Source organism: Nymphaea colorata, chromosome 3, assembly GCF_008831285.2.
Source record: "Nymphaea colorata isolate Beijing-Zhang1983 chromosome 3, ASM883128v2, whole genome shotgun sequence".
Classification (NCBI taxonomy): domain Eukaryota; kingdom Viridiplantae; phylum Streptophyta; class Magnoliopsida; order Nymphaeales; family Nymphaeaceae; genus Nymphaea; species Nymphaea colorata.
The window spans coordinates 5,569,580-5,638,836 of record NC_045140.1 but is presented as its reverse complement, the minus strand read 5'-3'; the positions used below and the strand labels follow the sequence as shown (position 1 = coordinate 5,638,836).

The window sequence follows — 69,257 nt, the reverse complement described above, 5'->3', positions numbered from 1 at the left end:
GGGTTCCGCACCGGGCTGACTGGTGACAGAGCCTAAAAAAAAAAAAACTGGATTGCGTAGGGATGTCAAAAGATTAGATTTGAATCAGATGTATCTTTTGCTAGATTGATTTAACGGATGTTTACATGTTCAAATTCAGATTTGAATACAAATGAAGAAAAGTGATACCATATACGAAATCTAATTTTTGAATTTACTATTCAAACCTAGCTTTGTTTTCATATCTGGATCTGAATTCAACGTTTACTCTTCAAACCTAGCTTTGTTTTCACATCTGGATCTGAATCCGACTTTTAAGTGAACATTTGAATCCAAACCACGTTTCAAAATGTAATTGTGCTCGAATTCAAACCTGATCAAATGCTATTTACTAAATCTGAATCATATCTGCTATCTTGATCTGATGTTAAGTTTTTTTTTTCATATCCAACTCTTTTTAAGTTTTTCACTTAGATATCTGACCCATTGACATTAAGAGTGTGCACCGGGCCAGGCCGCCGTTCATACCCAGTACTCGACCCGGTACAGGCCCAGGTCTAGTCTCGAAAAACCTGGCCCGGGCCCGATGGGCTTGCCTGGATTGGCCCGATAATTTTTAAAAGAATTTTTTTATTAATAATATATATTTTATTATTAGAAATATATTTTATATTAAAAAAAAATTTATATTTTAAAAAAATATTTTTTTATTATAACCGGGTTTGCCAGACCTGGGCCCGAGTTTCGGACATCGGGTCGGGCCGGGCTGGGCCCACCCTTAATTGGCATCCCCAGGATGCACTAAGAGGGGGATCATATTTTTTATAAGTTCTAGAGAGGATCTTATCATATTTTCTACAAATTTGGAGTTGTAGTATCTCATCATATTAGTGATAGATTAAGGGGCGTTTGATGGTTTGGAATTTTGATTTAAGAACGTAAATTCTAGAATCATAATTCCTCTTCAAGCTGGAATGGAATCAAAACTCCAGGTATTCTAAAAAGAAAATATCTTGTTGTTCAATGATTCTTATTCTTAAAAAATGAGCATTTTGATTCTAAAATTCCATGATTATGATAATATCAAACGCCCCTGAATTTGCATTTAGTGCATCTCAGATAGGATCAAGTAAGTAGTTGATCTAGTAAATTTTTCCTTAGAGGCACTAGTACATAGAAACTTAATTTTGATAACTAAAATTGATCCCTCAAATACTTAGAAAATTATCGACGAGCACTAATATATGATACATCAAATATATCTCTGTCACAACTGGGAATCTCTACCATCCATATTCCACATTGTAAATGCGCTCATCTTGGTGATGTTTGTCCATATCTATACCAATATTTTGATTGACATAACTCTCATTCCACACCCACAGCAGTGAGTTAGACTTAACTGGTTCAACAGGGGATAAGCTTCAGATCTTTTCAGATTAGACACCTAAATAGACAGCTCCTGTGAATGTCCATGCCTCTGCATGTATGTGTCTTTATCTAAGGGTACTTTTGCTTAAAACCCTAGAGTTGAAAAGAAGATCAAGAGTCCAGTGCCTGGGGTCTACATATCCCTTACCCTAATCTAGAAATAGTTTACCTAACCTCAGTTCCAAAGTAGTCACAATAATGGGGGAGAGAGAGAAAGAGAGAGAGAGGTTAAGAACCGGCCACATTAGCCTCAAGAACGCAACCCTTGACCCGAATCAATACTCCACAATACCATCAGAAAAGCACCATCCAAGAATCGAATCAAGTGGCGTTCGTATAGCATGTTACAACGGATGAATTTCATTTTCATTGATGATACTGAAGGTCACTGATTCAGGTTAGAGCAATCCTATCCTATTCGATCGGTTGCACTAATGAGAGAGAGGGAGGGAGAGGGTCATTTGTTTGATCTTCAACTAACTAAATTTGGCCTCACCATGCAACTATTACTAAGTGGCCATGCATAATCTTCAAGTGTAGATCTTATGACTTTGTTTAAAAGAAAGATAGCCAACATAGAGATTTGTGCAAGTGGTAAAAGGGAAACATGAGGAAGGTTAGGTTAAAGATCTTGGACCAATATTTCTACTATGCCTCCATCCTTCGGTATCGTCTCTGTAAGACATGATGCCAAGGCTCACCGGTTAAAGAAACTTCACATAACTTTAGAGATATCATAATACCTAATAAAATGACTATAGAAGAAGGCTAAGAAGATGTATGGTAAGCAATCATAGCTGTTTGAGAAAAGTAACAGTATATTACTGCACTTGTTCCAAAAGAAGATCTGATTCTTTAAAGTGTCCAATAAATCTAACTATTTTGGGTCGGAGGCAGGAGAGAATAACATAACATAATATCACTATTGTCAAACAACGGCCCCGTAGACACTATCAACCATTTCACATTGTTCCTGGAAGGATATACATGTTCTGCAAATTGCTTCAATGTTCACATGGTGGGGCCTCACCAGCAACATATTATACTTCATTGGGTCCTCGTGATTGTAATGCGCTCGACGATCAAATTCAAACTATTCAAGAGTTCCATGTGGAATTGTCGTCCCAAACTCAAGTTGATTGTGCTTCGGTTTCCCCGGAAAACAAACAATTTCGGAGTAGCTTTTCCAAAGCCATGTCCTCGTATCCTTATTCACGGAGATATGAACAGAATTAGCCTTCTTCTTCTAACAACACCATCCGATTACCATTTGTTTTACTTTGAAGGTATACTTGTTTGTAAGAGCCTTCCATCGGAGGCATCAGTATACTTTCATCAATATATATATATATATATTATATGCGACAAAACATTGGTATGAGTGACCCATATTGTTGGTCATATTTTTTTGCTTTCTCATCTCATTTTACTATTTTGTAGCTTCATGGATACTACTTTTTTAGACTACAAACAATGGTATGCGTGACAAAGGATGTATGATAAGACCACTTATGTGTTGAAGCAGTTCTAGACCCAAAAAATATGAGAAAGAAAGAAGGAAGAAGGAGAAAGGGCTGATGTATGGACATTTTGGCAACTAGAATACAAACTAAATATCATATAAATTTATTTCAAATATTCTTAAAACACTACATAATAATATTTTATGATTATGCTACAAATATTAGGATAAGTCTATAAAATGCTTTTGGGAGTGTTGCAATAGCCAAACATTCCTAAAAAACTCTTTCAAACCCCAAAACCAATTGAAATTCACCACCTAAACTGTTCTCTTTTCTTTTGAGAATTCTTGACCCATGTCAATCCTGCCAAGGGGTCTTTTGAGATTACTTTTCTTCTGACCAACTTCAACTTGAAGGATCTTAGAGTTTAACCAGTAGCACTTTCGTTGGGACATGAGATGTGTCATTTTGTGCCTCACATAATTTTTTTTCTCTAACTTGAAGTTGATTATGTTTCATTTTCCCTTGAAAAAGGACACAATAATTGATTTTCAAAGATTTCTCCTTTTTTTTGGCTGGGACAAATTTGAATGCTACCAAAACCAATGATGCCAAAGAACATAGACATTGTCTGCTCAATCAACCAAAACAATACCAAATAGAAAGATTTTGGAGAGGAGGAGGAGGAATTTCTGTCGACGTTGCCGGAAGGAAGAGAATATGGTACCAACCCCATCAGATGGGGATACTTTGTGGGTCCCACAGGCAATCGGCCGGCCGGCCGGCCGACCGGAAAACCGGAGGTAGCGGGTAGTGCCGGGCGGCCGTTCACCTTTCCCACTCTACCCGCAGTTGACACGTATCGCTCTCTCTTTAAAATGTGACCGAGAAACTGCCGATAGCCGGTAGCCCCCAGGCGTGAGGCCCGTGCTTCCCACATAAAATGCGTCTCCTGACTCTCCTCTCCTATTGATACCCACCTCCCTCTCTCTCCCTACGTCTGTTTCGTTTTTGCACTCCGATAACTTTCCGGCCGAAGTCCAGAGAGATGGACGGCGTGAAGACGGAAAGCGACCACCGAGAGAACGGAAAGTCCTGCAAGAGCGTTACCCTCGAAGAACTGAGGGAGAAGATGGCCGAGTTTGCCAAAGAAAGGGATTGGGATCGGTTCCACAGTCCCAGGAACTTGCTCCTCGCCCTGGTATGCCCATTCGCTTCCTACCCTTTTCGCCCTTCTCTCTCTAGAAGCCCCATGCCTTGGTTTTTCAGATGGTTTCTCCTTATTTTTCTGTTGCTTGGGAGAAAACATTGGTTTTCTTCTACATCCCTTCACAATTACATCAGGAGATTGCGTTTGGTTCTTGGGGTTTTCCTTTTTTCCGCAATAGAAAATACAAATTTCTCTTGTTCTTGTTGTTGAGATACAAACGAAACCCTAGTTTTGCTTTGGTTTCATTGATAAGTTTTCTTTTTTAACACTGAAATCACCTTCCCTTTGTAGATAGCTAGATGTCTATTTTCCCCATGACAGCCTATCATATGGTAATATGCATCTCTCCTTTTCTAGGCTAACATACTAGCTTGAATATAGCATTTAACATCCATTAAAGGACCCCACGCTTTACATTCTTTAAGAAAAGAAGGAAGGCCAAAACCTAAGAGCCTATGAATCCTCTACCTTTTTTTTTGTGTTTGTGAATAAAAATTTCTTGGTGGTGAGTGGTAAACCACATTCGTCAGCCGTTTGCAATACCATCTGTTAGATTTACATTTTAAAGTATACAACACAGACTACTGCCGAAGAATCTGTGGGCGAATGTGTTAATGCATAGAGTAGTTGTGCATTTGGCTGTTGTTTGGTCCTTTTTGGTGACTTCCGATTTGTGGGGGCGTGCTGTGCGTATAGGTGGGAGAGGTGGGAGAACTGTCTGAGATATTCCAGTGGAAGGGAGAGGTGCCGAAGGGGCTGCCGGACTGGAAGGCGGAGGAGAAGGAGCACCTGGGCGAGGAGCTGTCGGACGTGCTGCTCTACCTGGTGAGGCTCGCCGACATCTGCGGCGTGGATCTCGGCAGCGCGGCCCTGCGCAAGCTGCAGCTCAACGCTATCAAATACCCCGTCAAACTCTGCAAGGGCTCCTCCGCCAAGCACACCTCTTACAACAGCGGCTCCACTGGCAACCAATGAAGCCAGTCTCTCTCTCTCTCTCTCTCACATGGATCATGTTTCATGACTTTTTGATGTTGATGCACAGTTTGTTGATTTAATCTGGGTTTTCTAGTTCATCTCTCTTTCTCTCTTTTGTTTCTCTCTCTACTTTTGGGGAGGAGTTGGAGGAGTTTTCCTGATGTGGGTGTTTTGTTGTTTCTTTGGTGGTGGGGCTGCATGAACACCATCTGGGGTGGCGTGTTCAGATGGGAATCGGGGAACACCCTTGAACTCATCTTTCGAGTTGCAGATGTGACGAATCCTCCAGCAAGAAGAAAGAGAATCAAAGGCGCCAAGAGAGAGAGTCAAGGGCACCAGCAGCCTGGTCTCTCTCTCTATATATCTATCTCTATCTCTACAGTGGGCCTCATTTTTCTCTCTTGGGGGTGAAAGATAGCGTGAAACCAAGGAAGAAAAAGTTTCGCAGGGACTTTTACCCAAATGGGTAACGTGGCGTTTGGAATGTAAGTGGTGCCCAAAAAAGGGTAGGTTGTCGGGAGGTGTCTGGAAAGCAAAGGAGAAAAGGTGTACGTTTCTCTTCACAGTGGCCATTAATTTTAGGAGAGATTCCAGAGAATGGGACATCATTTGCTTGCTTGTCTTCCAAAAGCTTTTTAGACTTTCAACGCGAAAGAAGGAGAGATATATAAGCAATCAAGAGAGATAGATGGAAAGAGAGAAGAGCTACCTTCCCTTAACTCTCTAGTAAGGACGGTTCCGGTAAGCTTTCACTCTGTTGCATACTGAAAACTTCAGCAATAACAGCTTCATCTCTCTCGCTCGGTTGAAAAGGTCTTTGTCTTTGTTAGTCACCTGAACTTTGTCAATTCATGAGTGGTGTGGCCAAAAGGTGCGAGTTGATATTTTTTTAGTGGGAATGATTACCGACACTAAAAACAATAAAGAAGAGGGTTTGGACTTCGTTTTCATTGTACAAATGATGGAGATATTGAAAAGCAGGCGGTGCTAGCCCATTTCTTAATTGCTCGTGATCTTTTTAAATGATTCTTGGAACACCAACTTAAAGTAGCTTTAACAATTCTCCTCGGTTGCTTGTGCGCGTGTGTTTCTGCGTGCCCACTTATCAAGTATAATGAAACGGCTAACTTTTTCTCATAAATCCAAGTTATAATTTGGGGTGTTAACAAGAGCAATTTGAGGGGCTTTGCCGATGCTTTTTAGAGGGGTTAGGTTTGGAATCATTTCTTTTTCTTCACAACTTCGTTTTTTCCAAAAAGTGAATATACTTTCTCCCTTTCCTTTTGTTGTTCAGATGAGAGTGATGAATGCTGTAATTGCAGTAGTGGTGGGGTACGTTTTAAGTGGCACTCCAAGGTGTAGGATTTTTTTTTTTAATTTGACTCGATAAAATCCATCTGGGTTGAGATATTTAATTGATCGATGACGTTGCAAAAGTTTTGTTTTTAATTTCTTTTTAATGTTTACTTAGGAAAAACTATCTCCTTAAAACCTTTAAGGCTATATCTGTTTAGGGACTTGGGTGTGCAGTTTAGATGAATAACACACTTTTATGTCTTTAAGGTCATGATTTGTTTCGGAACTTTGGTGTGTAGTTCAGATGAATAACACACTGGACGTCACACAGTAACCATGACATTCAAACTTTAGATCCCTTGTGTGTGAAGGCAGGGGCAAGGGGGGCTCGCATAGAATGTGGTCCCACCTCAACTAATTGAAAAAAAAAATACATTAAAAAAATTGAAATTTTTTGGTTGAATAATGTATTGTATTCAAGTTTAGTTTGGCCCTACTCGGATAAGTTCGTTGAACCGTTTGGCTCGTCCTTGAAAAAAATCCTATGCTATGTTCCTTGAGACAGTTAACTTGTTGACACCTATAAAAGAAATTAGACCAATTGCTGACCTCTTATCGGTTGTTGGCATAACTAGCTTTGCAAGGGGCTGAGTTATAAGTAATTTTATTTGCAAGTCAGTGCATGTGTAACTGCAAAACTATTGTCACTCCTGGTCGAAGTTGTAGGAAAGGTTCATGAAAGGAGATTATATGACTAAATATGATGTCTACGTGTGCACATATGGGGAATTGTTTAATCAATTAGTAGATACTTTTTAAAATGCAAGTTTAAAAAGTTTACATTTGATTTTGAAAAGTCTATCAATCAAGATTGATCAAACCATTCATCAATCAGTTCATACAGTTTTTATATTTGTTTATTCAGTTGACATATTATAAAATGTGAAATGTGACATCTCTACGATATAATTAAAGGTACTTAAGCTGTACAACACTTACATAAGACATGAGATTAAGAAACAAAGGAAGGTGCCTGCAGATGACAAGAATCATTGCGCCACCAAATTGGTCTGTAAAAACAGATGCAAGCAAAGCGTCTTCTTTCGTCTCTCCCACTTATCAACCACAAAGAACACTGAAAAGTATTACTGACATAAATCTGAAGCACCACGTTGGTTTTTATGCTTACTGTTCACTCAATGATGATGTCTTCCAAAGTGACACTATGTTCACAGTTATCCCACTTATCAAACTTAAATGAACAGTTTACAGCTAAAAGCCATTATTGAAGCTTAATTCACCGATTAATTAATCTTGAGTTGTTGGTGGACAAGGATACTAAAGCTGCAGGTGATTGTTTAAATTCAGAAAATGGTGGCAGCGTTGAAGTTTTCTCAGGTTAATTTCATGTTATCTCATGCACATGATGAAACAGAAGCAAGAGGCGCTTTTAAGTGTCCCTTTCGTTAGATGGGGCTCGAGGAGAACAAGAACATCTAGTCCCCCATATACATTTCCTCCACCCTTTTTTTCAATTTCTTGTGACATTGATATGAATATCTTTTTTTCCTGAATTTTACTTGGGCTGAGAGACTTTCACATGCTCGGAACCTAAAACCCTTCAAGGCTGTTCTCCTGTTCTTATGATCCTAGATTATTAAAATGCCTCATCATCTTTTTGTTTTTGTTTTTCTCTCCACCGCTAAAGATCAAAGGCAGAGATTGTTCCTGATCCATTTATCATTTAAGTGTCTAGCACATACCAATTTTTCCAAAAAAAAAAAAATGTACAGTTTCTAGGTAAAAGAGAAAACTACTAAAAAAACTAAGACTAGGAAGAAAATTTAGAACATGTAAAAATTGACAGGAAACTTGAATTCGATTTGCTACTGAACAGTTGATTAGAATCAGATGATCGAGTCCGATTCATTGGCTGCCGATGCATGACAAAGATGGGGAAAAGAGAAGTTCTTCATGATATCTTGAATGTGTGTAGAATTGAAAAGAACACAAGTGGAAGACCTTAAGAACAGATGAATGCTCTGAAGATTTGCATGAAAGAAATCAAGGGTGAGATGAAGGGTTTGAAGAACAATGAAAGCCGTAAATGGGCACAACTCTAAGCTCCCCAGAAGAGAGCGGGGACCTCAAGGACTTCATGGCCCTGAGATGAATGCTGAATGGAAGCTCTGACCAAAGAGTCCTGGCCCGGGGGACCATCCTCTTCAACCAACTCGCCAGAAGATGAAGCTACAAGCATATCCACAACCCTGACCAGAAATTGTTAAGAGGTCAGCCATTGCCGGGCGGCTGCCACCGGCGGGATCCGCCACTCAAAAGGCCTCTATGGTCCCTATTGAGATTCTGATAATGACTTACCCTTTCTATATAAATTTTGTCATTGAGAAGGTTGGACTGTTCAATTCCAAGTTCTTAATTTTCCCCTTAAAATTGTCGGCACATTGCAGAATAGGAAATCTTCAATAGGCCAGTGGTTAAGATGATAAGATCCTCAACTTGAGATATATTTCGATTGCCTTGGAATTTTGGAACTGGAAACTTCATTCAAGAATTGGTGGAATGGGAACACTTTGCTCCCCATTCCATTTTTCTATGATGTGTGATGGAATGAGATTTTCATTCCAGGTAATACTTTCTCCTGTGTTTGATGGAATGGAAAGAAATTGATGGGAACAACTGTTGCTGGAGCTCCCTCTTGATTGCCTAACGATGGGCAGGATATTTCGTGTAGCAAATTTAAATTTTTAAAAAAATTTCTTGCCCATCAAACTTGAGATGAAAAAAATAAACGTTGAGTTGGTTTTCAGATTTTTTTTTTTTTTGAAAATTTCTTTCCATCTCAAGGGTGGAAAAAAAATTTCAGGATGAAAAAAGTTACCTTGGATTTTCAAGCAATGCTGAATCCAACTAATTTGTTTTTTCTTCTTTCATTCTTATCAAACTGAGAAAATTGAGAAAATTGTTTCTGGAACATAAACCCAAGTACAACAAACACAAAGAGGTTTTGGAAATATGGATTTTGTTTTTTCAATTTACCAATTTCAAAAATTTATTTCTGAAAACTTCTTTTCGTTTTTATATTTTCAAGGCATCGAAAGGCCCTCAAAGAATTGGCTGATTCGACGATTCAGCCGAATTTGTTCGGGATCTGCAAAAAAAATATTATACGTGCATTATTAAGAAAAAAAGTAAAAGAAAATTATTTAAAACTAATGATAAAAGGAAAATTATAAAATATTTTATAGATTATAAAAAATCCCTAGTCTGTGACATAAGTGGACACCCTTGTATCCGACCATGAAGAAAATTGGCAGGCCGCATCTTGGGAAAGCTCACGTACTGATTCATTTCACAGAATATGAATTAGATTGAATAAGATGAATTTGTGTTCATCTTTGGACTGCTCTAGCTTCGATTTCTCCAACATGTTCTTCGTGTTCTTCGGCTTTCAGAGGAAGTGGAGGTAAAGAACAAAAGAGGAGTCCTGTGTGTGACAGCAGATAAGAACAAAGTGAGATGGAGTCATCATCCAGCCAATATTAGCAGTCGCTGTCCACATTGACCATCGCCATGAGAGCATCTTTGGCGGAATTATGAAGCCTACGTGGGTGCAGAAAAAAAGATTCTAACGTTCCTTTCCCACACATGCATGCGTGAATACGTGCACACACACATACACATCCCACGCATGCCTGCACACTCACACACACATAAGACTGTAGTCAATTAATACACGATCTGCGCAAGAAGCATCTTATTATTATTCTGTCTTGATATGATTTCCAATGACATCATCAAATAAGGAGATTGATTGAGAGGAGTCTGACGGAATAATTTAAATGAAACAGAGTTTTCACTGAGAATCAACTACGGAAGGTAAACTAAAATTTTTTGGAGGAAAAAATTGCATTTTTATAAGCTAAAGTATTTATGAAAAGTTTAGGATCAAATACCCAAAATCTATATATATATATTACTACCTGTATGCCATATGATTTATGTTATTTTTATTTTGTATCACTGAAAACAATTACAAAAGGTGTGAATTGTCATTAAGAACTATGACCAAACAAGGGCAGGTTGTCAAGGTACTTGTTACGATGGTTTTCATGACACGATAAAAAAATTGACCATCCTGTCATACATCGTTGGTATATATATATATATATATATATATATATATATATATAATGCCATCAAAACCTACACGACAAACATGACCAAGATTCGAAAACAAAAAGTTATGATGGTCGATCTGATTGAAACGATTCGAACGGCCCGTGTTTATCGTGTGGGAGATGATGCCATGGTGGGGTCGCCTGCCCTGCGACATTTTTTTTTTTTTGAAATTTAAACAAACAGTTTTAAAAGATAACAGTTTTAAGCACAGTTTTGAATATGTTTTGTTAGTAATTGTGCATCTTAAGGCCTTTTATTTTAAAAGGAAACAACTATTATGCACTTTGCATTATGAATTTCCTAAAAGCTTGCTCACAAGTTAGCATCACATGTTCTTGATTGGTCGTAGTCTGATGCAGAAGTCACACCCATAGGGTTTCATTTGCCAAAGCTACGAAAGGAAAACAAAAAAACTAAAAATATTTCTCATTATTAATTCATTAACATGACGTCCAAATTTCAGGGTTCACAAAACAAAAATCCATTTCCACTAAAAAAGATGCACGGGAGAAGAAAGAAATGCTTGTAACAACTAAGAACCAAGAACATGCATGGAGCTTCAACAAGCTAAAGTAAACCACTGGTGGCTGCTTGATTGGTAGATTTCTTTTAGAACCACCGTACATTTCCCTTGCATTATTTCCACTACCAACGCTTTATTTTTTGATCTCTGTGATATGATGCTGGTAAATGGAAAAGGAAAGAAAAAAAAAAGTCCAAAGAAAAATAACTATCACTTGTCCGTTTGACAGCAAATATAGGCAAAACTGTATTCGAGTACGCATGGAATTTGCTGCTTTCTACTTTTTCACCTTCTTTGACAGACACATCTGTAACGGTATGCGCTGTTGATGGGATCGTTGGCATCCACAGGAACTTGCTCAGCTCTGCATCTGGTTTTGCAGCCTCTGCATTCGTTGTATGTGCAGATTGGTGCAGTGGAACCGATCAGTATTCTCCTTCCCTTTCTGTTACCACCATCAGTTTCCTGAAGAATTTGCCACCATTATATAAACAATAACATAAAAGATTAGACAGAGCATTATCACTGAAAACCCCCAAAAAAATAAAAAATCTATACAAGGAGAATGAACATTTCTATTGGTTCGGCTGAGATAATAACCTGTGTGTGGCCTTGAGAGCCTTGGTCGACAGGGTGATTTTGTGGGAGTTGGGTGGTCACATCAGCAGTGTCTGCGTTCATTTTGTGTTGTAGTACTACACAGAAGGGAAGACAATGTAGTTCTTAAATGAAGAATGCATCGTCTTTTGCTGATTGGAGATAAGAATTTGAGAAATGGAAAAAGGAAAAGCATGTGGATGAGTACTTTGTTGGCACATCATGGCGCCCAAATCAGGGATCTTTCTATTTAAGCATGTTTCAAAAAATCTTGTGAATAAGAGAACGTAAAGAAATCAAACGAACAAGAATGTCAGCTTCGTTTGTCTCTGTGTGTATGCTTGTGTGTGTGCTTGTATGTATGTAAAAAAGACAGAGCGAGAGAGAGAGAGAGAGAGAGAGAGAGAGAGAGAGAGAGAGAGAGAGAGACGTCTGCTGTACCTGATAGAGAGAAGGCAAAAGTCAAGAAAGAAACAGCAAAGAGAAGGAAGCAGACGTTGAGAAGTGAAGTGGTGGTAGTGAGTTTTGGAGCCATCTCAAAACGCAGGAAGGAAGAGCAGAGGTTATGGCCGTGCTAAGAAAGAGATAGAATGAGGAGGAAGAAGAAGATAATGCTGCCGGGTGAAGGTATCGACTCCCAAGGTCCTTCTCCTTTCTTGGGGATGGCTATCTAGGTAAGTATGACACTACGACGGTTGGCGTTTTTACAGGAGATACTGAAAGGACTGGCAAGAAAGCAACTTTTGACGGACAGAAAGAGGTTGCTAGAACAGTGCTTTTGTCCTTGCCAACTCAACAGGGGGGAGGACGTACAGGTATTCGACAATCTCTGCTCTTACCCCTTCACTCAGCACGGCGTCCATGTGTACCAACCATTCTTTCTCTGCAGCGTTGAACCTTTTTGGACCATATGGAGATCTTTATTCTTTTCTGCGGATCTGAAAAGCAAAAACAATTCACCAACAATAAGAAATGGCTACGCTGCTGTTTTGTGGGGAGCCATTACTGCGATCCATCTTTCAGATGGACGGTAAAGTTAAGGCCAAGCCAGCAACAGCTTCAGTGGTCCTCCATCCTTGTCTCCCTGTCAACATTCGATAGCCATTACCACCCGCAGTTTACTTTACATATGCAAAATAATGAAGATAGGAAGATGCCTAGCAGAGATCTTGCTTGGCAATAGTCAAGGCATAGTTATGAACTGAGGATTGCAAGTAAAACGAATATGTTGTGAGAGTTTTCATAGAAATAACATTCTGACGAGGAAAGGATACAGTAATGGGACCAAGTGAACGACTGCTCTCTAGCCTTCAACAAGACAGCACATTGCCGGTTAGCCCTCTCCTGTATCATCATTTTGTTCCACGGACGGTAAGGTTCTTCCAAGACAGAAAAGGAGCTTCAAATTTTCGGGGTGAAACCCATTAACCTTGGGACATGCAGTTTTGTTTAGGAGGTTGAGCAGCCACGTGAACAAGATCAGGTACACGGCTCTCTTAAGTTTATTGCCCACAAGTGAACAGGGGGGACCTAATCCGAAACTCACACAGGGAACAACTTGATCTCAATTCCATCCAGGTGGATAGGACATTAGGTTACTAAAGGTCTAAATTCAGGGAAGGAGATTGCACCTTCTAACTGTAGACGTTGATATCCGAGCTCAACTCTCTATGCACTAGATGATCCCAAACTGGTCTTCCTTGCTCTGCTAAATGCAGCAGGAGAGAGAGAGAGAGAGAGAGAGAGGCAAGCATTATGCACTTGGTGATTACTTTTACAATTATAAATGGGTGACATTTCATGCATCACATTGATATAGGCCGTCCTCACATTACATAGATCTTTAGTTCTCCAGTAGTAATGACCACCGTCTACAAGCGTACCCCAATTTCAGGCGCCTCTTCATCTTATCAACGTAAAAGTCCTTGACATCAACTCAGGATGAAACAATATCCCTTTACAGGCTTCCCCAATTTTCAGTCATTTTCCGATTGCTAGAAAACAATAACTCGAACCAACTGAAGATGGCCCTCTTAGTATCAGTCTTCAACAACGAAATGCAAGTACAAATGAATCATCATATTACAGTAAAAATTTGGCTAGGCGCTTCTTTGGAGCTGACTACTGAACCCGTCCAGAGACTCGTTGCACAGCCTTCTTTATGCCTTCAAGATCCAGCGAAGTTTTCAACTGTATCTCCTGAACCTGTACAGCATGACATTATCGGTCATCAATTGAAAACAAAGGTTAAGAAGTAGACCTCTAAAGAAGGCTTATACGACTATCACAAAGAGAACATTTGTTCAGTGTGTTTTATGACCATTATAACATGTCCACCGTTAGATGTAAGTAATTGAATAGTCTACCAAATTCAATGTGAACAGACAGTGCTCTGTCTAGCGAGGCTGAAACCAACCCACGTTAACAAGAAAGTTGTCAACAATATTCCACGCACACAGAAAAGTTAGGAAATCACCTGCCTACCAGCTCGAGCAAGCAGAGTAAATTGTCCATCTGATGCTGGTTTCTGATGTGAAAAAGAAACCAGTCATAAACATTCCATAAAGAGCTTAGCTACAACCAAACATAGAAGCAAAAATATCTCACGTTTGAAAGCCAAAGCTCCAAATCTTGTGAAACAACACGCTTCTCAAATCCTTGTCTGCCTATTTGTACATCACTTATACTGCAAAAAGAAACATGAAACACCAAGATAAGAAGAATATGTGCTCATATAACTAATGAAACAGGACTTTTACGAGCAACCACAGCAAAGCTTCTAGAAACAAAGGATAAATTAGTAAGAGAATTTTCCAAAAGCAAGCTTCCTGTGCTTCTGCATACAGTTTTAAAAATCTTAGCCATAACAAGACTAGAATAAAAAAAGTCTACATTAATGAGCTCTACACTAATTATTAGTCAACATTAAGAAGCATTAGGAAAAAGAAAAGAAGGGAAGGAAGGTCCATCATACCCATCCTCTTGGAGTAGTTCCTGGCATATGTTTTTCAGCTCTAGAAATGGCTCTGCGTTCACTTCTTCAGTTGACCGTGAAGTTTCTGGGCTAGATGTATCCTCCTACAGATACAAAATTGATCACTGAGTTAGAAGTTGTCTTTATGGCTTATGTTTCTGAAATCTGAAACCTGGCTAAGTTTAAAATTCTCATCTGCAGTATATATCTTAAAACAAGTTGACAGCCACAGCTAACCTTGGCTATCACTTTATCCAGAGTCACTAGAAACGGGTCATCCTCTAGCTGCTTCATTGACAAATTGATTCTTGCTTTTTCTCTGCATACACAAGCCCAAGTGAGAATTCTAAAAAACTGCAAGCAAAACAGTGCATGCTTACATGACAATAACCTATAAAATACACTTTTTTTTTCTATGATTTGAGAGATCTATAGCATATCATTCAGGCAATTACACAAAATAGGAGCTAAAAACATAGTCCAACAAATATACAACTATGTAAAGAGGTTTCCTGTAAGCAATCGTATGCAACCAGGTCGAGTTTCAAGAGCTGAAAGGAAATAGCTAAGCAAATAGGATAGTGGTCAGGGACTCAAAATACAATTACAGAAATCTGAGTCCTTACTTGTCTATGTGTATTACTTTCACCCGTACTTCATCACCTTCACTGACTACATCCCTTACATCTTGAACCAAATCCCAAGAAACCTCTGAGATGTGTAAAAGTCCAGTCAAATGATACAACCCTGAAATTTTTTGCAGAAAAATCAGTCATGATCTCCCATATGACACAAACCATTTACAATCTTAATCAAAAGCATTTTGAAGCAATGAAAGGTCACGAAAATGTCTAACTACAATTGACAACTTCTGGTGTCCAAAAGCCAGAAGCTTATGATAAAAAAATGGAATCCCCTTCTAAAGTGACCAAAAAGTTGTACCATCAGGAAACCGTAGGTCCACAAAAGCACCATAGTCTTCAACAGAACCCACCCTAGCTTCAAAAATATCGCCAACCTTGACACTGTTAGAATAGTTAGACCACATTGCCTCTTTCTCCGAGAAAATCAGCTTCCTTTTTTCTTCATTTGCATGGATAACCTAGAGAACAAGAAAATTCAAACTTTGAGTATTGTTAGATGCACATGCATGTGACAACTATAAGCAATGGTTCTTCAGAGAGCTAGTATACATCCATGAACACAATTTGATAGTGACATTCAGTATGAAATAGATCAGATGCTCTAATAAAGCTTACAAACACATGCACCACTCCACTTCAAATTTCTTAGATAAAACTGTTTATTCTTTATTTTGTATTATCTCCATTTGTCATGCCAATTGGTGTTCGTGCACATTGCACATGTGCATAGGTTTTTGTCATTAGGAATGCCACAAATCATGTTGCAAGAAGCCATAAGGGGTGTGAAAATTTTCCCTCATATTCATCATGATGGACATAGAAAATCTCAAGATTGATCTTGACAAATTTAAGCACACACTCTTGTTTCATCCATGTGAAAACTGCTAACCTCACATGTTTCTTTGAAGCAGGATAAAAGGTCCATGAGATTGAGAACTATGGGTCAGTGACTGTAGGTCATGCTGAACATTTATACCATGATGAAACATTATGTTCAAGAAAGACTAACTGCACTCACAATCAAGTCATTTGGTGAAATTCTGCCTCAAGGCAAAATAACTTCTATTTATTCAATAACTCTAGCTAGGCCATCCCAAATGCAATTAACAGAATAAAGTGTTTCTTAAATGCAGAAACACTATAAGAATTTATGGATCTCTATGTGATATAAAAAGGCATATCTCTAAGAAACTTTAGAAAATGAATCCAAATTAGTTATGTATGGATGAGGGAAAAGGGAAATAGAAAACACAAACTCTATGTTGTTGAGATAGCCTGAACAAACCTGATATGCTATGGATGTTCACCATACTGCCTAATTTCTGTAGTGAATGCATATAAGCATCACACAGTATAAAATAATACTTCAAAAGGAGTAGCCAAGGTAATCATTATAGACTTCAATGAGCAGCAACAAGGAATAGCATCATAAAGAGATTCAATTATCTCTTAGCAAAACCCCAGATATGGGAGATGCACATATGAACTTCACGTCTACAAATTAAATAAAGTAAAACTGACAGCAGGATGGAATATAAATTAATTTAAGCAAGCAAAACGTTCTATTTAATTAATAACAAATGAATGAATACCTTGACAGAAATGATTGATCCAACCATAGTTTTTGCTATTTCCTGAATGGCCTTGCCTGGCTCTGCATAAGAGAAAAAGGTTTTCAGTGCTAGTGAAAGTTCTGAAGGATTAAACACTACCTTCAAAAATCAACACAATTGAAAACATTCAAGACACAAGTACACATGCATGCATCTAATTGGTCAGAAGACCAGTGACTATCAAGCACCAGATTGACATTGTGAATTATAAGGTCCATAGTTCACATCCCTGTCTCCTAGGGGATGTGAAGTGTTACCAAAAAATTGCTATAACAAAGCATGCCACCAATGCCAATGGGAGTATCTTAAACAACTATATCTTGGATACAATTTCATCAGGAACAACAGACCTTGCCTCTCGTCACAAATAGTACTGAGAAGCATCACAATGACTGCTTTAACAATATGTCATTGATCAGAAAATAATTGACCACGAAAATGCCCTAGCCTATCATATTTATCCAACTGAAGTATTCTGTTTTTTTTTCTTTTTCTTGTTTTTGTCATCACTAGCTGTCACTTGATACCACTCAAACCCCTCAATTCTCATTTAGTGTATCCTCTTGCTTCAAATCCTTAATTTATTTGTCATTCTTGTCCCAGGTAGTTTAATTTTCTATTGTCCATTAACTGTCGGCTCAGTCTTTTGTGCTCCCTCACCCATTCCAGTGGAAAATAAAAAGTTTATTTTTTGGCACAGAGACTGATATTGTACCCAGCGTTCTTTCAGCAAATTCAGGATAAGGTTTCAAGTGAAAGAAAGAAGGTTACCTTTGGCACATAGAGACAGTTAACGTTTTCCAGCATTTCTTGGCAGGTTTTACTTAGAAACATTCTTCTTTTAGATATGGTCTTTCTTGCAAAAATCTTAAATGTACTAAAGTTGAATAACAAAGTGAATAAGAGAAAAAAAATGTGAACTTTATGAAATTATTCTAGAAATGATATTTCAAGTTTTTGCAATATAAAAAAAGCAGCAAAAGATACAAGGATGCTTTATGAGCAGATAGTAAGGGGTTCAATTGTCCTCAGAACTAACGTGTGCACAGACATTGGTTTGAGCTTGCACATTGGTTTGAGCTCAACAAGATACTGACTACAGAGGAATCTAAAGGTTTATGTCCATAGACAGAGTTTTTCTGCACTCATCATCACTGCTACAAGCATTTCTATGAAGTTAAAATTGCTGTATCAGCTAAGAATGTTCACTATTGAAAATTAAATTGTTTTTCAATCAAAATCCAGCTAAGATGTTTACTATATTTTAACCTCCACACATAACTAGGCAAACTACTGACTAGGATATGTCAAAAGGTCTACCCAGCCAATACCTTTACAAGAATGTGATGGGCTCAACTGAGGATAAGGAAGAAATCCAACCAGAGAATAAAATCGAACAAGCAGACCACCACTGTTGAAGCCTCCAATCCTCCCCTCATAGATTACACCACTATCTTTATATGCTTTTGCAGCTTTCCAGTCAGCAGATCTCTACTTCTTCAAGAAACAAAGTATTAGACGCACTATTCAAGTATTGCCCTATGAAGACACAAAAATCAGTTCAATTTAGACTAAATTTTGATGTGAATATTGGAATACGGCAACAGAATGATCTACAAAAAGGCATCATAGTCGACAAGGTTGTGCTGATATTATTCCCGTTACCAAGATAATGAGAAACTCCAAATATGCTCTTAGAGTGTGATTTAATCAACGAGAGTAACCTGCAGAAGAAAGAAACACTTGGGAACTGACTTTAAGGAATCATCTTGTGTTAAAAAGCAAAAGATTGATGAAGCAAAACCAGATATGATTAGCATGCGGTTCTTAAATATGGAAACCAGCTGTTAAACATGATGCATTACCGGTCCACACCTTGAACAGAGTGCTTTAATGTAGTATGATGTTATTCATTGTGAAAACAAAAGATAGTCGTCGAAGGACGTTGCAAGTCGCCGCATCTTGAACAGACGAGAATTGAACTGGTAGTGCAAATGAGGTACAAGGACGTTGCAAGTCGCAATTTAAACAGGGATAGATGCTCCATTAATAAGTTTGATGGTTTGCATCCAATCAGGAAATTATGAAACTTTAGACAAATGGCCAGCAGCAGAAACCAATTTGAAATAATCAAAAAGGAAAGAAACAGAAGCCGATGCATCATTATACAGGGCCTACAGCATATATCAAAACACTGCACCGATGTGCTTGATTGCATTTGGAGCGGATCAATTGCAAATGGCTGCTGGAATAAGTAAATCACAACCACCAACCAACCATTGGCATTATTTTGCCAACAAAAAAAAAATGCCACCTTTCTTTCGATACAAATTTCCCCAGATGCTTCACACCAATAAGTTTGCTTTGAAAGAGGGCCGGCCCGTCGTACCTTGTTATTTCGCAGAGAATCTGCCATGGGTTTCGGTTCTTTCCGGATTCCTTCCTCTGACCCCGCCAGGAGCTTTGATTCTTTCTCGATTCCTTCCTCTAAACCCACCACTCCCGCTTTAGCTCCGCCGCAAGATACAACCACACTTCTCATTGACCATGATGCGAGCTTCTTCCTAGCACTTGAACTTCTGAGATTACACATGCAACCACATGAGCTGTGAGAGGAAAACAACGAGGAACCAAGACCGGATGTGGTGGTGGTGACAAGATTGCCGCCACCATCATTGCCGTATGGCTGAGAGAGCAGAGGAAAGCCGGAGATGGTACCAACAGCAAACATTGGTGACAGGAGAACTCCTTCCTCTCTCCCCTCCTCACCAAATATGGATAAGTCCCCAGACTCTCTCTCTCTCTCTCTCTCTCTCTCTCTTCAAAAGGACGGACAAGAGGCTGAAAGATTACCACGTTACCCATATCCATCTTACATCTCTTTCTCTCTGTGAGAAAGACGTGGAATGGATAAACCAGTGGAGCACCACAAAGGGCGCGCAGGCCACACTTGGCAGGTAGAACTTTCAGTAAAAATTAAAATTGGAGCACTCTAAGTGCTTGTGCTGGTGATCTGCACCGGATAATTTGTTACTGCAACAATGGTCTGTTCGGCTCGAATATCTCAATGTAATAGTTGAGTCTAAACTTCCAACGAGTGTTCTTGCTGGGCATCTCCAACGCTTTAAAAATCAACAGCGAGCTTGCGCTATACGCATCTTTGGAGCTATAGTTGCACCTGTGTGTTGTCTAAAATTCATTAACCCCCGACTACTGTTATCTGATAACAAGAAATCATTTCTTAAACAAACTTAGCAGTATGTTTAATGCAATGAGCTGTTCATAATTGTGCCGAGGTGAAGACAAGAACCATTAGGAGGCATTTGATTGTCCCCGATTCATAATTCAAAGTGACTTAACTTTAGGATCTTAAATTCCAATATTTCATATCAAAGAAATGAAAATTTTCTTTGAAAGGTGCATTAATTATATCATGGATTTGAAGGCAAACTCTCACATTCTGATTCAAAATCCATGAACGGGAAGCATAACTAAATGAATCGGGGACAATCACGAATCGGGGAGAGAGTTTTATTACTCTAAACCTTAGATTCAAGAGCCTGATTTAAAGTGGCGTTTACCTTAAATTCATAGTTCTTGCAAACTAATCATGATTTTAATGATAACACATACTTGTTGATTTGCCAGGTGCATCCAACGACCCGCCTCCAAAGGGAATCGATTCGTGATCCAAGGCCAGTTTGAGCACAGGTGAGGTCTATCGTGTGACTAAAGAGAAAAGTCTGTACAAATTCAGTCTTTCACAGGCATATCTAAGCTTTTATTGGATCGTTAGGATAATTCAGTTTGCTTCGGGTTTATTCCTTATGGAGTCCTGGGTAGTTAGTTGGCAATTTGAGGCAGGCATCTTTTATTTTTCTTTTATATTTTCCGTCAATTCAATTGACATCTTTGTTATTGCTTAATTATTTGTGACATTTCTTGGGCTTTCCTTTACTTTCTTTAGACAATGTAGAAATAAGGAGAAGCAAACAAGATCAATTTCATTCTTTTTACAGAAATAAACCCGCATGTTTATTTCTGTGCAAGTTGCCTTGTCTGAAAAAATTTCTTGCTTTCCGATCGTTGCTTCTTTTTGTTTAGAAGCAAACAAGATCAATTCTTACATTCTGCAGCTTATTTTTTCATTGTAGTCATGTTAAATCTTAAACCATGTTGCCTCGGATGAGCACAGATCTGCTTCTTCGGATGCTCACATATGTGGATTTGAATTTGGACTCAAATGCAAATGAAGAAAGGCCATATTTGAATCCAAATCCAAATTTAAATTTCATTATCTCAATCTGGTCTAAATCTTGTCTTCGAATCGAAATCCGAGTCTGAATTTTAAACCAAATCCCATCTATTTTGAAAGGGCATCAGACAGAGTATGTTTATTGAGAACTAAATCTAATCCAAACCCATATCCGAATTTGATAAGATATTTATGATATTGACTTATATATCTAATCCAAATCCAAATCTGATCAGATCTATTTGTTAAATCTGAATCTGGTTTCATGTTTTAATCGAATATTGATCCTGTTCCCAGTTCAGAGATTTGGAACCTGTAAAGTTCGTCATGTTTGCTCCAGAAATGCTAGTGTGATACTGCTTCGTAGAGTCCATTGGTCCATACAACTTCATCTCCCACGATTCCACGGTAATTAAGGATTTCAACCCTCAAATGATTGCCCGTTCTTTCTTGAAGGACTTCAAGCAAGCTTGGGTTTCCCCCCGAGGAACTGTTCTAGATCTGCATGATAGATAGTTTTCACTCAGTTTAAATCTTTTTCTTTTTCTGTCTAAAAGGATGAGTCAGTGAGGGTATATTACCTAGAATTTTAGATGACGTAGTGGAGGAAACTTTAGGTTGGCTTTCATTGAACCTTTTGATCTAATCTATTTTTCACTGTATAAGGGAAGTGATGTTTGCTGATTTGGGTCACCATTAAGTAAGATCAGTTTCTGTAAGAGGGAAACTACTTAACTCTACTAATGAAAATCCATTACTGTTAAAAAAAAGTATCCCATAATCATTGCATGCTTTCAAATTGGTAAGAATGATTTTGTCTTGTGAAAATTCATTTGGTAGATTGGTGTTTTATATTTCCTTTTCACGTATTTCATTTACTGGGCAGGTATAACCCCGTCTCCTTTGCGCCTATATTGGTCAAGCTGCGTATCTTTCAAGGTTCCCACAAGATGCAGGGATGCCATTTACAGAATCCATACCTGTTGCGTTCTCGTTTACATACTTTATCCTCATTACTTCGCAATTGCTGCAAAGTTCTGCTTCGAGTTTAACAATACCAAAGGTTCTCACTTCTCTAGCATGGAGAGTTTTGGAAGTGATTTTACAGAAACCTTGATAAGAAGCCAGCCATGATGGATGAAATGTTTTCAGGTGGAAGTATGTATGTATATAAGTAGCTTCAAAAGCACCCTGTGAGGCTATATCCATTTCCAACATAGAATAGCATAGCAACCAGTTGGCACGGTATCTCAGTCTGATTACAACTAGTGTTTGATACTCTCCACAGACTCCATTTTACTGGCCAGTGTTTGTGGCTGCAGTCATGGCATCCATCACATCAAGCCAAGCTAGATGTTGGGCGCATCCGCAATCATCAAGCAATCCCTGTCTCTGGGTTGTTTCCCTGTCTCTGGGTTGTTTCCCTGTCTTTGTGTTCTCCACGCCCATGTTTAATGCTAAACATGGAGGCGAAGTCTACGTTCCAGAAATAAACTTCCTGCTCCTTGGCTTGCATCATTGTGACAGCTTCTTCCAAAGAGAACACCAACATTGGCAATGCCTATGGTGAGCACCAACAGACCTTAAACTGATTGGAACACAAGTTATTGCTGCCATTCTTACTACCAAACCCACATTATAATCATAAATGTTATTAGTAATCTGTTTTTAGGCTGCAGGCATAGTTGTGGTTGCAATCACGCTAGTTACTTCTTCACTCTTTTATTGTTAATGCTACTGATGATTTGCTAAACCAACCTACTCCTTGTTTCCACTGTTCCGCTTTTATGTTTATGCCACTTGAACTGATCTACTTCTCATCTCTCATCTGCAAATTTGATGAGGGTGGCCGTATTCCCTACTTTTTCTGTCGGCCTCCTTGCAATGTGTGTGTGGCATTATCTACAGAGAAAAAGATATTGCCTATGAAGTGCAACAGAGTCTGTCTTTAGAGTATCTCGAAAGACCTGCTGGTGTTTGTTTGTATCAAATTCTTGCATTTCTTCATCAACCAGCCACACATGAACTGCTGGTGTTTGTTTGAATCAAATTCTTAACAGTGGAATGCTGGTGTTTGTGTTATGGATCGCCAGAACTTGTGAATATCTTCAGAGTCGACATATTGATGACATGCTTGCTTTTGGTTCTTTCTCGCTTTCCTGTTACCACAGGTACCTTTCATCTGAAGCTTTTCTTATTATTTTTCCAATAGAGCTTGAGATGAAGATGTGACCAACATGTTACATGCATAGGTAGGTAGATTATACCTGCATGGATAAGAAAAATTTCGGGGTCTTAAAGCAAACTACTGTGTGAAAAACTTAACTGGAAAGAAGTTAGTCGATCTATCAAGAGAAGCCAGGGGCGGAGGGAGGCGAGGGCCCGGCGAGGCCATGGCCCGACCCCAGGCAATTGAAAAAAAAAGACAATTACATTAAAAAAATTTGAAAATTTTAATTGTGACATGTATTTTTGCATTCGGGTTCAGTTTGACCCTACCCAGATCTAAAGATCGGAGTATTGGCCTGCCCCTAAGAAATTCTGACTCCGCCGCTCAGAGAAGCTACTTACACTTTTAACATAATGGGTACTAGGCGTGATTTTCTCTGCAGAAATGGGACAATAGGATCCTGTGGAAATGAACGGTTAGCTGACAAGCTTAGTAGGGAATAACATATATCGACCGTCCACGTCAATGACTTACATCACTTGAGAATTTGTTGGGATTGGATTCTGCTCTAATAAAGGTAAGGATAATAAAAATAATTATTTTTATTAAGACTAACAAGCCGTCTTAGCTCAGCCGGTAGAGCGCATGGCTTTTAACCATGTGGTCGTGGGTTCGATTCCCACAGACGGCGCATGGAAGACTCCTCCAACCTTTTAATTAATAATGTTTTGAGCCGTCCTATTAATACAAGGTTCAAGAACCGTATTTGCAAAGAACTGTAAATGTCCTAAAACCGAACGCTATTTAATCAAACCTAATCAACTCCTACTCTTCTCGTATTAGCATTGAAGTTCCAGTATCGTCAGCTAGCAAACGGATGCACTTAAATTATTCTTTCATTTGGAACATTTGAAAAGGTAAAAAAAAAATTGATTTTTCCAGTAATTGTATCGTCAGCTGATGATCAATATCACCCTACATTTCTTATCTTCTATGTAAAAATCACATACAAAAGTGAAGATCTGATGCTCCCAGTAACGTCAGCAACCAAACGATCTAATGTCGGCCGATATTTTTTAAGTTTTCAATTTTAAATCATTCAAAGAAGTCCTCATACAATGCGGAAGTACATGGATCATGTCAAAGAAATAATGTTTGACCCGTAAAGCCGATAAAATGAGGTTAATAACCTGCAGCTGATAAAAAAAAAAAAAAAGACCCAAAAGCCTCTTCATTTCCATGTGACTCACAGAAGTGATGTTTGACACCACTTAAGACATGGAGACATAGCGCCATGAAAATCGAATTAGAGACCAATTTTTGGTTATTCACAAACTTGACGAGTTGACTCAATAATTGCTCCAGTTGGCTTGAGATCGTTCTCTCAGTCGTCCACAACTCCAAAGTGAGTTAGCACTAACATTCGAACTACTCAGCTAAGAACTAAAATTGATCTTAACCATTTTGTTTTCTTATTTATTTCTTAAACTAAAGTTTTTATCAAGAACGTAAAAGAAATACTAGTTCAACCGGTTGTAAATATATTCTCACCATCAAATTTTAAACATCTAGAAGCCCATAAAGAATCAGAGGGAAAAATTAGATTAACAACCTCATTCGTGACAAATCATAAGCAAGATCCATTAGGTAGGGGGACAGTATATCAGACATAAAAATTGAAAAACTGACCCAGCAGACAGATCACAGAGTCCCATTGAAATGATTGTCAAAAAAATCTCATGTTTGCCAACTATGACTTTTCATGACTTCCTATGACCCTTGAGGGGTCATTGTTCATTACAACAAATGCTACGAAACCAGAAGTGCGTTCGTTATTTATGACCCCCCATGTGACAGGGAAACAAACCATAAATATGCCCCCTTGAAGCTCATTGTTCATTAGTCCAAACGATACAAAACCAGAGGGCACCAGTGCGTTCTTTATGACCCCCACGTGACCGGGAAACGGATCACAACCACTGTGGGGACCCTAGCACCCGAACAAAATCAAAGAGAGTTCCGGACAGAAAGCTTGCAGCGTTGGCCGCCAAAACCATGAAGAAGAGATGCTTGTTTAGCCCTGGAACTCGTCAAGCCCAGGCATTAAATGAGTGAACGCTAATGCTAATTTTATGATAAGCCAGACTTATAATTCAATTGAAACCCAGGGATACAAACTAGGATATTCTTTTGCGATTCGATTGAAACCCAGATCAACAAAATGAAAAACTACTGAACAAAAGCGTCTTTGAAGCATGATCGCCCATTTAAAAAGTACAACCCAGTTGCAATTCCCAAAACAAGCGTGCCGTCGGCGCCCGGATCAAGGCCGCCCATCTGTCCAAAACTGGAGGTCAACTGAGCGACAATTAAATAGAAGACGTCGGTCGCCCAGACGTGGGCCAGCAGAGTCGAGGATTCTCGGCTACACCCACAGTTTCAAACTGACCATTAAAATAAGAAAGTGGGGAAGCAGACAGAAAAGTGCCAGAAAACGGGGAAAGAAATTTCCAACGTCCGGTTAACCGTCGAAGCCACACGTTCCAATAACGCGAAAGCACGCCACCAAACAGAACAAAAGAGACAAAACCATGCGGAGGAAACACACAAGCATCCCGCAAGAAAACAGCCGCGGAAACCACCATAATTACACAACCGCCATCACCCGCCCAGTCCCGTACGAATGGATGAACGTAAGGGTTTAAAAAAGAACACCACGAGTAGTGAACCATTTCATTAATCAGCTAGATGGACGGCATGAAACGAACCACGTTCCCCTCTTTTTTTTTTCTAAGTTCAGTAGCTGTCCGAGAAGCACGCAGCCGATAAGGGCTCCGGCAACATTTACACAAGGAAATCAGTAAACCACCACTGAAAAGGTCCCGAAGCCACGGGTTAACATCCCGGACGGCAGGGAACCTCACCGGAGAGACCCATTTTAGTACTTTTTAAACCGTTCATTGAAAAAAAAAAAGACTGACACAAGAAGAACGTCGGAAGGCAGACGACCCCGACGGATACTTTCAACAGAGGGCGAGAGAGGGGAGTTGGCCTAGGCCTGGCCGTCAGCCTCGACAGCAGCAGCCTTCGACGGAGATCCGATAGCCCAGACGAAGCCGAACGGGTCCTTCAACTTGGTCGTGTGCCCCCTGCAGCAGCACCGGCCTTCACCGCTGACTTCCTCCGCCACCACAGCACCGGCCTTCACCGCACTCGCCACCGCTGCCTGGACGTCGTCGGTCTCCAGGCACAGCACGAAAGATGCACCACCAAGAGCCTCCACGGATTTCGCCCTGGTTTGTTCCACAAGAGAAAGAAAGACGGAACCGTTAATAACGTCAAAGTCTACGCACTTAGCTTAGGGATACGATCGTCATTTAATAGCTTACGAACCAGGCAATAAACGGCGCGATAAAGGGAAAAAAAATCCTGCTTCTATCAAGGGAACCGAGAAGATCAGAAAGGATTTTTTAAATCTCTCGCATGATTTCTTTTACAACAAAAATGCAATATAATGAGTTTTAAATAGCTCGGAGAAGATACGAAACATGACATAAAGCTTGATGAGACGACACAAGCGCAATAGATTTACGGTCACGATAAAAAAAAAACCCTTACATACGCATCGGAAAGCTTCTGTGAGCTGATAAAATCGTTTTTAAGGCAGAAACAATCATTTCAACGTTTGTTTCTGAAAATCCCGACTCCAGAAGAAATGATCATCACACTCTGAAGAGCCGCTACAAAATTTTGACCCGTTGAAAGAGCAACACAAAACGATGAAAAAGCAAAAACGCGGAGACAGTAAACTACAGAGATAAATACGGCGACAAGCAGCAAGGAAACCAGCAGAAAAAAGAGAGACGAAGTGTCGGAGAAGAAGAGACCAACCCGGCTCCAGACTCCTCAGTCTCGTCGGCGACGAGCAGCTCCACGGCGCCGAGACGGAGACGGGAGAAGAGAATGAGAGGGAGCTCCTGATCAGCCTTCCGCTTCGGGTGGTTGGAGCGCTCAACCTCCTCGGCACCGAAAGCCGCCTTGTAGAAGGCGACGGCGTCGGCGGCCTTGGGAGCCTCAACGACGAGCTTCGGCCTGAGCGCGGAGAAGACCGGGCCCTTCGAGCTCCCGTTCTCTGCTCCGGTCCCGTTCTGGTACTCTCCGCCCTCCTGCGCCATCTCGTTCCCTCGAAAGCAAGAAACCCTAACAATGGAGGAAGGAAGCGAAAACAAGAAGAAGAAGAAGAAGAAAGCGCAGAAAATGAAGATGAAAGCTCCCCGGAGCCGGTACTTATAAAAGCGAAGCCCACGAATCGGACGGTTCAAAATTTTCCACAATATTTTATTTTTTAATCTCTGGTTATTTAATGCCCGTCCTGCACCCGACCAAAAATATCCGGGTTTAGGGTTAGGGTTTCCGTCTGCACTCCAATTTTCCGTTTCCCTAGAATACCCCTACGGAGTACTTCGCATTTGCTCCAAACTGCCCTCACCGGGCCCGAAAAATTTACTTTCGCCGATAAAAAATCTTTTCGAAAAAAGAAAAGGAAGGGAGAAATTCCTCGTATAGTCGTATTCCCGCAATTGTATTTGCTAATTTCCAGATTAAAAAAATACATTTCCAGAATCGGAATATCGTGGGGTTGTCAAGATTTCTGACGAGGGTATTTTGGACTTTTCGTACTTGTCCCGCCTTTTCCCCAATGTCCTTATCCACAGTTTGAGGGCCAGTTCTGTCTTTTCACCACTTGGTTACGTTTTTTCCTATTTTCTATTCCGGAACTCACCTGCTTCCGTTTGTTTATTTCCCTCTCTCTCTCTCTCTCTCTCTCTCCACGAACCATCGGGACGTTATGAGTTGTGGGGACCATTTTCGGAAGTGGGCCCCCTTCTAGTCCTACCGGTATTTGCCCGCCACGTTTGCTCGATCACGTTCTCCTTCACAGGTGCGTGCTAGTGAACACTAGTCGAGTCCAAGCTCCACTCGGCTTGAGCTCGAGAATACATCCATGGAAGTAGCTCGGGCTCGACCCTTACCTGTTGAACTCGAGCTCGACTCCGTTAAAGTTGGACGAACTCATTTGAAAAAAATTGATATTCATCGTTACGTGTTAAGCTCAAACTTGATTTAATTAGGCTAGACAAACCCATAAACTTGTTTGAATATATGGACTTGATTATGACTCGACAAACTCAATTAAGGCTCGAACTCGACTCGATAGTGACATCTTGAGCTCGAACTCAACTCTATTATTTGAACTCAACTCAACTCGTTAAGCAAATGACTCGACTCGAACTCGTTCACCAGCTAAGCTTGAACGAGTTCAGCTTGAGTAGTGCGACTTGTTGTTCACCATAGTGCTACTACAACAGTCGCTAAGTGGTTGGTGTTTTTTTTTTTTTATGGGAAAATTTTTTCGAAGTGAACTCTTAAAATATTCGTTGTAATTTTTACGTGTTTAACTCAAGCTCCACTCTACTCGGTTAAAGCTCAACAAACTCATTGGAATAAAATTGATATTTATCGTTACGTGTTGAGCTCAAGCTCGATTCAATTAGGTTAGACAAACCCATAAACTCGTTTGAACATATGGACTTGATTAAGGCTCGGCAAACTCAATTAAAGTTTGAACTCGACTCGACAGTGATGTTTTGAGCTCGAACTCAACTCGATTATTTAAACGAGTTGATTCATGAACTCGAGTTCGACTCGTTAAGCAAATGACTCGACTTGAACTCGTTCATTAGCTGAGCTTGAACGAATTCATTCGACTCGTTGTTCACCCTCATGCTACTACGACAGCCGGCTAAGTGGTCGGTGCTTTTTTTTTTTTGGGAAATTTTTTTTGAGGCAGACTCTTAAAATTCGTTGTAATTTTTACGTGTTTAACTCAAGCTCCACTCCACTCCGTTAAAGCTCGACAAACTCATCTGAATAAAATTGATATGTATCGTTATGTGTTTAGCTCAAACTCGATTCAATTAGGCTCGACAAACCCATAAACTCGTTTGAACATATGGACTTATGCTCGGCAAACTCAATTAAAGTTTGAACTCGACTCGACAGTGATGTGTTGAGCTTGAACTCAACTCGATTATTTAAACGAGTTGATTCATGAACTCGAGTTCGACTCGTTAAGCAAATGACTCGACTCGAACTCGTTCATAAGCTGAGCTTGAACGAATTCAGCTTAAGTAGTTCGACTCGTTGTTCACCCTCATGCTACTACGACAGCCGGCTAAGTGGTCGGTGCTTTTTTTTTTTGTGGGGGAAAATTTTTTAGAAGCGGACTCTTAACATATTCGTTGTAACTAAAAACGAACTTTGCTTTTTCTTGTATTAAATTCTCCACAGTTTATCAGATTTATTATCCTTGGAAAATGGTACAAGAATATGCCTAACTTTAACTGATAGAAAGAACACATCATTTGTTAAGTAATAATAAAAAGTTAAGTGATTTTTGTACAACATTTATTTAGTAAATAATGTTGGGAAAACTTGGACGAGCAATCAATTTGCAGCTCCTCTTTTATTCAATGTAGTTGAAGCTTCTTTATCATTATTGATTCAAGTTTATTCTCTAAAAACTACTCCGTTTGAGAAGTTTGATCTTACGTCGAATATTGTGACAGATGTTTTAAAACATATAAAAGGGTTGTCAAGTGCTTTTTTTGTCCTTATTTTTATTTATTTTGAGTTGAAACTGAAGTTGCTAAGAAGCAGATTGGGATTCGTTAAAACAATAGTTTTGGTTTAATAGGTAAATGTTTTTTTTTTAAGTGACTGTCTAGCAATTCAGAAAAGAACCCATTTAGTGTTTCTGACATTTCTACCTAGTTAAAGGTCTAACTATGTTCATGCTTTTCCAGTAGTTGCATTCATTGAAATTTTTAGTTTTTACTTCCCAAATAAATGACTGATTCAAGAAGTTAACTGTCTCATCTTAGCCCTACTTTGATGAATGAAACAATATTTATCCTTTGATAACAGTAACAAATTATTACGGTTTCACTAGTATATAAATTTGCCTCATCAATTTGTTACTATTGTCATACAGCTCTTACTTACATTCATAAACACAAGTGGCATCTATCTTGCCTCTTATGTCGTTAAAAATGAAAATAATGTTTAAAGTGTCTTCAAAAATTAATTGTGCTGCTACTTGAAATTGTCTCCCACATAAACCTCTTGATTGTAGCTCCAAGATTTTTTTATTTTTTATTTTTACAAAATTAACTACATTGTTTTGATCAACACTTGAAATTAATGTACAAACTAAAATTTCAAAAAGCCCAAGAAACTTAGTAGTTCATCTTTTAGCTTTGGCAGAATCGTCTACACACGCATGTGCGCCCACTCACACACATCCAATTAGAAATGGCGTATATCTGGTTCGGTTATATAGGACAGCCTCACAAGATATAGGTCACTGCTTCATGGTCAATTGAAAATTTGTTAATGGTACTATGTAGGAGAGTGTTAATTCAAAGAACCTATTGCCAAGGGCTATCAAGGTGGTGTTTGAGAGATTCGCTCACTTCGAAAATAACATATATCAAGTGTTTCCCTGTAGCTAAACTAACCCAAGATTACTCGATTTCTACTCTTAAAGGAGATCTTTTATTTTTTCAGGTGTGGGCACCGAGTGGGCAATACCTTCATAAGCTAACCAAAAAAAAAAATCTAAGTTCATATTGATATATCAGCAAAATTTTCTCACTTAAATATTGGTCTCCTTTAAAAATCTAAAATTGTATAACTAGTGCCTTTTTAGCTTGAATTTTCTAGCCCATGGATCCATTTGAGGGGTTCATAAAAGTACCTGTAGGTCCAAGTAATGAGGTGTCTCCTGTACCAGCATTTCAATATTAAAGCCAATATATAAGTCACATGAGTAATTTACTAAGGTCCCCACACCTATGTCGCCATATTGATATGGCAAAGCGAATACTTGGACATACCTTGGTACCTTTCGGATCAAACTTCATCACAAATGCTTATTTTACTTGATTTAACTTATTTCTAACTTATTTTCATTTTGTTTTTGTGAGTTAGTAATCATTAACATGTACATTACTTGTTTATTTAAATATTGTTTTTATTTGGAATTTTTTAATGGTATTTTGCATATATATATATATACATACCCTATCTTACTCTACCACCCATACCCAAACCTGTATCTACATCCAATTTCAAGCTTCTTGTAAATGAAGTTTTGAAAGATTTACTAGCCTTGAAGGAGTTGAAAGTGGAATAGGCATCTTAAGTGGCATCGAGATGGCTGGTTGAGTTAAGGTCCTATTGTTGCATGTCGCTAGTTCGATTCTTAAGGGCATTATGTAACAACATTTTAAGTGATGAGGTGCGATATCCAATTTGAAGGGTATACTATTGCCACCGCTAATGCCGAAGCAGTCTAAAACCCGGAGGTAAGGGAATGGAGTACCTTCGGCCCTCTCTCTCTCTCTCTCTCCATAGCCAAAACATATACACCTTGAAGACAAGAGGATTTGCTTAGGGTTAGCATGTTGGTCAAGCGATTTAGTCTCTTGACTAAGCACCATTTGAGAGTATAATACCAAGTTGAAATTAACCTCCCTTTTTTAATTTCAAAAACTATCGCACAGGCCAAGTAAAAGCTTTTGTAAAATTTGTATGGTACATTTTAATTTTTTTTCATAACTCGGTGAGGTGGCAGTTTTATTTATTTATTAATTTTAATAAATAAGTATAATCTTGTTTTTTTCATTTTTCTTTCTTAGGAAATGGGAAAAATAAAAACAAAATTAAACTACCGAACTGTTGTAATATGATAATCTAAAGGACCACGGAAGTCATTTTACCATATTACATTAAGTGGCTTTCATTTTATCTATTTTGAGGATAGCTAAATGTATGCTTCAAATTCAAACATTTGAGATGATTGCTTTAATTTAATATAACTTAATCAATGGATGGCGGTTAGCCAGAGGTGAGGCCACCCTCCTTCCCCGCACCCTTAGGATTCAGAGTTGCTTTGGCTCTTGGGTGGCTATCGTTCATTCTTTAACTCGAGTATCATACTGCCACCATTTGCAGTCTAGAAAAGTAGCATCAAGAAGAATCAAACTAAAGATGTGCCGTGAGTGTGACTCTCAGGCCGACCAGTTATTACTACATTGAGATTTGGCCACCCATTTTGACCTCCTTTTCTACTGAAGCCGGATACCCCTAGCATATGATTTTCGTATTTGTATAATATATGTAACTGGCTCAGACCTTTATCAGATCTCAGTGGATATCAGACTCATATTTGGATTCAGTCATAAAAGTGCACACTTAATTTGATTTTAATTCATAATGAGATCCAGATTGCTTTGCCATGAATAGTCTAAATTGTTTCAGAATTAGATTTCTCCGATCCATTTACATTTCTAGCTGAATTCTTACTTTAGTTGAACTCCCTAAATCGGTCTCCCTGATTTATACAGTGATTCACAATCACACATTTTAGGAATGAAAAATGTTAAAATAGAAAAAAAAATATATTTCTATCTTTTATTTTCGGAAAAAAAAAATCGAAAACTGGGTATTCATCTCTCACTAATTCTGTGTAGGTCAATACCAAGAAAAACCTTTTCTTTGAATCTTGATGTAAATGGCAGTGGCCAATTCGAACGCAGTTTCATGAAGCACTTCAACTGAGCTCACCTTCAAACTCACCCCAATGAAGTGAACAGCCATGTGCCTTCTCTTGCTTTTTTTTTTTTTTTTATCTCTAATACAAGCTCATATTCTAGTCCAATTAGCCTAGTTCAGATTTAGATATATGTTTGCTAAACCCCTTATGCGTAATTCATTCAAGTTCTTGCAGGAAAAAGGAAACAAAAGTCTAGATGAAAATTCTGGTCAATTAGCGAAGCGGCAAGGAAATTGTAAGCGCATTTGTGATAACTACTGTTCTTAGTGCACTAAGTACAGTGAAAGCTTGCCAAAGAGATGGACCTTTGCTAGACCCAAATGAATTTAGAACCAGAACTGACTTTTCGATGCCAGTACTGGTAGGGATGTACAAGAGCTGAGTCGAGCTCGAGCTTGGTATGCTCGACTCAACTAAACTCATATATTGCTCGGGCTCAAGCTCAAGTCGAGCAGTATATGGTCATCTCGAGCTTGAAAGACAAGCTCTACATGTTTAAGCTTGTTTACCAACTCTTCATTTGACTTGATCTCTTTCCTTGTTAAGGCTGGACACCAGGTCGGGCACCCGGTACCCTGCCCAATAGGTACCCTAGCCGACTAGGGCCGATGCCCAGGCCTAGGTCTGGTTGGACCTAGGTCTGGTTGGAATTGCCATAGACAGGAAAGCCCATTCTGGTAAACAAATCGAAAGTTTGATCCGACATTCACTTCCTCTTTTCTAAACTTCACTAGTTCAGAGAGTTCCAAGTTATTTAGGCAGAGATGTCCAAACCAGTATTCACAGAGATCATATACACTTCCTACTTGACTGATCGTTTGCTTTCTTGAAGGATGTTGACGTCAAACAACTAGTAACATTCTCAATGGGGCTTCATCCATCCAATTCCTAACTACTGTAATAACATAATAACAGTACCAGTGCAAGAGTCATGCAGATGCTTTTGTATCTGTCACTTCACATTAATTATGAGAAAAAGGTTCACAGCATGAGCCACACGATGTCGCTGCCACTTGTACCTCTTATTTGTATTGATGCCATGAAAGTGAAGAATCAATTCGGGCACAAAACAAGAAAGACTTTTGAGAATCTTGGCCTGATTTAATTGCTCAAGCAAAGTAAATGTATCGAGCTATTTTAACAAGCCTCGATCAACAAGTCTGTCACTCTCTCTCACTCACTTTCTTTTTTAATCTATAAGATAGAAGTATTACAATTCCAGGGAGGAAAAAATATCAATGGGAACAACTCAAAACCAATTTATATATTCAGTGAAACAATACTGAGTGCCATCATAATTAGAGATAGCACTATGTTCACTCCAAATGCTGGATGGCCACTGGGGAGAGAAGATTTTTCTGGAGCAGCGGCTGGTGATTCGTGAGACACGATCGACACTGGTGGCAGGGGTGGTTCACTGACATCAGATACGCTGAGGACTGGAGCTGGTGCTTCTGCTGGTGGCAAGCCATCGGAAGCTGAAACACTTGAAAGAAGATTATTTGGCTGGATGGATAAGATGGTGTATTGTGTGTTCTTGTCAGGCTTGAAACATCCACTCCCTGCATAATTTAAGCAGATGTTTTAGTTCCACAGGTAACTTGAAATTCCAAACAATTATAATAGGATTTGTTAGGATATGATATTTGTGAACCAGAAATGTGAAAGTAAAGAACTTTGATACATCCAAATGAATCCTATATCATCGCCTATGCACATCCACTACATATAAGAAAAGCATTTGATCTGTTAAATCACAATTTCAACGAGGAACCCATTATCTACAAGTTCTGTAGACTTACTCAAGTAATTGCTCGCAGTTGCAGGAAATTCAGTTACGAGGCCATCAACTTTCAGTTCTCGAGCAAAAGTTGCAAGCTCAACCGATGGATCAGAGAGAAAATCAAAGGCCAAACTCACGTACTCATTTCGAAGTACGGAGACATAAACAGAGATGTTCTTTGCATGCATTTTTTCTACTACATCAGTAAAGCCTGTAACGAAGAAGGCTGAGCTTATCACCAGTGAGGGTCTGGCAACGTTAACTGCCTCTGCAAACTGCTTAATATCATCTAAAGCAGGTGTGCTTGCATCACTGATTACTTTTTCAATGTTGTATACTCCTTTGTAACTTGTTTGCTGCTTAAACTTTTTAAGTACAGAGCTATCATCTGATTGTATGAAGACTTTTTGTGCAGTTTGCTTGTCATAACTGGCATTGCTCAAGGCACTGATAACTGCATCTGATATGTCAAATCCATTATTGGCCAGGAAAACTGCATTCTGCACATCACCAAATTAGTCAGTAACAAGATATTGAACAAAAGGGCAAATAAAGTAAACAGATTTATATGGAGTAACTCAATTTAGGGATATTTAACTGCCATTATGCAAAGAAACTAGAACCCTTCGAGAGTGGGTTAAGTTACTGAAATGCTAATGCAAACAAGAAACGGCTTCCAGACTGCTGGATAACCTGAGTTCTTCAAACAGCACATTTTCACAGTTCAAGCCTGATCAAGTTGAGTTGAGATTGGCTCCTAATATGGCATTAATTGTTTAACTTAGCTAATAATGATTAGGCCAGGCCGTAAATGTCACCATCCTGCCAAAACTCCTGCAACCGGGACAGGTCCTCAGGGGCACCCCGATTTCTAGATTGAGAGATTGACCCAGTCTAGTGCAGTTTGTAAATGGGCCTTAGGCGTTAAACCGGCCAAGCTTCTAGGCTTCTTAAGTTAAATCCAAGAGTTCTTTATCATTTCTTCATTCTTCTGAAAAGAAATTATTTCTTACTTGTAAAAGATGCGATTTTCTACATAGACAATGTTTAGTCATAGAAGATATTGTAAATAGAGAATGCCCCAAGCTACGTGCTCACCTGAATGTCAAGGAGGACACCAGAAACTGACTTTTCCTTTGCAAAAGCGAGGAAATCAGCCAATGTCATAAACTTTCCTTGGTTCTTGTACGCTGGGTTTCTCCTTAAACCTGTTTCTGTTTCAATCTGGCTGCTTAACACAGCTGCAAGTCAGAAAGACTAAATGTTACTAAAACATTTTGTTGGATTTAACAAATTTGGAAGGAGAAAAGCATAAGTTCCACCACAATATGAAAGGCAAAAAAAAAATCATGCAAAGCTGCCCATATGGAGGTGAACTTTATACAAACATTCTTATTACCCATGCAGCAGAATTATTACAAACACATTGTAAAGACACACCAAATATTAATCCCAACAGATGTTGCTCATAATTTGTATTTTGTGATAATTTTATAAAATATGAAAATCCTTAACTTAATAGTAAAGCTGCTGAAAGAGTATAGGTGAATAAGGACACTGGAAATAGATAACAAACAATAAAATGAACCAGTTTTTCTTCCTTTTAATTGCCAAGCTGAAGCTAAGCAGAATTTTACAGGTTTATGCGGGGAACCCTGCCCCAGATATTAAACTTTTCACCATTTGGGTGTCAGTATTATTATCAGAAATTTTTGGGCCAAAAAAACTGGATTCAATTATTTGGAATTTGTTACGTCAGTAGGTGAGCTAGAAAGTAAGGCTTGACGATTGACAGTATATTTCTATGCTTTAGTTAGCTAGTTCTAATCTTACTTCATAAAGACAACGATAAACTTAGTGAGGAAGGGACTGTTTATAATGCGGTTTTTAGGATACGTGCCTGACAGGGTCTGAATCTCAGCCCAGGTGAGATCAATTGAGAAAATGCCTCTACTTTCTTGGATCTGTGGGATTGATCGAGCGCGTGACGCGAATGCATTCATTGCTGTTGTGCCAACCATGAGATCTATGTTCCTCAGGCAAACCGGTATACCATCTTTTGTCATTTGCACGGCACAATCAATCACATCAGCACCATCTTTCACAGCTTGCTCATAGGCAAGATCTGTGCAGCCAGCAAAGACTCCACTTGCACCATTATGTGTTATAACCAGAGGTTTTTCTGCAAGCCATTGGATGTAAATTGTCAAGTTAGAATGTCCATCACTTGCTCAGTTATATGCGTTCAAACACTTCGTCAACCTCCTCATTGCTGCACATATGCACTGTAAGTGCAAACATGCACATAAAAAAATAGCTCATATAGAAAGTAAGAAACTCACCACTTTCAGTTGCTGTGTTGTTAACGCCAATGCAACCTATAATGGTAAAAATAGAAGATCAGAAGGTTAGAGGACCTGACTATTGATTTTAAGTTAGAAGGATATGAAGCATTAGTGTAACATTATGTAACCATTCTCATGAAACATAGAAAACTAGGAATGAGCTGAGAAGTCTCACCAATTGCCTCGGATGCTGTTGAAGGAAAGTCAGTAAGCACACCATCTACAGAGAAATCTCCATTGCTTACAAATTGCACGTACTCTCTTATGGGATCATAACTGTAGTTATAGCTAGCAGGAGCATCATTTGCAAACCCGTATGCATAAACTGCCAGCCCCACTTTGTGAGCATCATTTACAAGAGAAGTGGCAGGCTGCAGATACCCATCCTTAACAGGCCATATGTAGCTCTTAGGAACAAGAATTCCAGACGCGAATGCTTTGACAGACGAAAGGTCAGCCAAGATTGAACCATATGTTTTATTGGTTGTAGGTTCCACATCATCTGCCTCCATAAACCGAAAAATCAGCTTTGTTTTTCCTGCTGGTACTAATCCTTTGATATTTTGGAGAAAAGCAACCTCTGGGGAGGAGATAAAATCAATAACCATGCTCATAGTTGCACTCTGAATATATGTTGCTGCACTTAGATTCTGCTGCTTAAAGAATGAGTCATACTGCAATAGAACAAAATTTCTGTAAGTGGAGATCAACTTAGACATGAAAAGTTATGAACTAATTGACACTTGATCATGGAATACCAAGAGAAATGCCATGAAATTATAGTAAAGCCCCTGACTATTAGAGATGAAGCACACCTGGACATTAACCCAGAGACGTACTCTGCGCCCTCCAACATCCTGAAGAGTAAGCATCGGTACCGAATTGTCGAAGACGCTGGGACGCGTGAAAATGCTCTGGGTCACTGTTTATACACAGCAAAGAAACTTACAGTTTTTCCCAAAACTAACACATGCTTATCTAAACTAAATCAAAGTAAACAACATAAATTTCATAAAAGCTGGTTGAACCAACTAAGCTATGATGATTTTTACAGTCTTCGGTTTTGAAATTATCCAGATAAAGAGACAGAAAACTGTCACTTACAGGTGACCTTGCTGAACAGCTGCTTTGTTGTGAAGTCATTCGTGAACCAGCCGTGAAGCTTGTTTCCATTGACAGTGTAGGTGTTATCACCCTTTGGATAAACCGTGGCAATGTTTGTAGAGTTGTCCAGTCTCAAATCACCTTGGCATATGCCGACGTTGTCCTTTGTGAGTTGCAGGTCACAGAAAAGAATAGCACCGGGCAAGCTGATTGCTGATGCAAAGTCATATGAAAGATCACTAGAGTCTGGGAACAGCCCCGAGTATCCACCTCGCGCTATTACTGCTGGCGTATCACCTGCAGCAAAAAGAAAAATATCCACTAAACTTCACAAAAATGGGACAAACGTTTCCTATATTGTTTACGAAATCATGTTGACACCTTTGATAATATTGACAAAACATAGACAAGAAACAAATCAATGCTTGGTGCAACTGTATGAATGTCTATATTTTGATTTATTTGTCACCATTTTCAATTTATTATGTGACTTGAAATTTGATGTCTGAGTAGATCAATATATCACAATTCATGAACATCAGGCTGCTTGGAAAATGATCCAATAGAGCAAGCCGCAGGCTAAAATTTTACATATACAAGAATAGCAAGCAGATCATTCTAAAACAAGATCCAAAAATGACTTTTTCTAAGCTGGTGGGTAGCTTTCTTTTTTTGTCACTGTTTAAGTTTTGATATCAGAAGATGCATAGGAAAGAAGGTGTGCCGAAATCCATGAGCCGCAGAAATGGTACCGCTCAATGTCTTCCACTGCTGCGAAGATTGCTGAGCCACTGCAAGTTGGAACATAAACAGCGCCAGGATCAAGTATCGCTCCATTTTCCCCATGCAGATCCCTCGACCTGGAAATTCCACAAATCGTTTAATCCAAATACCACCAAAAAGGAATCATGCTCCTCTTCTGAAACCAATAACGTAATTCCTTGACAAACCAACCAAAGAACAAAGAAGCAATCAAAGAAGAAAAACTGAAAAAAGGTTTTAGCTTTCAGATGGCATATAATTTACCAAAAGCAGAAGCTTGGTGCATGAACTATGCCATGAAAAATAAATCAAGGTTTCATATTATTTTGAGGAAAAGAAAAGAAAAAAAAAACTACTTATCAATAAATTAACGTGAAACGGTAGCAATAGAGAAGCAAGAACCGTTTTCACCTTGATAACCAATGAAGATTAAATCGAGTTAAAACTCCCGCATAATAAATTAAACAACCAACATGACTTCAATTCAGCTAATTAACTTCAGAAATGAATTTCATAATCTAGCAAAACGAAAGAAAATAACAATACTACGATCACCTTAGAGGGAGAAACTAAACGGAGGCCGTTCCTTCTGGACGTGAGGGTCTGCAACAGCTCCTTCCCCGTCCTATCCCCAACGGCCACCAATTTCATAGCCTAACTCCCACTAACGTTTATAAGGAACCCCGGCCAATCAACTCTTGACACGTCATCGGCTGCCCGTTTTAAGGAGGGCCCCCCAAACGGATGGCTCCAAAGGAGCGAAGCCGTTTTTGTTCGGTCGTCTCCCGACAGCCTCGCCTCTTCTGTTTTTCTTCTTTATTACAAAAAAAAAAAAAAAGGAAATTTTGAAAAGTTTCAGGCTCAATTTCTCTGTTATAATCTAAAAAAAGATGCTTAATTTTTTAATGAAGCGTTCTAAAAGAAAAAAACCAGCCGTATAATACAAAAATATAAGTTAATGATATAAAACAATTTTTTCACAAAAAAAAACATGATTTGATTAAAAAAATCATATAATTAGTAATAATGTAATGGAGGTAGCGAGTGGCCTAAGAGGTGCCACGTGATCAGGTACCATCGGAACGATGACGTGGCACCTCAAAAATAGTAAGTGTCCATAACAGCTCACGGAACCGAACTAACTAATTATTATAAATTATAAATAATAAATTCAAAATGTAATTCAAATATATATATGTATATATATATATATTCACACCTTACAAACAAAAAATCAAGTTGATTGAACAATTTACAATCGAATATATATTTTTACGCGCTTATGAGAACAATGACTACCGGGTACTTACTGCAGCTTGAAGAAAATGTCTCCGATGTCAAATAATTATTTGGATAAATGGTTCTTCTTTTATTTTAAATTGATAAAAAAAAATTGTAATGGCCGACATTGGGTATCTTTTACATTTCCATTTTGTTATAAACAAATTCAATTTATAACTAGTCATTGATAAACTGAGGCACTAAGTGTTTCCAGTGCTAAACCCACACATAACATGTAAAGATCAATCGATATTAATGAAGATGTTCTTATGCTCTCAGAATTTTGGCCCATTAGATTGAACAACTAAAGAGAAAAAACAAGGAAAGTTTCGGCGTGCATTGGATCTATAATGCGATGAACATACAAATTTTTATTTTTGGATTCATTGGATCACTTAGCACATTTACTTGGGCATCTTAGCAAGGATTTGGCACCGGGATTCCACACTTCCCTGGGAGTTGCATAGCAAGATCAGGGTCAATTCCGAGAGCAGGCAAGATCATGGAGTTCCTGTAAGAGCAAAGGCAAGGCAAGTCAGCTGCAGCTATGGCTGCGCAGCACGCCGCCGACGGAGCCGCCGGCGGCTGACATCCATTGGCGGTCACAGACGGCTTGCAGGCCAGCAACCCATCCTCGGTCATGTTGCACAGGCTTTGGCTACGAGCTGAAGCCATGCATGAACTGAGGACCAGAATTGCCATGGTCACTGAAACCATCGCCAACCTCAGCTTCATCTCCATTGCCCCTCTAATTTGCCTTCAATTTTGCGACTTATGATCGATAAGTTCGCACCAATCATGGGTTTTAAATAGCCATTGTACTGGAATGTTATGGCCCGTGATCCAAAATTGGACTCATTCTAGCATGAGTGATCACGGGCTTTGTTTTTTTTAAGTTGGTGAAGAATGTCTGCTCTTTGTTTTGTCAGTCAGTAATAAAAAAGTGAGATTGGACTGTCATTGTACTCCATCCTCCAAACGATGTAATTTTATTGAAATATTAGCCAAGTATTCCTTAGAGGGATAGAACCAGGTAGAAGTGATTCCTATGAAATTAACCACTGGGAAGTGGGGATGTCAATATATCCGATTTCAATTGGATATTCGACCGATCCGATATAAAAGTCGGATATGAAAAAAAAATAATATTCGATTAAGAAATCAGATTAGATAACAGATTTGGATATACATAAATATCCGATCGGAATCCAATCATATTCATTTTTAGACAAATATCCTACATTTAATGCTATTAAATTTTTAAAATTGGCAAAATCGGTTTCAAAATTTGAATTTGGATATAAATATAGAAATCAAATTCGGATCGGATTCAAATTGTAAAATCTGATTTCTGATTCGGATTCAGATATGGCTTTTCTTTATTCGAATTCAAATCCAATCCCAAATATGTGAATACCGGAAAAAACAGATATGATTAAGGATATATCCGATCCGTTGACATCCTTAGTGAGAACAATTTTTTTCCTCCTATCATCTGTCACATTCATCTATCACATTGCTGACAATTAGCTTTGCCATCATATATATATATATATATATATATATATAGAGAGAGAGAGAGAGAGAGAGAAAGAGAGAGAGAGGGAGGGAGAGAGAGATGAGAACAAGACACTTAGATAAAAACTAACCCTTCCATTTTTTGTTAGAAAATTATTTTAAATAAAATATAAACATCTTAACATATGTATTAAAACCATTTTGACATAACTGAATCAAGTTGTTTTTTATGAAAAATGTTGATTTTTCTATTATCAAATTGTTAATGTTGTGAGAGTCATTCATTTTTAAGTATTATAAAAGCAGTACTGAAGTCCAAAAAATGATCGAATTATTACATTCTTTGCATCAAGATTTAGATTTCTAAAAAAAAACACTTTAAATATTATATTAAAAAACCTGGTTTTTGTCCTTAACCTATTAGTTTGTGTTATATATATATATATATATATATATATATATATATATATAAACTGAATGGTAACATCCAGTTTGTGTAACCCATCTGATGGCTCAGATTTCCCTTCCTCTTTTCATTCTATCTCTTTCCCTCTCACATCCTTTCTCATTTCCTGCGAGCCTATTCCACCGACGACGGCTCTCCCCTTTTGCCCGCGGGTAGATGGTGGTGCGGCGAGGATATATATTATTATATATTACTTTATTATTATAATATATTAATAATATAAAAAACACAAAAAATAAACTTGAATGAATAAGGTATGGTTTGAGTGTGAATCTGGGTCGCATGCGGCACTAAGTTTGTCGCACCCTAGCGACAGAGGGTACCCATGCCCGATGGATCCCCGGCCTATGCCACACGGTCGGGGGCACGGTGCCGGTCCCGCCAACGATAGGCGGCTCCCTTTTGCAGCACGTGGGAGAAGGAGGAGAATGACTGTTAAAAGTATTTTTTGCAAAATCCAATCTTATAGATATGATTTTAACAATTTTTTAATGAAAATCACACACTAATTTAGTCATTTTTTAAGTGCAACATGTTTATTGTAATAAAAAAAATGAACGGCTCCTATGACTCCAAATTTTTAGTGGCAGAAAGACGAGTGTCTTTCTAGAAAACAACTTCACTTAAGACTTGTTTTATATTAGAATAATATTTATAAACATAGTAGAATGTTCACATTTTGTTTAAAATTTGAAGTTTTTGTGAAAAATTTATGAGGCCTGGTTTTTTGTGGATTTTTTTAAGAAAACCCCAACAAATGAAAATCCCAATAATTGCTGCTAAAACCTTGGAAAACCATACCATAATCCAATATAAACCATTGATAATGTACTTATTGAAATGGTTTTTTGGGATAAGATTTTTTTTAAAAAAAAAAAAATCATCCAACATCATTGTCCACGAAAATGCATGCTATTTTCACATTAGTCTCAATGACACATAATGAATGATCACGGGTAGTTTTTAAATCGGCAGTATTTATTTAATGATATGCTTTATTTTTTTGTATTTTGTTTTTTTAATAAAAAGCTTAAAGTCCGATTCTTCGAGTTGACACACTGAGTCATGAGTTAAGAATAGGCGAGAGTAATTGGGTTTTAAGAATTGCTTATTGGTGTAACAACCTGCTAGACTGGAGCGCTTGGTTCGGCAGATCTCAACCCACCCCGCAGCCGTTTTGGCTTTAAATTAAAAAATAATAGAAACTAGGAAAACCATTTATATTGATGACCCTATTTATAAAACCTTAAAGATTCCTCACAATTTTTAATACAAAACTAAATATTTGACGCGTTATAATAAAGGTATGAAATAGTACAATCTGCTGCGTATATTGCATGCTCACTACAGCGAAGAGAGAAAGGATGAGGAGAAACAAAAGAAAGGACGTAGCTGTGGAGGAGGAGTAAAAGAGGAAGAGAAATGTATATTTTGTTTTATTTGGATTTTGAAATATGTTTACTAACACAGAAATAGCTAAAAGAGGAGCTAGAGATATTTTTGATGCCCTAAATCTGGATTTTGGATTTTAACCACGTTTTATATCCAAATGATATTTCCTTTGGTTTTGTACTTAACCATCTCAAATTTGAACCATGACTTTTCGACAATAGGCATGCAGAAGATTTTAAACGCTATTTTAACATAAAAAATACTAATCTAATGCATATATATATATATATGCAGTCAAGAAGCAGGCTTTTCAAGGAAAAGTTGTCAGCTTCCACTCGGAATGAAGGAGGGCCGGTTCATGCGCATGTTAGCCCATTTAAATTAAAGTCCTTTTTTAAAAGACCCATTTTGACCGACCCTAACGGCAGGTACGGACGTAAGAACCTTTGTGTCCTTTAAATATATTAGTCCCCTTAGTCTTGTATTTTAAGAGTGGTACACGGCTGGTTTTGTGAGGACCAAATAAGACAACCTAAAGTTTCGAGGATGATATATCATAAAACATGCATCAATTAGAGAGTGCACGAAAGTTAATTTATAGTCGTGAAAGATAAATGTCTAGGACTTTGATGATCCACTTGACAAATGAAATAATATGTAATTGTTCCTTGAATACGATTCAAGGATTAAAGTAAATTCATAAAACAGTTCCAAAATTGTTATACACAAAACCATTATAATCAGTTTTGTTTGTCAAACAAGTTATAAAGAACTGCTTGGTATTAAAATAAGGTGTTCGTGTTTCATGAATCTATCTCAAAATTATTATTTAAGTAGATTTATAAAACATTTGATTGAACAAGTATGTCATAAATCTATTATAATTTTAAGATAGATTTATAACACACTCACATTAGTTCATAGTGTCAAACGACTCCTAAAGAGATTTGCACTCTTTCAACTAACATACTATGAGAACTATCCTGACTCCTAACATGTCGTTACATCATCCATGGTTATAAATATTCTTTTTTTCTTGGAAAGATACATGAACCACAGCACGTACGTTCGTGTAAGTTGAATCTAAAAAGTATAAATCTGAGAAAAGATGAAGTTCTCAAATACGCAGTTCTCACCACATTTACAATTTGCTCCAAATTAAAATCGAAGGTACGAAATCGATGGCTAGCTCTCTTACAGTTAATGCATGTTTTGTTAGTAGTTCCGGATGATGCTTACCATAAAAAAAAAAAAAAAAGGTTACCCACCAACCGGCCTGACCAGTACCTGCTGTGTCGGCCATGGTTACTGTACTTCGCCAATAATTAACTCCAAGAAAGAAGACGAGCACCCTGAGCAGTGCACCCCGCTGGTGTGACATTTTGTAGTGATGCATTGTACGTTCACCTGGTTGAATGCTTTAGGCGTTGTTTTCTTGCGTTCTAAATGTAAACAGATGGGCCCCGAGTTGGGAATATATTGCCTAACACTCTAAAGATGAAGATGCACGTTACAGGGATAGCGCAGAATAGCATCTGCAATTATGAAACATGGGGCCCTTTCAGTGTACCTTGCGCCACTGCTTCCTTAAGAGGTTTGCTTTAATTATGAAGCGCAAGAGCTAGCTGACACACAGAATTCATGGGGTTTTGGACCTTGTGTGGCCCATCTGATACAAGATCACAACCAGTACAGAGTTTGGTGCTTCGTCTCTTTCTCAATGAAAAAAGAAGAACAACGTTTGGTATGCAAAATTTCACGCCTGCCGCGATCTTAAGAGTTTTTGGCAGATGTCAAAGACTCAAGAAAACGACTGCCCTTCAAGCACGTATGAAGAAATGCTTGAATTTTGCCACAAGGTGATCATCTTCAACTGCTAATCAGCTGACACTCGACAGGGATTGCGCAGCCTCACGTGAATCGTCTTAGCTTGATTTTCATGGGTCTCAGCTCCAATTTTATTTGGCTGTTGAACTTAGAAACAACATTCATAACGTTTCATGTTTTCTGAATTAAGAACATGTGTGCTTTTTGTGTTACAATGCGTCACAATAATGCATCTGAACACATGAGCTATTGTTTAATTCATTTTTCAATATGTGAGCAATACCCATCACAAGTCTGACGATATAACCTGAGGCTTATATCAACATTATATTATGGATGCATCATCTACATTGTAGTAGCTCATTTCTCAGCAATGCCTGATCTCAGCAATGAACAAGACAACTCTGCACATTGGCAGCTCATTATTCACAGGCAACAAAAGAGAGCAGAAGAAGAGAACCAATTAATCATAACACAAGAATAGGAACCAAGAGAAATGGAGAGATGGAAAACACCGGTTCACTCTCAACACAAGCATCATGATCACTTCCCAAAAACCAACATCATATCAAACAAAAATAGACATGATAAACCCTAAGGTTTAACCGAGACAAAGACTAGATTGCAAACCACAACCTAAGATTATTTCCTGTTGCCTCTAAAAATCTCCACACAAGCTCAAAAGAAACTACAACAAAGAAACCTCCGCGACATCTTGTGTCACCGAACTGCATCTATTCCGTCACAGTAGTCTCTGTCGCTACTGCTTCAACAGTTTCCTCACTAGTGGTGGTGGTAACTGCTGGGGCCTCAACCTCTTCAGCAGCAGCAGCAGCTGCTGCTGGCGGGGCTGCTGCTTCCGCCTTTGCCTCAACGACCTCCGTCTCTGTTGCTGCTTCCTCTGCCACCACCGGTGCAGCTTCCGCCTTCTCTTCCACAGCCTCCTCCTCCTTCTTCTCCTCTTCCTCCAGTGCTGCTGGTGTCGCTTCCTCCTCCTTGGTCACCACCTCTGGTTCTGGTTCTGCTTCTGCTTCTGCTTCTGCCGGTGGTTGTGCAGTCTCCTCCACCTTCACTTCCTCAACCGTCTCCTTCTTCTCCTCCTCTGCCACCACTACAGCTTCAGTTGCCTGATCGGCAGCAGCAGCTGGCTCCTCCGCCACTACTTCAGGCGTTGCTTCTTTCTCCTCCACAACTGTGGTCTCCAAGCTGACTGTTTCGGGGGTTGTGGTGGTCTCGACGGCGCCCGCTGCAACCTGCCACCAGTTTCAAAATTTCCGCACGGCATAAGAACACATATATTTCCAATCACATGAACTTTCTTGCTTCTTCTGTTGCTTTGTTCATGGTATGAGAAAGAGAGAGGCATTTCATTCATGGATCATTGTCGGCAGGTTCAACGATCTCAAAGTGAATCGTAAGATTTTAGATTAAGGTGATATATCGAAAGTTCAGTGATCCCAGATGACGATAAAGAAACGGTGTAAAAATGGATCACTACGTGGTTCTGGAGTATCCAAACTAATTTTACACATAACCATGAGAAAGAGAAAGAGAGAGAGAGAGAGAGTTTCACTCGTAGTTCTTTGTTTAAGATTTTGCGATCTCACAATACAGCCTATAAGATTTTAGATTCGTAGTTATGAAAATCAACTTTACACGTAACCAAAAGAGAGCGAGTTCTACTCATAGATCATAGTTGGCAGTTCAAATTAATGATCTCAAAATACATCATATATAAATATTTGAGATCCAAGCGATATGTTGCAAAAGATCAATCGGCCGTCTGAAAATGAAAACGGTGTAAAACTAGCTCAGAACATCATGCAGCAAACCACGATCCTACTTCATTTTCGCCCTCGTAGTCCGCAGATCAGACCATGTAAAAATGGACCAAGTTACAGTGATCTCGATCGTCACTCAATGAACACATCTCATGAACAAACAAATTAAAAAACTAATAAAAGAAACCATAACTAATAACTACACGAATGAGATGAAGGAAGTTAACGCTCTTGAGGTCTCTCTCAAAAAACAGCTTCTTACCTCAACGCTGGCCATGGCAATGAAGATCGACTTCGAGCGGACAGAGGAGATGAAGCGGCAGAGTGAGAGCAGCTGGCGACCGCTGTAAGCTTACAAAGGGGAAAGGCAACGGAAAATGGGACGGATGGAGGAAGAAGATGCACAAGGGCTATTTATATGGAAGGCCTTAGGGTATTTTATTTTTTTATTTATTTCATTTTATGTTTAATTTCTTCTGCCTTTCTGCATTTTAGATTCAGGCTGCCCGCCCAAGCAGACGTGGGAGGAGCCGATTGGTCGACCGCGGGACCCGCATCTTGCCCGGTGAACCGACGTGGAGATCTCTTTTTTGTCGCCGTCCATCGGTGGCCGGTGCGGGACAGCTGGGCGCATGTGGTGTGTGGGGCCCACTGACGGAGCTGGCTGGGTGGCCTGATCTCGACGACACGTCGGATGGAGAACCCTCCGGGGCCCACGTTCCTTGTCATCTTTTGGAAGCATATTTTATATTCTTTTTTTTTTTTTTTCCCTCCTTTCATTAGATTTTCTACTTTTTATTTTTCCAGAATTTATGCGTTGGGTATGTGTTGTAAAGCTAAAAAAGGGAGGGGCTTTTCTGAATGTTTTTTTATTTAAATAGTATTATCCTCCTCCATTATTGCTGCCTCTGTTCTATCTCCCCGACGCGACTTGGAAAAGCATGTATTTGCAATGGATTGGATTGGACATAAATGAGTCTCCTTCATCAAGCCGTCTTAGCTCAGCCGGTAGAGCGCATGGCTTTTAACCATGTGGTCGTGGGTTCGATTCCCACAGACGGCGTCTTCCTTTTTCGACTCGGCTCAGCAGGGTCGTCGCCCACTGCCGGGGGCAACCGAAAGGGTATAAGAGGGAAAATGCGGGGGCACAGGGATCCCCGCGTGAGGAGTATCGTCTGATCTTACACGTGTCGCTCTGACATTAAAGTACGTCTCACGACCACCGCCCCATGTGATGCTGACAAGCGGACGTGCGCCTTGGGAAGGGGGCAACCTCAAAATTCCGAAATTGCCCCGGTGGGCCCGGCTTGGCACTTTTGTTTGTTGATGATTGGACGGGCTTTGCAAATTTTGCGATGGACAGGTTTTTTGGTGAAAGATAACTTGCTATAAAACTTTATTTGCTGTCACATAATTAAAATGATAGAAACGTATAAAAAATATAAATATTTCAAGATTCATGTGGCCTACTGGCATTCTAGCGCTAGTGAGATGGAATTGTCATTTAATGTTTGATATGATTCGCTTTGTTCACTTTGATTTTTGTTTTCTCAACTTACCATAAGATATCTTTTGTATTTCAACTGTTAAGAGTCCCCAAGTCTCAGTCATCAAGAATTTTAATTAGGGAAAGGGTTACACCTTCTTCTATGAAATTCATCCTGCACAGGATTCAACGTTGAAATCTGATACGGTTTCTTCACTCTTCACTTCAAGAGCTCTCACAAAAGCAAAGTGACTTGCAATTGTCATTGCATGAGGTAAGCGTTAAGTTAAAGACCCTGAATCAAGTTTCAAAACCTGACATTCTGTTTTCTGAACTACTTTCAGTGTGCCGGCAAAACATTCTGTTTTCTGAACTACTTTCAGTGTGCCGGCAAAGCCGAGCGAGCCCAAATCGGTCGCTGCTCGGCTCGGCTCGGTCGGACCAGTTTTGATCTGCCGAAATTACATTTTCTGGCTCAGGTTTGGGATGTTGCACCCTACATCCGGTAGGATCCACAATATCTAGTGGGGATCAATGTAGTACGGGTCCAGTTTCAAATGGTGGTTCCACAAAGCATCAATTGATGGAGGGAACATGAATCTACAATCAACGCGCATAAGAAAAGAACCGATACTTTTTAGAAGTTCATTTTGAGACATTTTCAGAAGCACTCTTAAAACTTAGGCAACAGTCGGAAGCACGTCTAACCTTCTCATATTGCAGAAGAAAATGCATGCCTGAGTTGATAAGAAACATCCGCAAGATTGCTTTTGAAATTTTTAATTATTATATTATAATTAAAGATGACTATGCTACCCCCTAAAAAGTCACATAAAAATACCACTTACTTTATTGCTACCATTAGGTTTTCTTGAATAACTTTCTATCGGTAATTGAAAAGAATTATTTGAAATACTAATAGAATACCAAGTTATTAGATACAATCAACTTTGTAGTAGCATTAATTGATTAACAAAGCTACTACAAACAAAGAAACTTCAAGTTTTTTTTATTAAGAGTGTTTTGGTTTTTAAAATCAGTGATACAAAACCTAAGTATCCTTCTAAACAGTATTGAAAATGTCATGTGTGTTCTTCCTTCAGGAGTGCCTTCAAAGTTTTCTTGACAATCTTCTTAGGGATCCACCCATGAGAAGGCACTGTCGTATGAAACGGAGATTCATTCCAATAGTGAGGAACTCAGATTCAGTTTCCATAAGATGGGGAGAGATGAGATTGGAATTTGCCATGAAAATGGCACGACCTCTCTTATTTCTTGCACCCAGTCAACAAGGCATGCGATTTTCCCAGCAGAAACCCGTTTGAAAAGGAAAATGTGGGAAACAGACAGAGGCCTGAGAGTTTTTGCAGTTGGGAAAACTGACTGGCTAGTTTTGATGATGATGGTTTCACTGAACATGAGAAAGAGGCAAACCTTCCAATGAAAGAGAGGCAGTTTCATATTAGAAAGAAACTCAGAGAAAGAGACAACACAGACAGAACTGATAGAAAAAAGAACAGACGGGAGAAAGTGGTCGTACCATGCCAGAATATCCAGTTCATTTCAAGGTACAACAATCTGAGGCCCGTTTCTATACCGCGTCCACTTGCTGGAGGAGACAAGCCTCTGGTGGCTCGGACGATTGTGGACAGGATTCTGTCCAAACATTTTATTTAGCACAATTTCCAGTAGGTCCCATAATGCCGCGTGAAATGTGAAAATTTCTCACACTTTATGGAAAGATGAAAATTTCAATTAATTCATTTCTCTTTTAATGGTAAAAACTTGTCATAAGATTCTGGTGAAAATTCTACACTCTTCTCCTCTCGTCTAAGGGGGCTGGGGTGGAGAAAAACTTAATTATTTTGCTCAAATGGCTTTCGCAAGTGGAGGAGGACTTCATCTTAGAACCACCTTCAACTTCGTCTGAACTTGTTCTCTAACATTGAACTGCAACCAAAATAATTGCCAGTTGCCAGCGTTATAAATAAAGGATTATAAAAGTTTTAGGCTCCTTGTGTTTCTAATTTCATTACCTGCAATTGATTTATTTCTTCATCGGTGAGGGAACGCTCCATCGAACGGTATGCAATTCTGTAGCAGTGACTTGTCATTCCTTTCTTGTTTGTAAAGTTATCAATCAGCTGCACCTGAAAAAAGAAAAAAAATGCATTGTTGGGATCCAGTATCAACTTAAACGCACCTTGTCTCTCAGACCATTTATTGGAAGCCCAGATTCATTTATTTTTCATTGGAATTTTAGGCATACGATCTTTTGTTAAGAGCCAAGAGAGACCTAACGAGAGCAACCTTATTCACAAAATAATCTTGAAGGTACCCATGAAATTTCAGCAATGAATTATATAGGCTACTAGAAGAATATGACAACCACCGAGCCACGATAGAGAAGGACAAAAAAGCACAGGAAACACGACAGTTACTTTTGTGCCCATACAACTAATACTTGAAAGACAAAAACATCCGTTTTGTGTAAAGTGCATACTAATGAGACTGCCCACCTGCAACGCCACTCTCCTAAAAGTAAATTCATATTAGCTGAATTTTGCATTCTCAAAACACAAAATTCCTATGTACAAAAATGTTGGCTTACGGCCAAAAGCTCAAAATCAGAGGAAATATTACGATGTTCTCTTTCATGTGAATACCAGATAAACCCCAAGAATAACAAAGCTTGCTTTTTAAAAAGTTGTCAACTTTCCGTCCATAAGGTTGACAGCATGGTGAAAACTCAAGCGTCTACTCATGCTCTTTATCATCTTCTATACTGATTGCATGATAAAAAAAAAACTATTGCTACTTTAAGGAAGCCACAAGACTGAAATATTGGAAAATAAAACCTAAACAAGGCACTCATAGAGTGGTTACTTTTTTCTTAATCATGCAACAGAAGTAAATAATGCAGGGCATAAGAAAAATGGGAATGGACTGATCTGAGAAAGTACTTTTCTCAAAGTCGCAGCATCAGCACTTCATCATACATTTCTCACTTAGTTTTCAACTAACCAATGAATTGGTAGTCATTTTTCTTGTTGTAAAATAGCTTTTTTCATTCCTATGCCTGTGATTTTCCTAAAATTAGTCATTTGGTAATTGAGGTTCTAATTTTCAGCTATTTTGTTCTCTACAGAAAGGCGAACATTCAGTTGCATTTCAACCGTGCAGTTTATTTGCTGCAAGATAAAACATACTAGCATGCTGAATGATTAAAGCATCTATGCTCCCAGCCTCCCCACAACTCGTTCAATTTGGCTTTATTAATAAAGAAACCTTTAGTGCTTTAGCTATATTCATAACGGTAGTACGTGACCACTGAAGGTCTACTGGGTATAGTGTGTTCGAAATTCGAATTTATCATGAACAGCCTGAAACTCTGGTTCAAATTCTTTCTCAGCATCATAAACTCCAGCCTAGAACCTTTTTTTGGTTGAGTATGAACTTAAACTATTTTTTTACTTTTAAAACATCCCTGCTTTCTTCACATATACTTCTATCCTTATCTTGATACCGAGGAAATCAAACATATAACAAATGAAATGAATCCAACTGATATTTCTAGGGCATCAAAACCTTGATTCAAGTTCTTATAATTTTAATGCTAGACAAACCCTAATCTAGTTTTCATTTGCTGGAGGTACCCCAGTGTTTGCATCCTCGAAATTGATACAGTTGTTAAGATCAGTCCAAACTCCAAAGGACTTCAACTTTGATTTTGAATTGAAGTAATGCATTTACTCAAAATCAAAACAAAATGAAATAAAAACGTCATTTGAAGATATTGGATCATCAACAAGGATGACAAATGAAAAGAGTAACATCAAGAGAAAATCCTGTAAGAAAGCTGAAATATCAGCAGCTAGGGAAACAATGACCTAGAAACAATCGCCAAAATATCTCTAAGATTGCTTGAAATAAATATTGATGTAAACAATTCCAGAAGTTATCTGCATCACAGGATTTACAGAGAATACTGTGCCAAGAAAAGGGAGCCAAGAGCACATTGATCATGTACCTCCTCAACAAGATCACCAGCAATACCTCTGACAACTTCACAAAGATTGTTTTCTGTGAATGAATCGCTGATCCAAAAGCTGATGTCTTTATAACATGGAGGGAACTGTTCCCACATTTTCAAAACAATAATGTGGACTTAGAAGTTAGTTTAGGTTTGAAGCAGCAGAAGAACAAGCTTATAAAAAATCTGGAAACAGTTATCCAGGTGGGAACTAAAAGCACATGCTAATTCTCTAACCATTAAATCAAGTTAAATTTAAGGATACAATAAGAAATAGCTGCTTACCTTAGAGAAAGCCTTGAACTTGACCCCAAGTTTCCCTTCAGAGAACTACAAACATTTCCCAAAAAGAAGCAATGACACAGTTTTTTAATATGCCAAAAGAAGAGGATGCATGCTCGTGCATCAACCACATATAAGAAAACTGAGAAAAAGTAAGCATGATGCTCCTATTTGCAACTAAGAACTTGAGTGGGTGAAGTGCATTTAAGTCCAAGACCTTACAACAGCCAAGAGTGCATGGAGACCAGATACAATGTTCAAGTTAAACAGGAGAATTGCACCAGCTGAGAATCTAGTGCCTTCCATACCTGAGAGGTAAAACGCTTATCTGTTGACCAGAAAAGTCGAATATCTGGTATATCAAACAAAACCATTGCAAGTCTTTCAAGTCCAAGCCCAAAAGCCCACGCAACTTTATCTGTTTGACCACTTCTTCTCAATATTTCTTGCTCAGTTACCCCACAACCCAAAACCTCCATCCACTTTTCCTGACAATGATAAAAATATGAAAATCAGCTACAATGTCAGCTTCTGACCGAGCTTTTAATGTAGACAATGCATATAATAGAATTACAGATCCATGCAGGCAGATTTTTACGTTCAGAGAATTCGTGCAAATATCTTCCTCCAATCAAAGGCATCATGACATAGTGAAAAACATGCACCACTACACAATATAGAATTTATGTGTACATGCATGCATATACACAGACATATAAAGAGAGGGCAAAAGGACCAGATGAACTGGCATGTACAGAGGAGGAATAGTACTATTTTTTGTATCCACTAAATGAGCAGGACAAGTATGGCAGGCATCATCCTGGTATACCCAGAAGTGGCATTGCCACAAAGAAAGCTAATATAAAACAATAATTTCTGGAGTTATATAAGAGTCAGAGAAACCAGCATTTTGATAGAAGTCTGCATAAGAAAATTGTCCATGGAAAATTACAGGGTTGAACAATTTTAGCAACACCTTGGTGTGCATTAAAGTTGTGCCAGAATTTTTCAGATTTAACCGGAATCCTCTTTCACAAGAATGAGCAATTGGAGATAAAATATTCCCCATATGTCATACCTCACTGCATCATTCAGTTCCCCATGGATTTAGATGGTGCATTATTTACCAACATCAACAGAATGACTCATGGAAAGGAGTGTTACATCTGATCTGCATTGTTAAAAACAAATTGGGAGAGGAAAACACAAGGAATAAAATGGAATAAGAGGTGACATCATGGTGTTAGTAACCGGTGATGTGATTTGGATTGGATCCCATTTGGGTCAGACCCAAATGAGGCTATAAATAGGACGAAGGTCTTAGTAGGGAGGCACCTAGTAATTGAAGAATATTTTCTCTTGGAGAAGAGAACCCTAGGGTCTGCATGGGTGAGCTTTGAGGTTTTTATCCGTGTGTGCCTTGCACTTGTAAGCAGCTTGTTAGTTGGTGGCTAACAAATGGTATCAGAGCCGGTTCTGACGGTCCAGTCAGCAAACATTGTAGATGCTCAATTGGAGAAGATGGAAATTTCATCAGCAAGGAGTTACCAAACAACAAAAGGTGTGAACGAGATGTGGGAGACGCTAATAGCAGACTATAGGCAGATGCATCTGATGCTTGAAGAGTTTCTCGATAAGAAACTGACCAATGATGCTCTTTCAGGAAGGTAGGAGGATGGAGACACTGTTTCCCCACTTTGTGTCATGCCACAACAGACGATCGGTCGTGTAAACGAGCACCAAATCAGAGACGACAGCAAGAGTGTTGAAGCTGGAGACAAGTTCTCAAGAGAGGCAGACAAAACAGATGACTACTCTCCATATCAACAAATATGGCACCTGTAAACCACTAGAAATTCAAGAGGCAGGTGGGCTAGAAACCGAGCGATTCTTCATCAACATCCCAGCACATTAGGAGGAGGAGGATCATTTGGCGGGGATTAGAAAACAAGAAATGTGACGCCAACATCTAGGTCCCTTCTAGGCAGAGGATTCCAAGATATGCTCTGTTCAGAGGCCAAAGGTCTAGCACACCAGTTCCTGCAGGTGGTGGAGTGCCAAGAGGAAGAGGCAGAAGGTTGGTGCGAGGGACTAGTTGACCAGCTGTGAAAGCCCCCATGGCCACATATTATGGACACATGGTAAGGAACAAGGCGAGCAAGGGGTGCTACTAACTCAAGGAGAAGGAGTCATGAGATGGGGGTCAGTCGAACAACAATCGTCGGTCTGAATGGAGAGATTTCAACTCTAGAACAAGCAATCGTAGTTTACTCTGAAAATAGGCACGATGGGATTCTCTCCGTCTCCCATGAAGAGGATAAAAGTTTAATACAGGGAGATAGGCTAGAAAACTTGAGTTGGGCTCCTCAGACATCGAAGCATGTAGGGTCCAAAAATGGTGCCCTAGATGACGGCACATCAAAGCGATGGAGTAGAGGAGGTGCCCCTATGGGTATTTGGGAAAAACCCTAGATGATTCCGACAAAATGAAGAGGAAGGATTGTGTGATTAGAGATGAGTGATTTGGCGAACTTAACCATGAAAATACCGACGATGATGGCACACATGCAACAACTAGAAAAGAAGGAACTCTAAAGGCAGCAGGAGGGAGGACGTTGCAGATTGGCTAGGTTGGAAAGATCAATGGAAGGTGCGTATGAAAGAGACGTCTAATCATACAGCAGTGCAAGGCAATCCAAACGGCAAAGACACTTCCGTGCAAGGTCATTTTGGCGCCAACAATCTGCAGCATAATACCCCTGTTCCACCAGTAATTCAGTAGGGCTGCTTGCCATCAATGCAGTAGCTGTTGCGAAAGACGATAGACTTCGACAATGCTAGGAGGAGGGTAATAACAAACTAGATATCGGCCTATCCGCACTCAGCTCGCCATCACAAAAAAATCTAGGTATGCATGGAAGTGGGGGTTACAACTTACAACAAGAGGTACTGCCACTTCAGCCCAACCCTCAGCGGCTCTATGACCTTTTATATCTACTACCCTCCTCCGGACTCTCAAAAGTTTCCCGTGCTCTACTGGTGGCATGGACTCACATGCTCGACTATGAACTTTATGATCAAGTTCGAGGCTCAACGTGCAGATTCTATCAAGGTGTTGCATTAATTGCACAAGATACATCACCAAGAGGTCTAAATGTGGAGGGAGAAACAGACAACAGGCACTTTGGTGTGGGTGCTGGATTTTTTCTTAATGCTACACAAGAGAAATGGAAAAACAGGCGAATGTATGCTGATGTTGTCAATCAGCTGCCTAAGCTTTTGACTAATAATTTTCAACAGCCATTGTTAGGACAAGATATAAGTGATATCTGTAAGAATACAACACCCCTGGTGTTTCGGAGAGGGACGAGGATTGCCACCCTGTTTCCATTCAGCTATAGAGATATGGACCCACGATCTAATGATCACGAGCGATGGGTTGGTGTCCAAGAGTGTGAAGAAGTGTGCCACTTGGCAGTAGTGATGCACAACCAGCTTCGACCATACAACTATATTTTTTTTTTATACATCTCATACAATAGAAAAATGATTTCTTTTAAGATTGATGTTATTATGGATTAACGCTCTACCAAACAAAGTTTCAACCCAGATACAGTTTTTCTTCCTAAGGGAACTTGGTTGCAGTTTGAATTTGGAGTTGACTTTTGCATGGATGACATCTCGGTGATGTCAACAAATGTCTTGATACAAGTTGAAAAGGTGGGGCACTGTTGGAAATGTTGAAGGAAAATTGGCATGTCAAAAAAGCCTCTTTGTCCTCTCTTTCCATGTTATATTGAGTGGTTATCGGAAGGCAGCTACCTTCTTGTCTTCAATTCTTAACAAAATTGTTACTCATAGCAGGACAAATTTAACGACAGAGTGTATAGGAGACTCCCTTGGTATCCATTCCAGAAAACACAGAGGATTGGAGACGTCACTAAAATATCCAAATCCACACTAAGATATGGCCAACTCAGCAAACTACTTATTTTTCTAAAACAGCAGCCAGAGAGTCTCATGAAGTTGATGAGACATAAGACAAGATTGGTCCTGTTAAAAAGTGTGAAGCATCTTCTAGATTTTCTTCTACAGCTAAACTCATGTTCTGCATTAACCTGAAGTGCAGGCTTCCCTTGCAGCTATTCAAATATGACAAAATTGGGAAGCTATGGAACGAAAATTCCATTAATTCAGCTATACGCTGTGCGGACTCGCTGAGACAAGTCCTTACAGTTGGCAATCCACCTGAAAGCAAGCAAGGAACCTTTGATGTTGGCATCCATTTCTCACGCTACACCTTGAGGTCAAGGTGTTTTCAAGGGGGGGTTGTTAGTAATCGGTTATGTGATTTGGACTGGAACCCATTTGGGTCGGACCCAAATAAGGCTATAAATCGGTCGAAGGTCTTATTGGGAGACATCTGATAATTGAAGGTCATTTCCTCTGGGAGGAGAGAACCCTAATCAAGGATTACAGGATTAGGGTCTGCCTGGGTGAGTTTTGAGGTTTTTATCCATGTGTGCCTTGCTCTTGTAAGCAGCTTGTTAGTCGGTCGTTAACACATGGCCATACTGTTTGTTACCAAATAATAAGAGGAACATAGAAAGCTTTAAGGTGCTAATCAAATCTGTGTTCATCAATCTCTATGGAACATAAATCTGGTATGATGGTATCACATTTTTTGCATCAGAAAACATTAATTTCAAACCTGAAAAAATATCTCCAACTCAAATGATGGATTCGTGAAGGGAAAATAGGTGTCGACCCAACGCATTTCAACAGCACCTGAAAATAAGAAAAGGAATTAATTAGCGATGCCCATGAAGCAAATGTGTCATACTAAGATAGGGGTAGAAAACACTAAACAATGTCAAATGGATAAAGGGTATACCAAACAAATGGCGTGCTAAACCTTCAAGACACCTCTTTAAGTCCATTGCTGCATAGCTAGTCCCATCCAAGCCAGATTCTGCCCAATCACCTGGAGAGAAAACACGGACTCCTTCCATCTGCAGAACAGGTGATAGATCATAAAATAAACCAATAACCCACTTCTCCACCCAAAAGTGGCACGAACTAGTACCTGGTGGAAAACAGGGTAATGAGTAGAGTCAATTGAATCCCTGCGATAAACATCTCCAGTAACAAGAAAGTGAGTGTACCCATTTCTAAGCAACTCAGCTTGGTGAGCACTTGTATGGCACCTCAAGACAGTATGAGGATCTATATAGTATGTATCATTGTAGCTCCTGCTGACATGATCAGGAGGAACCAGTACATCATCAAAATTCTGCAGAACATTAGGTCAAATTGATAATGAATATATTAAGAAACAAATCCTTCTCCATAAACATTGAAACTCCTAAAAGAATGTAGGCATTGAACAAGCAAAAAGGAGGATCCATCATCAGCATTCACTCAAAGTATGTAATTTGCTGTCACTTTACAGAACAGGAGCATTATAACACAAGAACATCGGGGCACAAAACCTATTATTCTTTGATTTAAAAAAAAAATGTTGATAAAATGTAAATGTACTGCAATACATTCTCTAAGCCAAACTCATACCAATAGACTATCCACTGAGGCCTTGCATCTAAAATGAATCCAACACATGAGCAGATAATACAAAAGGCATGCTTTACATGTATATGATGAACAAGCTTGCATTGGTTAAATCTTGATGAAAGTATTGGCTTTGACAGTTAAAGACCACATACAGATAACTTTTCCCAATTAACCTTTTAGACTATTTTTAGGACAGCTAAAACACTTAATAAATACTAAGTATTTTAAGGTTTATATGGCTGAGAAAAAACAATGAATAGAACAGAATTGTTAAGCATAACATTATGCCAAGAAACTACTGTTTCTATTATTAGTGGCACCTATGAAGGTCAAGTAAAACAGATCTTGAGAAAAATTTTGGTTAATGAAATAGAAAACGTGGTAAGGGAAGATCCTAACAACAAACTTTTCCACACTACATAATAGATTTCATAATAATGTACATGTCAATTTGATGAACAGATATCAACTTAAATATATGTGTTGCATGAAATATCAACTTAAATTGACCTCTGAGCTTTTCATTCGAATACCTATAGGCTATAGCACTACCTGGATCTGTCCACATCATTTTGTAAATAATATCTTAAATGTCTTGGTGGCTAATGTCCTTAACCTTTCAGTTAGGTGTATCTTGTGTACATATGTCATCCTAAGTCTGCTTCTGCTTCTTGCTTGCTAGAGGTCATATAGTCTCTATGTCCCGAAAACACCATCTTGAATGTTATTGTCTAGAATATTTCCCTCCTAAATGGTCAGCTTCGAACTTCTCACGCATGCCATCCAACACCAGCAGGCTACACCTCAAAGCTTAAACGCACATCCGACCCACTTCTTACCTAGTCAGAGCACCAGAACAAGTTCGATACTGACAATAAATTAGGACCCCAACTGATCCTAGATTCTGGCAAAAAATTGAATGAACAGAACTAGCCTTAAGGAAACCAACTGCGACTAAGCATTATTTCTCCAGCCATCAATGGGCTATCTCCTATACTTCTCAAAGAGGTCAAAACATACCAAGAAGTCCCCTACTGGCTCAAGAAGCAAAAAGTAAGACCCTTCAGTTTCGAAAGCCGAAAATACCCACTTGCATCAAAGCCACCAGAGAAACAAAAGTTGCCTTCCTAGGCAGTCACAGTAACAATGAAACGGAAGAAAGATCAGAAGAAGAAAGAAAGAACGCTCGACCTGCTTGACTGAAACAATGGGGCAGAGATCATCAAACTTAACAAAACGAGACGGGTAATTAGAGTCGAAGTAATCGAAAATCGCATTCTTCAGTATCCCAATCGGGTGCGTGTCCCTCCGGTGCAGCTGCAACCCGATCTTCGAGAATATGGTGTCGGGGACGTTGTTTCCCGGATCGTCCTCTCTCACCACATCTACAACGAACGAACTAAAACCCGTCATCAAAAACTTCGAAGCAAATAACCCAGAAACTACAAAAGAATTCCACGAAGGGACACGTTCAGCGAAGTGGGCACTTACCACTTTTCTCAATTTTGACACCACCAACCTCCAGGAGGGAGACCACCGTCGCCGTAGCTTTGTTGCGGTGACCTTTGCTCGCAGAGAGGGATGAGGAGGAGAAGGGGAAGGCATGACTGCGCTTGTTGAAGAGGAAGAGGGAGGATGGCTTGGCGAAGAAGATGGGTTTACAGAGAATGGAATGAGCGAGCGACATAGTCGCCGGAACTCGTCGAAGTCCGACCCGGATAAGGAACAGGGCGGCTGGTGGTGACCCTGCTTCGACTCTTCTTCTTCACATTTTCAATGGCGTTTTGGATTTCGTTTTGGTGGCAGAGGAAGGAGTGAACCGAGGAGGGGTGGGCTCGCGCACCTGGGCCTGGTGGGTCAGGAGACTCTGCACCCAGTCCCTGCTGGTTGTCCTCGGTAAAGCTCACCTCCGTCCAGTTCAGTGAGCAGTTGTGGTCTAGGCTGCATTAGATGCCTAAATGGAGCCTGTGGACCGGATTTGTGTATATGCAAATTCGTCAGTCTCACTGAAATCTTACTCTCTAACTAATAATATAACTGATGGTATAATTGATGGTCGATCTTCGAAACTAGGCGATATAAACTATTTAGTAAACTGAATCAATTCATGATATCCATAGTATCAGGTTGGGATTCAGAAACTCAAGCATAAACCAAACTCAAGCACTTTCTTCTCAATTTTTACACTTTGAATCTTAGTTTAGTGAAGTATAAAACTAATTTCAACAAATAAAACTACATTTTTTTATATTTAAATCTGTCTTTTAAACATTTTGCTCTACATTGAGAGAGAGAGAAAGAAGTTATTCGATTCTTACTTTGTATCAACTTCATCGTCAAGGTTTCGTGGTGTACCGCTTTCTTATTGAGGGGACTTGAACGACAAATATTAGCATCAATTTGGCAGCTTTCAAGTGGAATACAACTCCGGATCTGATATTCAATTGTCACTCAAATTGGATTTCAATTTCTTGCTCTAAATCCGACAACCAATGCAAGTAAACTTCAATGATTCAAACCAATTTCATGGACAAATTTATTTTCATTTATGTATGTTCAAACAAGGTCTGTTGGATCAGATGCCTGGTTAAATCCACTTCATTCTGTGATCGGATTCTGGTTGGTTCAAGTTTGAACTAAATCAAAATCCAAAATATAAACAATAATGAAATAATAGCCCCTGCTGCAAATTCACTCCGGTTTGTAGACATCCCACGGATATCGTCAGGCCAAAGTACAGCAACTAACGTTAGGCATGTAATCCTACTAGATTCAGTTTTATTTTTCCTCAATCTAATCTAACTGTAGTCGAGCCCACTCCAGCTTGACTCAAACTCGCTCGGTTAAGCTCAACTTTAACTCGATTAGTTAGTTAAATGAATCAAAACAAGTCGAGCTTAACACAATTGATATCAAACTCAACTCAATTAAACTCGAGTAAGCTCGTTTAATCTAAGTTGTATTTGCTTTGCTCAATTTTCAAACTTAAAACTAAGAAAAGAGATATGGCCAAATGGGGAGTTGGCAAATGAGCTTAAATGAGTGGAGCTCGAGCCACCCACGACTCGGTCTATCGAGTCAATCTCGAGCAGACCTTGTTGAACTTGACTCGAGTTCGAGCCGAGCAAGATCTGAGCTGGGTTGAGCTCAAGCTAACGGCTCTTATACAGCCCCTACCTGTGCGTTGACTGGATCGAACAGATTCAGACTCGCATACGGATTCATTCAAATCAGAATGTACCAACTCCAAATAATTACTTGAACTCGATACAAAAAAGCAGTACTGTAGATGCTGTCAACTTTCAAATTGAAAACACCAAACACTGGGATGTAATTGATTGAGATTATGACTGTCAGAAAGCCAAGGTTTTCACATTAGGTCTTTCAACGAATACCGGGCCTGCTACCTTGGAATCATATATCATACATCAACTCATTAGTCTATGTTTTTAATGTTTCTCGTCATGCTCTACTACCTTTAATAAATTATCAGACACCATGAATGTGAAAGTTAAATTGAGCATCAAGCTCACACTTAAGCTGGCTCCCTGAAACCTTTAGGGGCACTTGAATGACACTTCAAAATCCAGAATATCTAGATAAATCAGGTTTTTTTAGGTGCCTTGAAAACTGGGTTTGAAGAAAACCCAATTTTGATGAAACTTGGTTTTGTAAAACAAACAACTCAACTTTTTGTAAAACTCGTTAAAAAAACTTGGTTTTCATAAAACCATGGTCTTAGAAAACCGGGTTAGATGAGGGTGTCATCCAAACGCTGCCTAAAGTTCTCGATTGAGGCAATCGGAGTTATCAACTCATAAAGCATATATTTTCATGTCATGTTTTCACTGACTTTCAGTTTTACAAAAAGTTTGCCAACTTATTCTCTTTACTGCAGCACGGCGACAAAAACAATCTATATTCGGTACTCCCAAATTTGTTGAAGGTTGGATCCAAAGCAAATCCAGTACAACAATCCTCAAACTAGATTTGATTAGTTCATAAAATCCCATGCGTGAAATTCTTGGATGGTGCACCACATTGTCTTACCAGTGTTGGACATTATTCAGAATATATACTTCGCTTGTGTGGGCAGTTGCCTGCACCTGTCCCATGATCTTTCTTTATTTTGACATAGATGCTTTCAAATATTTACTTATTTATAAGGACCGGTGTTTCTTAAGAAATGAAAATTTCTGAAACGGTGCTTCTCGACCAAAAATTTCTGGCTCCGCCACTGGACTTCACTACTCGAGCGCGCCCCGACCGCTTTCTAATGAGAAAAAATAGATACAAGCCAAAGTTGATTTGATTACAAAATGCACAATAGGTCAGTCCAAAATCGGATTAGGTACACAAGACACAGACAAAATCATCAAACCAGATTCGAACCACTTGCAACCCCACCTACATAAACGTAGCTTGAGGACATGACCACATTAAGTACTAAGCCCGAGAAAGTCCGTGGCGCCCACACAGGTCACATTAAACCTTAGTGCATGTCCTCACCTCAATGCTCTTTGACTCTCCCCAAAGTTAGGTATACCTAATGGCACCTATTATCTAATGTAATTGATCTTGCTCAGTTTTAGACAAACACTGGCTTTTGAATGGGAAAACTCCACATGAAGCCCTTCTATAAGTTTGCATTATCAGTGTCACGGGCCGACAGGACGACTGTACAGACACGACACAAGGGAACAATCAGGTTCTTTTTGTTAAATCGCCGTTTACAAGTTTCAAAATGATTTATTAGTGAAATGCAGAATGTGTCTTTCTTGGCTACCCACTTAGTCAAAAGGTTTCTAAGGAAAAGATGTTGGCTTTTGATCACACCTTTTCCCCTATAACAAGGAATCTATGTGACAACTGCACATTATACGTTGCTTCACTAGTAATGATGCTGTTCCTATGTATGATTTCCTATATGAGCTTGAAAGTTATTTGAGCACTATACTGCCATAGGGTTACCAAAATATTTTTGTAAGTTAAAGTTGAATCTTGTATCATTTTGTTGCCTCTTTTTAATCACCTCCATTTTCATGACCATCAACTATTCAAATTTGGCATCACAAACTCGATACTTCTAATGAATTGAAACCTGCCCAAGTAGTTAATAAATCAGTCTAGATACATTTGTGCTGTTAGCTCATCTGGTTGATATTCATAGATTCAAACACAAACATGTGTTCAAATGTGTGTGCGAATATGTAAGAGCTGAAATCTTCTAGCCATCTTGCTCTTTCTAATCACAATGCAATGCATTGAATTGGTATGCTGTGGGAGGCTAGAGGAAAGAGAAATCGACAAATTCTATACACAGACATACACAAACATAGGGGCAGTTTTTTTGTTGGGAGGGCCAAGTAGTATTTTCAAAATTTGTATGGAGGCTGAGTAATATTTTTCAAAATTTCTACATAAACCGTATTAAATTTTTTCGAAAATATAGCTATAATGGGAAACATCTAAAGGGTGAACAGTGGGTCCAGCTACTCGAGCTTGACTCATTAAAGCTTGGCTCGTGAACGAGCTCGAGCCAAATCATTTGCTTAACGAGTCGAGCTCGAGTTCATGAGTCGACTCATTCAAATAATTGAGTTGAGTTCGAGTTCAACTCTTAACTACAGAGTCGAGCTCGATCCTTAATCGAGTTTGTCGAGTCTTAATCAAGTCGATATATTCAAACGAATTTACGAGTTTGTCGACACTTAATCGAATCGAGCTCGAGCTCAACACGTAACGATGAATATCAATTCTATTCAAATGAGTTTGTCGAGCTTTAATTGAGTCCAGCCCGAATTCAACACGTAACTACCGAGTCAAGCTCGAAGTTTCATTGGTCGCACCGAGCTCAAGCTGATTGAACTTAGGCTGAACGGGGCTCGTGTTCACTCCTAAAAACATATCTTTTACTCGTCACCCGAGCAGCTTTGGTAAAAAAAAAAACCTCCCCAACAACCTTGGTGAAAAAACAAACAGATTTGGATGTGACAGCATAATGTGATTAGATTTGAAACTGTATCTCAGGCAGAAAACAATGTACAAGCAAGGGTGCTCGCTCACACACACAGAGCACGAACGGACGCACGCATTTATTGCTCATTTGCATGCACATGGATGACCTAAGCATTGGTCAATTCTGTTTTCAATGGAATGGTAGTATGCGCAGAGAGGAAAGTCTACAGAAAACACCATTTTTGGACTCTGAACTGCGCGCTTGAGGTACTGCATCAAATGATCTGACTTTTTTCTTTTTGAGATTATTATATTCTATTTGTCAAATTTCATAGTTGGTCGATTAAACAAACTAAATCCCCAGGATATCGAATTTATTATGCCAATTAGCTTGCTGTTCATTGTTCATCATCAACTACATGTTATATAACTCATACATTTAAAAAATAACATAAACATTGATATAATATATATATATATATATATATATATATATATATATATATATATATATATATATCCATTTATTGATAGGAAAATCGTTTTGACGTTGTTTTTTAAATATTACGTACGATGAAGCAATTAAATATCATACTAATTAATGGACCTGGTTTCCGAAACAGGAAGCATGAAGTGACTCACAATGAATCTTACTAGTTATTTAAGCTTAAACGAGTCAACGAACGAGCTTGATGCAATTGAGTTGGGTTAGAGTCAATAACTCAACTGGCATGAGAGGCCTAGTCTAGGCTTGTTGGATTTTGAAACTGATCATCAGTTTGATTTTTATTGGGCATTATTTTTTTTATAATGTGTTCAATTATCATGAATGTTACATTATTTTTCTAAAACTGCAAATTATAAATGTGTAATGCTTTTCACTCTCTCTTATTAGAAGCAGCTTTATATCTCCAAAATAAAGAAACTTCATTTATTTTATTAAGGATGAGTAGTTTATTTCACCGAATCCCACTGCCTCCCCCTTTCCACCTCGGTGCCCTTCCCTTGGTGAGTTCAAAAATTCAAACATGAGTCCCTTTAAGAGGTGGGCTACTTTCTCGCGCTACCACTTCTCTAGATAAAAACCGAGAAACTTGTTTTGGGTATCACAAGGCAATTTAACCCAATCTGATCACTTTTCATCTCTAAACTTTCTAAAGCCTACGGGGCAGGGCAACAAGAAGTAATTCGATTTCTAATCAACTAATGAAACCTCGAGCTGCTCCAACATATCTCAATAGAAGCAACTCGAGTTTGACTCTACAGTTGAGTGTGATGGTCGACTCAATTAAAGTTCGACAAACTCGTTTAAATATATATAGTCATAAACTATTAGTTTGCCATAAATTGAGCTCGTTGTTGCTACTTTATTTATATACAATGATCAAGTTCCTGTGCTTTTCTCCTTTTAAGCCAAAAAAAAAAACTACAGAGAGAGAGAGAGAGAGAGAGAGAGAGAAATTGGCCAATATCCAAACCACGTGCAAACGGAACAGCAAACTCAAAAAAGGCAGGCTTCAAAAACCATTACTTTAGCCATCTTCCCTTTCTTTCCTTCCCCCCTCGGCTTGTTCAAAGCCAAACTAAAGTCTCTCACGCTTTTCTCTCTTCTTTTGCAAGACAACCACCGGCCTCCTTTTTCGAAAAACGACCGCATCTGGCCCTTCCAATTCCATTCTCAAAAGAGAAAGACGAGCAACATAATAATCATATCAACTCCACATCAAAAATCAATCGAAGCACACAGAGAGAGAGAGAGAGAGAGAGAGAGAGATTATAAAAAAACCATTAAACATAATTTCAAGCTTGTTTTTGTATTACATTCTTTCGCCTGATATATTCTTCTTGAACGAAGAAAGCAGACAGAGGTGGAATCGCACTTCTAGCATCATCATCCTCCATTCCTTTTCTTAAATGCTTCTGCGAAAAGGAAGGCGTACGTAGGGGGAATCCCACTCCTACCAACATCATCATCCACCACACAAAACCACACAGATATCTAGAGAGAGAAAGACTTCAAAGCAAGCTTGCGAACTGATCAATAAGTATACAGCCGACCAGCATACGATAAATACATGCAATATGTAGTCTTCTACGTATGGCACGAGATGAAAACACCATCATCGTCATCATGCATGGATCATGGACGGGAGGGAAGCCATCGCTCTTCAATAGCATATGCGGCGGCGTCGAAACATGGAGGAGATGAAGCTCAGGAGCTTGAGCTGCATGTGCCACGACAACATCATCATCATTCGTCAACGTCATCAACATCATTAGCATGCCATGCGAGAGTTATGATATGATGATGGCTATGACAGAATGAAGTACTCCGCAGAAGAGGATAGAGGGAGAGGGTAGACCGTACCCGCCGACGACGGTTTTTGCGGAGAAGCTCAGAGGGAATCTTGTAAAGATCTTCGTCGACGGCTTTCGGAGCCCTCACCGGCGCCGGAATCGGGCTCGTCGCAACGTGGCAGACTCGCCCCTGCTTCCACGTCTCCGTAACGTTCTGCACCCGCTTCACCCTTCCGCTCCCCTGTCACACGGCCGGGAAAAAAAAAGAAAAAAAAAACCCAGACAACAGCGGCTCAGACCAAACCATTCCCAGAACCGTGGGAGCTAAGAGATAAGATCTTTCCGGCGGAGTATGCTCAGCACGTCTTAAGGAGGAGATCGAGAAAACGAGTTTGAAGCAAAAGCATGGAAGCGGTGGCGGGGGGAAGAAGAAAAACAAATGGAGTTTACCTTGAAACGGTAGATGGTGGGGACAGGGGCATAGAGGTCCCAAACAGGCTCATCGGCGGGGAGCTTCCGTTGAAGGCCGGCCTGTCTGGCCGACTCGAAGTACTGAGTGATGGGCATGTTGCCGTTCATGTCCCAATCGCCGAACGCCGGAAACTGATGCATGTGAATGTCCTGAGAACAAACACAGTCAGTGACACAGAGAGAGAAAGAGAGAAAGAGCTGCGAAAGAGTTCTATGCGTACCTCCATCAGGAAAGAGAGGGGTTGGAATTGGGGAAGGGAAAGGGGGGCGCTGTCTTATAGAGAAGAAGAAGATAGAACTTTCAGAGCAGAGAGAGAGGGGGGGATGGAAGAGATGAAGTTAAAAAAGAGGGCGAAAGGGAAGGGCTTTCATTTTCTCTACTGGTTGTCTCCCCTTTTCTTGCTTTTCTCAGACTTCAGTGTGGACATTAACTCTCCCTCTCTCTGTCTTGGTGTTGAAGCATTCGCTTTTCCTCGGGCAACGTGGAGGCGAGCGGTGCGTGAAACTACGGGTCGGAGAGGGGTTCCTTCTGAGTCGCCGCCTTTTGTACCACCCCAACGGCCGGCCCGCCGGCCGTCTGTCGTCCGTCCGTCCGGCTCTATTGGATTCATTTTGTGTTGTTTAGTTTAGTTTGAGATCCATGATTTGTGTAGTTGGATTCAGGTTGACCCGGATTCATGTTTGGATCCATAGATTTACTTTAAAAGGTGTTGGTCTCATTTGTTAGTAGATTCGGAAGTTTGAAATAAAATCTTTTAATTTCTTGTCGTTTTAATTTGTTTTCCTGTCTTTGCATATATTTTCCTTATTATTTTTGTTAGTTGGTAGCGGGCTCCTAGTTCAGAGGATCATAACCTGCATCCTAACAGTTTAGGAACTAAGATAACCAATCATTTAACAGCCTTCTTTATAAGTCCTCCAATATTCTTCAGAGATTTTAGATATAAGACTAAACTTTTTGACATGTTGCAAAAGTCAATTGAATTATAGTCGAATCTACACTCTACCATATCATTTTAATCAGATAGTCATCTACTCATATTTGAATTTGAAATATATAGGATATCATACCACATATGAATCTAAATTAATTACAACTGAATCTGAACCATAATCCGTCTTGGAGTTGCAATTGTTGTACATCCATATTCAAACATGATATATGTTATGGTGAATTGTTGGTTCAAACCCAGTAGCAGAGCTACAATGTGGTTGGTGCAGGCACCAACACCATGTCTTCAAAAATCCCGATGTAGTGAAGTTAGACCTGGTTTCATTCACATACTATGGCTGCTCCAGAGACCTGGGCTGGTGATTCAAAGTGCCCGAAAAAAAAATCCTGACTCCACCACTGTTCAAATCCCATGAGCTCCATTAGTGATGGTGGCTTTGGATTCAAATATATATTTTGATATCCACGTCCATCAATGAGGCTAGGATCTGAACTGCCCATTTGGATACTCATATGAAATCGAATCTGAATCCAATTGAACGTGATGATATCTCTCATTTTTCGCTTTTCATATCCAACTGGTTTAAAGTAGGTCGGTCTAATATCAAACCCGAAACAAGTTCGTTTCATTGACATATATCCCAGCTCAAAGCATCCTGTAAAGTAAATACCCTCCAAAAACACCTTTGCAAAGACAAGAATTTTGATGCAAGAAAGTTTTTAAAAGGAAAAAAGAAAAGCACTTCTTTTATTCACCTTTTTGGCAACGAGAGCCCTTCTTTAAGAATTAAAAATCTTAGAACCACCTTTTTTTTTTCTTAAATGCACTTTAATATAATAAAATAAGCAAAGTCATTAACCTCAAAATACAAACAGACATGTCAAAGCTAAATCCATGTATTGAAAACCGTGTTTGTGAGATTTGAGATCTGGAGCAA

At 39.2% G+C, this 69,257-nt stretch overlaps 9 protein-coding genes and 2 non-coding genes across 12 annotated transcripts; 3 read left to right on the top strand and 8 right to left on the bottom strand.

Annotated features, from left to right (window-relative positions):
- The first annotated feature begins 3,834 nt into the window (after positions 1–3,834).
- LOC116249852 (uncharacterized) lies at positions 3,835–6,031 on the top strand. Of its 2 annotated transcripts, XM_031623155.2 has the most exons (3): positions 3,835–4,074; positions 4,780–5,063; positions 5,286–6,031. In XM_031623155.2, exons 1-2 carry the CDS (start codon positions 3,922–3,924, stop codon positions 5,056–5,058), a joined length of 432 nt encoding a protein of 143 aa, XP_031479015.1. In that variant the 5' UTR covers positions 3,835–3,921; the 3' UTR covers positions 5,059–5,063; positions 5,286–6,031. The 2 variants fall into 2 exon arrangements, with proteins under 2 accessions (XP_031479015.1, XP_031479013.1); XM_031623153.2 differs by lacking the exon at positions 5,286–6,031 and having other exon boundaries at positions 3,836–4,074; positions 4,780–5,156.
- Positions 6,032–11,122: 5,091 nt separating this feature from the next.
- On the bottom strand, positions 11,123–12,802 carry LOC116251246 (EPIDERMAL PATTERNING FACTOR-like protein 9). Its single transcript, XM_031625403.2, has 3 exons — positions 12,116–12,802; positions 11,678–11,772; positions 11,123–11,542 (listed from the first exon to the last, which is right to left on the bottom strand). The coding sequence occupies exons 1-3, from the start codon at positions 12,207–12,209 to the stop codon at positions 11,363–11,365; spliced, it is 369 nt and encodes a 122-aa protein (XP_031481263.1). The 5' UTR covers positions 12,210–12,802; the 3' UTR covers positions 11,123–11,362.
- Positions 12,803–13,427: 625 nt separating this feature from the next.
- Positions 13,428–19,732, bottom strand: LOC116251599 (uncharacterized). Its single transcript, XM_031625959.2, has 10 exons — positions 19,295–19,732; positions 18,237–18,396; positions 16,885–16,946; positions 15,591–15,750; positions 15,275–15,395; positions 14,886–14,967; positions 14,649–14,752; positions 14,282–14,360; positions 14,151–14,201; positions 13,428–13,879 (listed from the first exon to the last, which is right to left on the bottom strand). The coding sequence occupies exons 1-10, from the start codon at positions 19,634–19,636 to the stop codon at positions 13,796–13,798; spliced, it is 1,245 nt and encodes a 414-aa protein (XP_031481819.1). The 5' UTR covers positions 19,637–19,732; the 3' UTR covers positions 13,428–13,795.
- A 4,216-nt stretch (positions 19,733–23,948) lies between these two features.
- Positions 23,949–24,021, top strand: TRNAK-UUU (transfer RNA lysine (anticodon UUU)). Its single transcript has one exon. It is a non-coding gene; the product is annotated as a tRNA-Lys (tRNA).
- Positions 24,022–26,030: 2,009 nt separating this feature from the next.
- LOC116250931 (uncharacterized protein At5g48480-like) lies at positions 26,031–27,595 on the bottom strand. The gene is made up of 2 exons (XM_031624927.2): positions 27,222–27,595; positions 26,031–26,623 (listed from the first exon to the last, which is right to left on the bottom strand). The coding sequence occupies exons 1-2, from the start codon at positions 27,503–27,505 to the stop codon at positions 26,383–26,385; spliced, it is 525 nt and encodes a 174-aa protein (XP_031480787.1). The 5' UTR covers positions 27,506–27,595; the 3' UTR covers positions 26,031–26,382.
- Positions 27,596–34,022: 6,427 nt separating this feature from the next.
- On the bottom strand, positions 34,023–39,670 carry LOC116249864 (glycerophosphodiester phosphodiesterase GDPDL7-like). Its single transcript, XM_031623168.2, has 10 exons — positions 39,559–39,670; positions 38,994–39,101; positions 38,242–38,538; positions 37,953–38,059; positions 37,313–37,811; positions 37,135–37,170; positions 36,693–36,974; positions 35,891–36,033; positions 34,812–35,292; positions 34,023–34,571 (listed from the first exon to the last, which is right to left on the bottom strand). The coding sequence occupies exons 2-10, from the start codon at positions 39,085–39,087 to the stop codon at positions 34,270–34,272; spliced, it is 2,241 nt and encodes a 746-aa protein (XP_031479028.1). The 5' UTR covers positions 39,088–39,101; positions 39,559–39,670; the 3' UTR covers positions 34,023–34,269.
- A 927-nt stretch (positions 39,671–40,597) lies between these two features.
- LOC116251420 (putative lipid-transfer protein DIR1) lies at positions 40,598–41,047 on the bottom strand. The gene has a single exon (XM_031625680.2). It carries the CDS (start codon positions 41,023–41,025, stop codon positions 40,702–40,704), a length of 324 nt encoding a protein of 107 aa, XP_031481540.1. The 5' UTR covers positions 41,026–41,047; the 3' UTR covers positions 40,598–40,701.
- Positions 41,048–46,005: 4,958 nt separating this feature from the next.
- On the bottom strand, positions 46,006–47,687 carry LOC116249760 (uncharacterized). The gene is made up of 2 exons (XM_031623014.2): positions 47,531–47,687; positions 46,006–46,740 (listed from the first exon to the last, which is right to left on the bottom strand). Exons 1-2 carry the CDS (start codon positions 47,543–47,545, stop codon positions 46,222–46,224), a joined length of 534 nt encoding a protein of 177 aa, XP_031478874.1. The 5' UTR covers positions 47,546–47,687; the 3' UTR covers positions 46,006–46,221.
- A 571-nt stretch (positions 47,688–48,258) lies between these two features.
- Positions 48,259–48,331, top strand: TRNAK-UUU (transfer RNA lysine (anticodon UUU)). Its single transcript has one exon. It is a non-coding gene; the product is annotated as a tRNA-Lys (tRNA).
- Positions 48,332–50,503: 2,172 nt separating this feature from the next.
- Positions 50,504–60,561, bottom strand: LOC116251640 (phenylalanine--tRNA ligase, chloroplastic/mitochondrial). Its single transcript, XM_031626020.2, has 10 exons — positions 60,132–60,561; positions 59,832–60,025; positions 58,156–58,362; positions 57,964–58,081; positions 57,781–57,857; positions 53,378–53,557; positions 53,073–53,117; positions 52,785–52,889; positions 50,791–50,904; positions 50,504–50,704 (listed from the first exon to the last, which is right to left on the bottom strand). The coding sequence occupies exons 1-10, from the start codon at positions 60,325–60,327 to the stop codon at positions 50,654–50,656; spliced, it is 1,287 nt and encodes a 428-aa protein (XP_031481880.1). The 5' UTR covers positions 60,328–60,561; the 3' UTR covers positions 50,504–50,653.
- A 5,811-nt stretch (positions 60,562–66,372) lies between these two features.
- On the bottom strand, positions 66,373–67,921 carry LOC116250946 (uncharacterized). The gene is made up of 4 exons (XM_031624951.2): positions 67,589–67,921; positions 67,347–67,517; positions 66,967–67,137; positions 66,373–66,823 (listed from the first exon to the last, which is right to left on the bottom strand). The coding sequence occupies exons 1-4, from the start codon at positions 67,592–67,594 to the stop codon at positions 66,767–66,769; spliced, it is 405 nt and encodes a 134-aa protein (XP_031480811.1). The 5' UTR covers positions 67,595–67,921; the 3' UTR covers positions 66,373–66,766.
- Positions 67,922–69,257: the final 1,336 nt, after the last annotated feature.

Bases quoted from the DNA above. Each gene is read 5' to 3' on its own strand.
- LOC116249852 (XM_031623155.2), top strand. From the start codon at position 3,922: ATGGACGGCGTGAAGACGGAAAGCGACCACCGAGAGAACGGAAAGTCC. The intron at 4,075-4,779 runs GTATGCCCATTC...CTGTGCGTATAG, and splicing joins GGAACTTGCTCCTCGCCCTG to GTGGGAGAGGTGGGAGAACT.
- LOC116251246 (XM_031625403.2), bottom strand. From the start codon at position 12,209: ATGGCTCCAAAACTCACTACCACCACTTCACTTCTCAACGTCTGCTTC. The intron at 11,773-12,115 runs GTACAGCAGACG...CCTTCTGTGTAG, and splicing joins TTTTGCCTTCTCTCTATCAG to TACTACAACACAAAATGAAC. The intron at 11,543-11,677 runs GTTATTATCTCA...CAAATTCTTCAG, and splicing joins GCTCTCAAGGCCACACACAG to GAAACTGATGGTGGTAACAG.
- LOC116251599 (XM_031625959.2), bottom strand. From the start codon at position 19,636: ATGTTTGCTGTTGGTACCATCTCCGGCTTTCCTCTGCTCTCTCAGCCA. The intron at 15,396-15,590 runs GTACAACTTTTT...AAAAAATTTCAG, and splicing joins GGACCTACGGTTTCCTGATG to GGTTGTATCATTTGACTGGA. The intron at 14,361-14,648 runs GTATGATGGACC...TTCTTTTTGCAG, and splicing joins GAACTACTCCAAGAGGATGG to TATAAGTGATGTACAAATAG.
- LOC116250931 (XM_031624927.2), bottom strand. From the start codon at position 27,505: ATGGCGCAGGAGGGCGGAGAGTACCAGAACGGGACCGGAGCAGAGAAC. The intron at 26,624-27,221 runs GTTGGTCTCTTC...GGAACAAACCAG, and splicing joins ACTGAGGAGTCTGGAGCCGG to GGCGAAATCCGTGGAGGCTC.
- LOC116249864 (XM_031623168.2), bottom strand. From the start codon at position 39,087: ATGGGGAAAATGGAGCGATACTTGATCCTGGCGCTGTTTATGTTCCAA. The intron at 36,034-36,692 runs GCACGTATCCTA...TCTGACTTGCAG, and splicing joins TGAGATTCAGACCCTGTCAG to CTGTGTTAAGCAGCCAGATT. The intron at 35,293-35,890 runs GTGAGCACGTAG...GGTGATGTGCAG, and splicing joins GTGTCCTCCTTGACATTCAG to AATGCAGTTTTCCTGGCCAA.
- LOC116251420 (XM_031625680.2), bottom strand. From the start codon at position 41,025: ATGGAGATGAAGCTGAGGTTGGCGATGGTTTCAGTGACCATGGCAATT.
- LOC116251640 (XM_031626020.2), bottom strand. From the start codon at position 60,327: ATGTCGCTCGCTCATTCCATTCTCTGTAAACCCATCTTCTTCGCCAAG. The intron at 53,558-57,780 runs GTTTGAAATTAA...TATCATTGTCAG, and splicing joins AGTTGGAGATATTTTTTCAG to GAAAAGTGGATGGAGGTTTT. The intron at 53,118-53,377 runs GTATGGAAGGCA...AAATGTTTGTAG, and splicing joins ATAAGCGTTTTACCTCTCAG to TTCTCTGAAGGGAAACTTGG.
- LOC116250946 (XM_031624951.2), bottom strand. The intron at 67,138-67,346 runs GTAAACTCCATT...GCCGTGTGACAG, and splicing joins CCACCATCTACCGTTTCAAG to GGGAGCGGAAGGGTGAAGCG. The intron at 66,824-66,966 runs GTACGGTCTACC...TGGCACATGCAG, and splicing joins GCAAAAACCGTCGTCGGCGG to CTCAAGCTCCTGAGCTTCAT.